Genomic DNA, 71,919 nt, shown 5'->3' with positions numbered 1-71,919 from the left:
AGCTCCCACAGCTCCCACATACTCCCCAGGGGCCCCGCACCCATCTTCTTTTACACTCAGACCCTCCCAGAGCCTCACAGTCACTCCCCGTTATCATCATTCAGCTCAAAGTCCTTGCCAGCCTCCTGGCCAATGTGATGCAGTTATCCGGTCATTACTCCACATTCCTGCTCAAGGCCCCACACCCAGCCGCAGAAGAGTCCCTCCCGCGTTCTGGCCTCACAGACCTCTCCTTCTACTTGCTACTCTCACACACTTGCTGGCAGGAGAGGCCCCTCTGATGGCTGACATCACTAGCCAAGTTATCTTACCCTTCAGCTGTGCAGCAGGACCCTCCTGCCTGCTGACATGGCTGCCAGCGCCCATGCCAGTGCGAACCCCCAGCCTGTCTGCAATTCTGCGGGAAACGCCACCAGCGACATCGCCAGCTTGACCTGTCTTCCTGGCAGTGACACTGTCGGTGTGAACCCCTGTTCTCACATCCCTGATGTATACATATGACCGTTTTCCCTGCGCTCGGTGTCTTCCATTCACAGGCCTTCTCATTGTCTCTCTTTTGGCCTCCATTTCAGACATTTACTCATCCTCTTTCCCTGTGTCTGCCCCTGTCTCCATGTGGATGCCATGGATAAGATTCACCCATTTAAGATGATGAATTGTATGGCCTTTAGTGTATTCATAATTGTGCACAGTCCATTTTAAATCACAAGATGATTTATGACATTTTCATCCACCCCCCTAAGAAAATCCCTGTAACATTAGTCATTCCTTATTCTGTCTCCGGGCCCCAACCCAAATTTCCAACCGCAACCACAGCCCTACGTCACAGCTCCATAGAGATCTCCACTCTATCTCCATAGATTTGCCCAGTCTGGATAGTTTTTATAAACAGAATAATAGAACATTCGAGCCTTGGCAAATTTAGTCTACGAAACAGAATACTGAAAGAACGTCAGCAGGTCTACATTGGATACGCTGAAATGGAAAGTGTTAAGCTCACTGGGGGACAAGGTGGTAAAGTCCCTAAAAACTGAAGAATCCCAGGCAGGCATTGCAAATGATTTGGTTATGTAATGATGTGGAGAACTATCCATTATATATGACCCGCAAGGAAAGAAACGGATACCAAATAGTATGCCATTTGGGGGGATGGGATTTTTAAGAATGGACATGCACTCACGTAGATCAGGGATCGAGTGTGATGAAGAACATCATTTGCATTACGAAAGTGACAGAGCCAGTGACATTAAATGAAAAGATAGAAAGGTTTTAAAATATAAAATGCTATAAATATACATATATACATATATACATAATTTTTATATCACAAAGACCAGAAAAAATGCATGGCTTTTGTTGTGGGTTGAATTGTGTGCCCCCATCCCAAAAATATGTTCAAGTCCTCACCCCCAGTATCTATGAACATGACTTTATTGACCAACAGGATCTTTGCAGATATAATCAAGTTAAGATGAGACCACACTAGATTAGGGTGGGCCTTAATGCAATGATTCATGTCCTAAAAAGGAGAAGAAAATTTGGGCACAGACACACCCAGAAAAAAGACTGCCATGTGAAGATGGAGATGAAAACGGGAGTGATACAAGCCAGGGAATGCCAGATTGCCGGAAACCGAGGCTAGGAAGAGGCAAGGAAGAATTCTTCTCTAGAGCTTTTGAAGAGAGCATGGACCTGCTGACAGCTTGATTTCAGATTTCTATTCTCCAGAACTGTGAGATAATTAATCTCAGTTATTTAAAGCCACTCAGTTTCTGGTACTTTGTTACAGCAGCCTGAGGAAACTAATACAGTTTTCAATCACACATTAAAAAGCACTGAGAAACCAAGATGAAGAAGAAAATATAGACCACATATGACAGCTCAAGAATTACTTTCTGTGGGAGATTGCAGAAGTGACCAAATCCATCACTCTTGACAATGTGATGTTGTAGCCCCTTATTTCAACAAAAGCTGAAGATGCCGGGCGCGGTGGCTCAAGCCTGTAATCCCAGCACTTTGGGAGGCCGAGACGGGCGGATCATGAGGTCAGGAGATCGAGACCATCCTGGCTAATACGGTGAAACCCCGTCTCTACTAAAAAATACAAAAAACTAGCCGGGCGATGAGGCGGGCGCCTGTAGTCCCAGCTACTCGGGAGGCTGAGACAGGAGAATGGCGTGAACCCGGGAGGCGGAGCTTGCAGTGAGCTGAGATCTGGCCACTGCACTCCAGCCTGGGTGGCAGAGCAAGACTCCGTCTCAAAAAACAAACAAACAAAAAAAAAAGCTGAAGACTATTTGCCCATTTTTTGAATCTGTGCTGGCATTGTGACTTGTTTTAGCTGACAGAATGCACACCTCTGTTCAGTTTCTTGGACCACTGTGACTGCTATGGCCTTGTGAGCCTCTGACCTGCTGGAGTATAAGAGCAAGTGGAGGCCGGGCATGGTGGCTCATGTCTATAATCCCAGCACTTTGGGAGGCCAAGGCAGGTGGATCACCTGATGTCAGGAGTTCAAGACCAGCCTGGCCAACATAGTGAAATCCTGTTTCTAATACAACAATTAGCTGGGCGTGCTGGCACATGCTTGTAATCCCAGCCACTCAGGAGGCTGAGACAGGAGAATCACTTGAACCTGTCCTGGGAGGTGGAGGTTGCAGTAAGCAGAGATAGTGCCACTGCACTCCAGCCTGACAGAGGAAGACTCTGTCTCAAAAAAACAAACAAACAAAAAAAACCCACAAAAGACCACGTGGAGCAGAGATCCCAGTTCAGGGCCCCACCCCACCCCAGGACCCAGCTGGTGCAGTTGACAAGGATGCATCAGATCCATTATATGCAGAGTCAACATAGAAGTTGACTCAGTGCATGCATGAGGACACTGAGGTACAGAGAAGCGCATGTCTAGTAAAAGGCAGACCAACTACTAAACAATCTAGTACAACAAACTGAGAACAAGTTTCCAGACCCCATGCTTTTTTTTTTTCTTGACAAAGTTTTGATCTTGTTGCCCAGGCTGGAGTGCAATGGCACTATCTCAGCTCACTGCTACCTCTGCCTCCTGGGTTCAAGTGATTCTCCTGCCTCAGCCTCCCAAGTAGCTGGGATTATAGGCATGAGCCACCATGCCCGGCTAATTTTTCCTGTTTAGTAGAGATGGGGTTTCACCAAGTTCGTCAGGCTGGTCTTGAACTCCTGACCTCAGGTGATCCACCCATCTCAGCCTCCCAAAGTGCTGGGATTAGAGGTGTGAGCCACCACCCCCAGCCCCATGCTCTTAATACTGAACTATCTATGTCTCAGATATACAGCAGCAAAACAAAACCAGAGAAAGTGGAAAGCAGATACTACAGAGAAAACAGAAGTAAATGAAATGAAGAACATAATTTTCAGGGAATATATAGAGAAAGCAAATATATTTAACAAGCAGTATAAATGCTAAATAAAACAATAACCTCAGAAGAAACCTAAGGTTAATCCCCAAATAGGAAATCTATTCTGAATGCTCTAAGAGAGAAATAAAACAAACCTTCAATGAGGTGATTATAATCAACTTTTCCAGAGAGCAGAATGTGTTAGGAGCTTCTTAACTTCTTACATTAGTAGCACAAATCCTAGTATAATCTTGATAACCAAATTATACCATAACAGAACAACAACAACAACAAAAGCCAGAAAACTAAAGGAAAACGTCTCAATGCACAGAACTGCAAAATTTTATGAAAAGCAGCAAACAAAATCCATCCATATATTAAAATTGTTACAGTACAACAGTAATGCATAGAAATTCATCATTACTACATTTAGCAATATAATTCATCTTATTAAGAAATATTACTTTCTAAAATGTATCACCATGAAAATAAATGTCAATCAACAGGTTGAAAGTAATTTTCTTGTTAATACATATAACAGAAAAAAGATCAAAACCTAGAAAAAATACACAAAAAGTTCATAAATAAGATGAATACCTAAACAGAAAGAAACAAGGAGTAAATAGCAAGGGAAATACAAAGAAATAAGCTTATAAGAGGATGAAGAGGCAGGGAGGGGTGGCTCACACCTGTAATCCCAGTACTTTGGAAGGCCAAGGCAGGAGGATTGCTTGAGACCAGGAGTTTGAGACAAGCCTGGGCAACATAGTGAGACCTCGACTGTACAAAAAACTTTAAAAGGAAATTAACCAGGTGCAGTGGTGCCCACCTGTAGTTCCAGCTACTCAGGAGGCTGAGGATCGCTTGAGGCTCTGATCCCACCATTGTATTAAAGCCTGGGCGACAGGGTGAGATCCTGTCTCAAAAAAAAAGGAGGATGACCAATATCTCCTACCTGGAAAAATTCTCAGTAATATAATGCCATAATTGTCTGCCTGATGGAACAAAATTAAAAATTAAAAGGATTAATAAGAGCCAGGATATTTTTTTCTTTTTTGAGATGAAGTCTTGCTCCGTCTTCAAGGCTGGAGTGCAGTGGCGTGTGATCTTGGCTCACTGCAACCTCCGCCTCCCAGGTTCAGGTGATTCTCCTGCCTCAGTCTCCCAAGTAGTTGGGATTACAGGCGATCACCACCTTGTTGTACTAATTTTTGTATTTCTAGTAGAGATGGGGTTTCACTATGGTGGCCAGGCTGGTCTTGAACTCCCGACCTCAAGTGATCCTCCTGCCTTGGCCTCCCAAAGTAACAGCCAGTTTTATTGTGTGCTTGAGGAGATATTTCATCTACTCTGGTTAGACTATAAATTGGTTCAGCCTTTTAAAAGAAAATTCCTAGGCCAGGCACAGTGGCCAGGCCTGTGATCCCAGCAGTTTGGGAGGCTAAGGCAGGCAGACCTCCTGAGGTCAGGAGTTTGAGACCAGCCTGACCAACACGGAGAAACTCCATCTTTAGTAAAAATACAAAATTAGCCAGGTGTGGTGGCACATGCCTGTAATCCCAGCTACTCGGGAGGCTGAGGCAGGAGAATCGCTTGAACCTGGGAGGTGGAGATTGCAGTCAGCTGAGATCATGCCATTGTAGGCCAGCCTGGGAAACAAGAGTGAAACTCTGTCTCAAATAATAATAATAATAATAAGTAAATAAATTTTTAAAATTAAAAATAAACAATAAAATAAAATTCCTTTTTAATTATTAAATTTACCATTTCTAGGGAATGATCCTACAGAAATACACATTTATAGGAATATGTATAAAAACAGTTCACTGCAGTTATTAAGATAAAAGAGTAGATGTTCACCAATAGCAGTTTATTAACCTAAGATACCCATTGTATGAAATGCTATGCACAGTGAGAAAGAATAAGGTAATTTATATGTATGAACATGGAACGATCTCCGAGGCAATGTAAAACACCAAACCAAAACAAGGTGCAGAATAGATAGTCAATATGGCAGCACTTAAGTAAAAACAAACACACAAACCCCAACTCTATTCCTAACTATATACAAATATGTGTGTTTGTATATAAACAAAATGTATAGAATCCGATCTGAAACAACGAAGGTGAAACTGTTAATAATGGTAATTTTGGGAGAGAAATGAAAGTAACAAGATGGCCGGGCGCGGTGGCTCAAGCCTGTAATCCCAGCACTTTGGGAGGCCGAGACGGGCGGATCACGAGGTCAGGAGATCGAGACCATCCTGGCTAACATGGTGAAACCCCGTCTCTACTAAAAATACAAAAAACTAGCCGGGCGACCTGGCGGGCGCCTGTAGTCCCAGCTACTCGGGAGGCTGAGGCATGAGAATGGCGTGAACCCGGGAGGCGGAGCTTGCAGTGAGCTGAGATCCGGCCACTGCGCTCCAGCCTGGGCGACAGAGCGAGACTCCGTCTCAAAAAAAAAAAAAAAAAAAAAAAAAAAAAGAAAGTAACAAGAGAGAGGAGGTTGATACAGCAATGGGGACTTTCATTTTAACTTAAAAAAATTAAAACATAAGCAAATATTATCTTTTTTTTTTTTTTTTTTTGGAGACGGAGTCTCGCTCTGTCGCCCGGGCTGGAGTGCAGTGGCGCGATCCCAGCTCACTGCAAGCTCCGCCTCTCGGGTTTACGCCATTCTCCTGCCTCAGCCTCCCGAGTAGCTGGGACTACAGGCGCCCGCCACCTCGCCTGGCTAGTTTTTTGTATTTTTTTGTAGAGACGGGGTTTCACCATGTTAGCCAGGATGGTCTTGATCTCCTGACCTCGTGATCCGCCCGTGTCGGCCTCCCAAAGTGCTGGGATTACAGGCTTGAGCCACCGCGCCTGGCCAGCAAATATTATCTTAAACATACATGTAATTTGCATTAGCAAATAGAGAAATAAAGTCCTAGAAATATGCAGACATTAAAATAAAAAAACACTAGTGATGTGAAGTCAATATCCTCAGCAAACTAATCCGGGAACAGAAAACCAAACACCACATGTTCTCACTTATAGTGGTAGCTGAAAAATGAGAACACATGGACACAGGAAGGGGAACAACACACAGGGGCCTGACATGGGGTGGGGTTGGGGGAGGGAGAGCATTAAGAAAAATAGCTAATGCATCCTGGGCTTAATACGTAGGTGATGGGTTGATAGGTGCAGAAAACTTCCATGGCACACGTTTACCTATGTAACAAATTTGTACATTCTGCACATATAACCCAGAACTTAAAAACAAAACAAACAAACAAAATAAAACAAAAACAAAACACTAGTGGCAAAATAAAGTCTCAAACTGAAAAAGAGACAGACCAATTTTTGGTTCAAATAATTGTTCTCAACCCTGGTGCCATAAAGTAAAGACAAAGAATTTGATTACATATTGCAATTAAAACATACAGCAAATGGCTAGAAAAATTATTCTTAACACATATGACGGTTAATAGCTAATTTCCTTAAGAGGGAATGGTCACAAAACAATGAAGGGGGGAAAATGAACACTTGAAAAATGGGTGAACAGGTAGTCCTGGTGGTGTGTGCCTGTGGCCCCAGCCACTCAAGAGGCTGATGCAGGGGAATTGTTTGAGCCCAGGGATTGGAGGCTGCAGTGAGCTATGATTGGGCCACTACAGTTCAGCCTGGGTAACACAGCAAGACCTTGTCTCACCGTTTTTTTTTTTGTTGTTTTTGTTTTTTGTTTTTGTTTTTTTTGAGACGGAATCTAGCTCTGTTGGCAGGCTGGAGTGCAGTGGCGCCATCTCGGCTTCCTCCAACCTGTGCCTCCGGGGAAGCGATTCTTCCGCCTCAGCCTCCTGAATAGCTGGGACTACAGGCGCCCGCCACCACGCGGTTAATTTTTGTGTTCTTAGTAGAGACGGGGTTTCACCATGTTGGCCAGGATGGTCTCCATCTCTAGACCTCGTGATACCCCCACCTCAGCCTCTCAGAGTGTTGGGATTACAGGCGTGAGCCACTGTGCCCGGCCTCAAAAATTTTTTTAATTAAAAATTAAATAATTAAAAAGTGGGTGAAAGACATGACAAGGCAGTGAAAAGAAAAATGGCAAAAAGACATCAACTACGACCACCTTGATTGTTAGCAATAAAATGAAAACCAACATCTTCTTTATATATCAAGTTGACAAAGATTCAACATGGTTATTATAAATCACACGATCCTCAATAGTGTGAGAAAATAGACCCGTTTACATTTTAGGCTGAGTGAAAAAAACAAGAACTGTTTTTCCTCCGCTCTCACATCACAACAATCAACACAGAAGATTTCTGTGACCACATGTCTGGGGATTTCTCCCGGTCAGTCATGCACAATCCGTTCTGCTGTGGACACCAGCTGGGTGTCTTCTAATTCAATTATGACACTATCTACCTGGACATAGCATTAGATTCCACAGGGCTCAGTTTCGCAAGACCGGCCTCCCACTCTCATAACAATGGCAAACCCTACGTTGTTTACCTGTGCTTCTGACCGACTGGCTACCAATCAGGTTGCCACCACTCCCTGTTTTAGTTGCATTAATTTGCTACAACAGCTCACAGCGCGCAGGGAAACACTTACATTTAACCATTTTATTACAGAGGATATTGCAAAAAATTCAGAAAAAAAGATTCTTGGGGTCTGGCATAGGGGGAGGGGCACCCTACTTTCCAGGAAGTTTTATCCAGAAGCCCTCCAAACCCAGTGCTTTTGGGTTTTTTGTTTTGTTTTGTTTTTGAGACGGAGTCTTGCTCTGCCGCCCAGGCTGGAGTGCAGTGGCCGGCTCTCAGTTCACTGCAAGCTCCGCCTCCCGGGTTGACGCCATTCTCCTGTCTCAGCCTCCCGAGTAGCTGGGACTACAGGCGCCCGCCTCGTCGCCCGGCTGGTTTTTTGTATTTTTTAGTAGAGACGGGGTTTCACCGTATTAGCCAGGATGGTCTCGATCTCCTGACCTCGTGATCCGCCCGTCTCGGCCTCCCAAAGTGCTGGGATTACAGGCTTGAGCCACCGCGCCCGGCCTGCTTTTGGGTTTTTATGGAGGCTTCATTACATAGGCATGATGGGTTAAACCATAGGCTATTGGTGACCAACTCAACCTCAGGCTCTCAACCCTCCCTGGAAATTGGGGATGGGGCATTGCCATTCTCAGTCTGAGTAATAGGATTTACACAAACGGAATTTTAAAACATATTAGCTTAACTGAAAACTTAATTAGATGATTGAATTATCTGGAACCACACCTTGTTATTCCTAACCCAATCACCTTCAGCCAATGAATGCATTTGATTTAACTACATTTAATTCCTACTATATTTGGTCAATAAAACGTGTAGGTCCTTAGATTGTCCCAAACGCGTGATATGACATCACAACAGGAGAGCAGTTTCCTACGAGGTGGAGCCTGGGAAAGTTGGGGGAGACTCATGGAAAGGAGGAGTGAAGCTCCGCCCTTTCCGCTGACAGGCTGCGCCCAGGGCTACTTAAACCCGCCCTGGCGGGCCTGTGCTCAGATCTTCGCAGAGGAGAGCAGCCATCGGAGCGTTTTGCTGTCTCTGCGTGGACTTGGAGCTTACAGCGTCTTGCGTCTTGGAAGCGGATTCAGACGACAGGACAGAACACTTGGGTAAGTGAATCTCTGTCTGTCTGTCTCATTGGTTTGTTTATTTCCATTTTCTTAAGGAGCACATACCTCACACCGCACACACACACACACACACACACACACACACACACACACACACACACTCCTTTATTCTAGGAGTCAGAAAATTGGTAGGGGGCCCTGGGAGCTGCAGGTTTCCTAATCATGTCTGCATCTAAGAATAGTGGCGTGTTTTCTGGCTCTTCCTATGAGCGGTCCCCCAGCCTGGACTCCCCAAGATCCATGCTAGCCTCACCCAGCTTGTCCCTCTCCCCTCGCAGAAACTCAGACTTGAGAGAAAGCTCCTCACCAGGGATCAGGCGCTACCATTCACCATCCTCTAGGGCTTCACCACACTCACCTCCGTCATCACCAGAAACCCACAAGCTCCCATTTCCCTTTCCTAACCGTGATGGGCAATCAGTGAAGCCACTGGGCTCTCCCGTGTCCTCCTCTGGGGATTCTTTAGCTTCACCACGTTCATCAATAATATACCACATGTTCTTACTGCCATCACCCAGCAGCTCATCCCCAGCTCTAGGGGGCTCTCCTGTGTCTCCCAGCTACTCTCCAGACAACCCCAGATTTCAGGTGGAGTCAGCCCCCCACACCCAGGAATCACATACAGACTCAGAAGCCTCACGGCACTCCTCCCCTATGTCTTTCATCTCTTCACCCCCAGCCCTCAGGGACTTTCCTGTGTCTCCCAGTTACTCTCCAACCATCCCCAGCTTTCTGCAGGAGTCAGCCCCATGCACTCAGGAGTCCCCCAGAAACTCACAGGTCTCAGGAGATTATGAGCGGTCCCCCAGCCCTGACTCCTCAAGATTCATGCCTGCCTCTCCCAGCTTCTCCCTCTCCCCTCCCAGAAACTCAGACCCAAGGGGCAGCTCCTCACCAGGGATGTGGAAGTACCCTTCATCATCCCTCAGGACTTCACCACGCTCACATCCATCATCAGCGGAATTTCACAACTTTACATTTCCCCTGGCTAACCAAGCAGGACAATCACTGATGTCATTGTGCTCTCCCGTGTCCTCCTCTGGAGATTCTTCACAGTCACCCCGTTCCTCAATAACATACCATATGTTCTTACTGCCATCATCCAGCAGCTCACCCCCAGCCATCAGTGACTCTCCTGTCTGTTCCAGCTCCTTTCCAACTACGCCCAGATTTCAGGGGGAGTCAGCCTCGCACACCCCAGAATCACCTACAAACTCACACAGCTCAGTGAGATCCTCCTCAGTTTCTCTCATGTCTTCACCCACAGCGCTCAGACACTCTTCTGTCTCTGTCAGTGACTCTCCAACCCTCTCTAGATTTCAGCTGGAGTCAGTTCCAGGCACCCAGGACTCACCACCGAAGTCACCAATTTCACTGAGTTACTCCCCAGTCTCTCTTACATCTTCACCCTCAGCCATCAGGGACTCTTCTGTCTCTCTCAGCTGCTCTCCAGCCACGCCCAGATTTCAGCTGGACTCAGTTCCAGACAGCCAGGAATCACCTACAAACTCACCAATTTCACTCAGTTACTCCACAATCTCTCTCACGTCTTTATCCCCAGGCCACAGGGATTCTTCTGTCTCTCTCAGCTACTCTCCAACCACGCCCAGATTTCAGCTGGAGTCAGTGCCAGACAGCCAGGGATCACCTACAAACTCACACACCTCACTGAGATATTCCCCGGTCTCGCTCATGTCTTCACCCCCAGCCCGTAGGGACTATCCTGTCTGTCCCAGCTACTCTCCAATTACACCCAGATTTCAGCTGGAGTCAGTTCCAGGCACCCAGGAATCACCACCAAACTCACCAATTTCACGGAGTTCCTCTCCAGTCTCTCTCATGTCTTCACCCCCAGCCCTCAGGGACTCTCCTGTCTGTCCCAGCTACTCTCCAACCATACCCAGATTTCAGCTGGAGTCAGTGCCAGGCACCCAGGAATCACCACCAAACTCACCAATTTCACGGAGTTCCTCCCCAGTCTCTCTCATGTCTTCACCCCCAGCCCTCAGGGACTCTCCTGTCTGTCCCAGCTACTCTCCAACCATACCCAGATTTCAGCTGGAGCCAGTGCCAGGCACCCAGGAATCACCACCAAACTCACCAATTTCACGGAGTTCCTCCCCAGTCTCTCTCATGTCTTCACCCCCAGCCCTCAGGGACTCTCCTGTCTGTCCCAGCTACTCTCCAACCATACCCAGATTTCAGCAGGAGTCAGTGCCAGGCACCCAGGAATCACCACCAAACTCACCCATTTCACGGAGTTCCTCCCCAGTCTCTCTCATGTCTTCACCCCCAGCCCTCAGGGACTCTCCTGTCTGTCCCAGCTACTCTCCAACCATACCCAGATTTCAGCAGGAGTCAGTGCCAGGCACCCAGGAATCACCACCAAACTCACCCATTTCACGGAGTTCCTCCCCAGTCTCTCTCATGTCTTCATCCCCAGCCCTCAGGGACTCTCCTGTCTGTCCCAGCTACTCTCCAACCGTACCCAGATTTCAGCTGGAGCCAGTGCCAGGCACCCAGGAATCACCACCAAACTCACCCATTTCACTGAGTTCCTCCCCAGTCTCTCTCATGTCTTCACCCCCAGCCCTCAGGGACTCTCCTGTCTGTCCCAGCTACTCTCCAACCGTACCCAGATTTCAACTGGAGTCAGTGCCAGGCACCCAGGAATCACCACCAAACTCACCCATTTCACTGAGTTCCTCCCCAGTCTCTCTCATGTCTTCACCCCCAGCCCTCAGGGACTCTCCTGTCTGTCCCAGCTACTCTCCAACCATACCCAGATTTCAGCAGGAGTCAGCCTCCTACCCCCAGGAATCACCTACAGACTCACAGACCTCACTGAGATCCTCCCTGGTCTCTCTCAGGTCCCACAGGGACTCTTCTATCAGTTTCAGCTACTCTCAAGCCATCTCTAGATTCCAGCTGGAGTCAGTTCCGGGCACCCAGGACACATCACCAAACTCACCCATTTCACTGAGTTCCTCCCCAGTCTCTCTCATGTCTTCACCCCCAGCCCTCAGGGACTCTCCTGTCTGTCCCAGCTACTCTCCAACCATACCCAGATTTCAGCTGGAGTCAGTGCCAGGCACCCAGGAATCACCACCAAACTCACCCATTTCACAGAGTTCCTCCCCAGTCTCTCTCATGTCTTCACCCCCAGCCCTCAGGGACTCTCCTGTCTGTCCCAGCTACTCTCCAACCATACCCAGATTTCAGCAGGAGTCAGTGCCAGGCACCCAGGAATCACCACCAAACTCACCCATTTCACGGAGTTCCTCCCCAGTCTCTCTCATGTCTTCACCCCCAGCCCTCAGGGACTCTCCTGTCTGTCCCAGCTACTCTCCAACCATACCCAGATTTCAGCAGGAGTCAGTGCCAGGCACCCAGGAATCACCACCAAACTCACCAATTTCACGGAGTTCCTCCCCAGTCTCTCTCATGTCTTCACCCCCAGCCCTCAGGGACTCTCCTGTCTGTCCCAGCTACTCTCCAACCATACCCAGATTTCAGCAGGAGTCAGTGCCAGGCACCCAGGAATCACCACCAAACTCACCAATTTCACGGAGTTCCTCCCCAGTCTCTCTCATGTCTTCACCCCCAGCCCTCAGGGACTCTCCTGTCTGTCCCAGCTACTCTCCAACCATACCCAGATTTCAGCAGGAGTCAGCCTCCTACCCCCAGGAATCACCTACAGACTCACAGACCTCACTGAGATCCTCCCTGGTCTCTCTCAGGTCCCACAGGGACTCTTCTATCAGTTTCAGCTACTCTCAAGCCATCTCTAGATTCCAGCTGGAGTCAGTGCCAGGCACCCAGGAATCACCACCAAACTCACCAATTTCACGGAGTTCCTCCCCAGTCTCTCTCATGTTTTCACCTCCAGCCCTCAGGGACTCTTTTGTCTCTCTCAACTACTCTCCAACCATCTCCAGATGTCAGCTGGGGTCAGCTTCCCACACCCAGGAATCACGTACAAACTCACAGTCCTTACTGCAACCCTCCCCCAATTCTTTCACCTCTTCACCCCCAGGCTTCAGGGACTCTCTGGTGTCTCCCAGCTTCTCTCCCGCCTTCCCCAGATTTCTGCAGCAGTCAGCCCCAGGCACCCAGGTGAACTTGAGAAACTCACAGGCCTCACGAGATTATTTCCCTATGACCTGTGTCTATACAGGGATGGCTCCCACGTATCCCTCAGTGACCCCGAACCCACCTCCATTTACACTCAGACACTCCCAGGGCCTGACAGCTACTCCCTGTTATTGTCCTTCAGTTCGAAGGCCTGGCCAATCTACTAGCCAACATGACGCAGTTACCTGGTCATGTCTCCACATTTCTGGTGAGGGCCCCACACCCAGCCACAGAAGAGCCCCTCCTGCATTCCATCCTCACACACAGGCCTGTCCATCTACTTGCTACTGTCACACTCTTGCCAGCAGAAGAGGCTCCTCTAACGGCCGTTATCACCACCCAGACTATCATCGCCCCACAGCTGTGCAGCGGGACCCTCCTGCTTGCCGACGTGGCTGCCAGCGTCCATACTGACACCAAACCTCCAGCATGTCAGCGTCCCTGTGGGTGACAATACTGCTGACATGGCTAGCATGACCCTCCTACCTGGCAGTGACACTGTTGATGTAAGCCTCCCACATAGCTGGGACCGCAGGTGCTTACCTCCACAATGGGCTATTTTTTTTAATTTTATTTTAGAGTTGGGATTTTACCATGTCACCCAGGCTGGTCTAAATCTGCTGGGTTCAAGTGATCTTCCTTCCTCAACCTCCCAGGGTGCTGAGATGACTGGCATAAGCCTCCATCTTCAGCCTATTATTCTTTTTGATGCTATTGTTAATAGAATTATTTGCTACATTTCATTTTCAAATTGTTCATTGCGATTGTATGGAAATTTAATGGATTTTTGAATATTAAGTTTGTATCCTGTAACCTTGCTGGACTCACGTATTAGTTCTAATAGATCATTTAATGCTTTCTCTAAGACTTTCTATATTCAGGATAATGTCTTTGAGAAGCAGAATCTTTTTTTTTTTACTTATTCCTTTGTTATCTGGATGCTTTTTATTGCCTAATTTTCCTGGTTAGAAATTCTGGTAAAATCTTGAATAAATATGGCAAGAGTAGACATCTTTGTCTTTTTTTCAAACTAATTGTTCATAATTGTCATTTATCATAGAGACTGGCCCTCATTTGTTGCCTCTGCTGGTCTCAACCTCCTCGGCTCACGCGATTCTCCCAAGTAGTGGGATTATAAGCATGAGCCGCTGCACCCGGCCCTTTGGCTTGTTTGTGATGTCAGGTGGAAAGCATTTAATAATTTGCCATTAAACATGATGTTTGCTGTGGGGTTCTGGTGGATGTTCTTTACCAGGTTAAAGACGTTTTCTTAGTTTCTAGAGTCTTTCTATCATGAATCATGTTGGATTTTGTCAAATGCTCTGTTGTGTCTATTGAAATCATCATGTGGTTTTGTATTTTAATAATCTGGTATATGTATTTTACATTGAGGTCTCCAAAAACTCTCTTTAAGGATTCATATTTTTAGTCATGATGGAAATATTTGTGTTTTTACTGTTTACAGATATTCTTTATATTTGACCTTGCAGTCCACACATATTTGAAACATGCAAACATTTAGTTTTCCTTCTATTTCAAATATTTCAATGTGAGAAACCATTTTTTTGTTTCAGTAACACCAGGAGTTTTCCCTTTCCCTCCCTCCCTCCTTCCCTTCCTTCTTTCCTTCCTTCCTTCCCTCTCTTGCTGCTTCTGCCCTCTCTCTGTTTGATATTCATTGTGTGCATCCTACTTCTTGTGTTTTGTTCGGAAATCCTCGACAGTTGCAGGAAAATTGTGTTATTGTTTTTATTTACTGGTATCTCTCTTTCATGGTTCTCCATCAATTGTAAACATCTGTTGGTTTCTCCCAAGTCAATAAGTATTTTTCCCTTCAGTACACCTGTTTTTCTTTATACAGCTATTTCTGGAGTATAGGGTTATATACTGATAAACCCAGTGCACTCAAAAATACATTTAATATCCCAATAAACCCATCATAAAGTTAAAACATCATAAACCAAACCATAAAGTTAAAATATCATAAACCAAACCATCATAAGTCACGGTTTGTCTGTGGATATGGGTTTCGTCAATTCCATTGTATTCAATAATGCTGTACACCTTTAACAATGGCAAACTGATAGGGAGTAGATATTTATAGCATTTTAAAAATCAGTTATTAGAGGGATCCCACATAATATTTTGTCTTTTTTTTTTTTTTTTTTTTTTTTTTTTTTGAGACGGAGTCTCGCTGTGTCGCCCAGGCTGGAGTGCAGTGGCGCGATCTCGGCTCACTGCAAGCTCCGCCTCCCGGGTTCCCGCCATTCTCCCGCCTCAGCCTCCGAGTAGCTGGGACTACAGGCGCCCGCCACTGCGCCCGGCTAGTTTTTTGTATTTTTAGTAGAGACGGGGTTTCACCGTGTTAGCCAGGATGGTCTCGATCCCCTGACCTCGTGATCCACCCGCCTCGGCCTCCCAAAGTGCTGGGATTACAGGCTTGAGCCACCGCGCCCGGCCTATTTTGTCATTTATATGAGAGAGGATGAGGGCTGAAAGTTCATCTTGCGTCTTGGAACAGATTCATGGGCCCACATTTTATAGGGACTGGTCCTCAGTTCTGCAGGTTAAGAAACTCCAGGCCGGGCGCGGTGGCTCAAGCCTGTAATCACAGCACTTTGGGAGGCCGAGACGGGCAGATCACGAGGTCAGGAGTTCGAGACCATCCTGGCTAACACGGTGAAACCCCGTCTCTACTAAAAAATACAAAAAAAAGCTAGCCGGGCGAGGTGGCTGGCGCCTGTAGTCCCAGCTACTCGGGAGGCTGAGGCAGGAGAATGGCGTAAACCCGGGAGGCGGAGCTTGCCGTGAGCTGAGATCTGGCCACTGCACTCCAGCCTGGGCGACAGAGCGAGACTCCGTCTCAAAAAAAAAAAAAAAAAAAAGAAACTCCAATGTATTGATTTCCCAGGGAAAATGAGAACATTCTCTGAGTGATATATAACATCTACCACACTCACAGCAAATGCTCTGTTGGATCAGAAACTGATCTGGTCATTGAATTATGATGGAGAACTCATAAAGATTCCATGGAAAAAGTGATATTCAAGTTGGGTCATGAAATCTGAGTAATAGTTCAAAAACAAAGGAGAGGATAGACAGAAGAACAATAACGGCAAAGTCAGCGACTTGTAAAAATGGAAGACGGCTGGAAACTAGGACAGTTCATATCCAAGCAAAAAGGGGTGGGTTTGTGACCAAATGCCTAGAAGCTTTGGATGCTGTGGAGCCCTGACAGCTTTTGAGAATGTATCAAAACAATTAAATAGTCTATTTGGAAGACAGAGTCCTGGCACTTCTAGGATGTAATTTTTGAACAATAATGAGAATGGAGAAATAAGGAAATGTGTTATCACTCGAATTGAAACCTCTTGTCATGGCACAGAAAAAGACATGTCTATCTTGGGAAGAGAAGTGTATCCCAGATAATATCTAATTATATGGAATAATGTAGTAAGTGATGAAAACAGTACTTCGGCCGGGCGCGGTGGCTCAAGCCTGTAATCCCAGCACTTTGGGAGGCCGAGACGGGCGGATCACAAGGTCAGGAGATCGAGACCATCCTGGCTAACACAGTGAAACCCCGTCTCTACTAAAAATACAAAAACTAGCCGGGCGAGGTGGCGGGCTCCTGTAGTCCCAGCTACTCGGGAGGCTGAGGCAGGAGAATGGCGTAAACCCGAGAGGCGGAGCTTGCAGTGAGCTGAGATCCGGCCACTGCACTCCAGTCCGGGTGACAGAGCGAGACCCCGCCTCAAAAAAAAAAAACAAAAAAAAAAAAAAAAAGAAAACAGTACTTCAATCTATAGGGAAAGAATAAATTTTTCAGGAAACAGTGTTGACAAAACTCGACAAACCTTTGGAGAATTAGAAAACATGATCTTCCTTTCATGTCACACACAGGGATTAAAAACAATAGGAGCATTAGATGTAATATGGACATGTGTTTATTGGGAGTCACGGTATGGAAAGTCTTTATGATCCTACAGGAAAATACAGAATCCAGAATTAAAAGACACATAAATTTGGACAAATCAAGGTGTTTTTAATTTAAACTTCTTTACCATATAATATTTCAAACTGGGAAATAATTAGTAATTTATGACAGAGTCAATACCATTAGTTTAGACAGAATTTAAAATAAATGAATGAAGAAAGTGGGCAAAGGATATAAACAGAAAATTCAGCATGATTGATATATCGACACCTGTTCAACATTTCCATGATCAAGGAAATGCAGTCAATAATAAGTCAGCATGTTTAGTCTATCAAGTAGTGATAAAATTAAGAAAATGATTATTTCTAGTTTAGCTACACTGAAATTGGAAGTATAAGCTTACTGGAGGACAAGATAGTATGGGATCTAAAAATTAAACTATCCTAGGCAACCATTACAAATGATTTCATTATGTAGTGAAAAACCATCTACAGTATATGATCTGTGATTGAAAAAAAAAAGTGGTTACAAGGTTTTATGGGCCATTTGGGAAAGGGGATTTAAGAAAAAATGTATGTAGACTCACAAACATCAGAAAATAAATAAGCCAACATATTAATAGTGTGTTCACGTGTGCTAGGATTACAGAAGACTTTAAATTTGTTAGAATATTTTTCCTTCTTTATATTGAATATGCACACCTTTTGAAATAAACCTTTAAACATAATTTACACCAAAACAACCAGTAATACTTCATATTCAATGGTGATAGATATGGACTTTTTTGAGAACATTGTAAGGTTTTCTTCACGAATATGTCAGGAATGAGTAAAGATGTTCTAAAAACACAAAAAATTAGCTGGGCTCGGTGGCGGGTGCCTGTAATCCCAGCTACTTGGGAGGCCAAGGCAGGAGAATCACTTGAACCCGGGAGGTGGAGGTTGCAGTGAGCTGAGATCAGGCCACTGCACTCTAGCCTGGGTGACAGAGCGAGACTGCATCGCGAAAAGAAAGAAAGAAAGGAAGGAAGGAAGCAAGCAGTGGTGGTGCTGAAATCTGACCATGGAACACCACGCAGGGCCACCTCTCCTTGCTGGGCAGTGGGCGGAACTCGAGGGGGTGCGCGTTTATGGCCCTATCTTGACCCTAATTCAGAACTCCCCGCCGGATGTTCTAGGAAATGTCCGACCGTCTGGAGTCACTCACTTCCGCTTCCGTCGGGCACCCCACTGAGCTCGTCTCAGACAACAGGGAAGTGTATGAGGAGGTGGGTCTCAGTGGGGGTCTTCTGTCCGTCCTCAGGAATTACAGTTGATTCTCTAGGACCTGCAGGAAGGGGTGGCCTGTGGTGCAGGATCAGAGCCAGGGAATTTCCGCCAGCTCGGCCTGGCCAAGAAGCGGCTTCAGGAGTCAGAGGCACTGAGCATCCTGGCTTGGGGCGTGGGGCGGGACCCGGGCTTGCAGCTGTGGCTTTGAGATGGCATCTCTCAGTGTGGGAGACTCCAGTCACGACAGTCTTGTGTATGGCTTTTAGTATATTCATAATTGTGCACAGTCCATTTTAAATTGCAATAACAATTTACGACATTTTCATCAAACCACCCCTAACAAAATCCCTGTAAACATTAGTCATTCCTCATTCCATCTCTGGGCCCCAACCCCAACCAGCAACCGCAGTCCTAGGTCACAGCTCCATAGAGAGCTCCACTTTATTGCCAAAGATTTGCCAGTCTGGATAGTTTTTATGAACAAAATAATACAACACGCGAACCTGGGCAAATTTAGTCTATCAAACTTAGAAAAATTAAAGAACCTGAGCAAGTCTACATTGGATATGCGGAAATGGAAAGTGTTAAGTTCACTGGGTGACAAGGCGGTAATTTCCCCCAAAACTGAAGGATCACAGGCAGGCACTGCAAATAATTTGGTTATGTAATGATGTGGTGAACTATACATAATATATGACCCGTGGGGAAAGAAACGGATACCAAATACTATGCCATTTGGGGGGATGGGATCTTTAAGATTGGGCACACACTCACATAAATCAGGGATCAAGTGTGAGTTTCACTTTTTCTGATGTGTCTTTTTATATATGGAATGTGCACCACTATTGAAATAAACATGTGAAGGCCATTTACAATGAAACACCAGTAATGCTCTATATCCCTGGTTGAGGTGATGATAGACTTGTTTATTTGAGAATATGGGCAGGTTACCTACAGTGCGAATATAAATGAAGTGCAGAAGAGACATTCGATGTGGTACCACTTGAGGGAAAACAAACACATAAACCCCCAAAGTCTATTTCTAACCATACACACATATGTCGACCTTCATCCTCTCTCCCATTCCCAGAAACTGGGTATGGGGCTGAAAATTCCACCCCTCAAGTGTTGGCTTGGTCTTTCCAGTGAGGACCACAGCCCTGTCCTGAAGCCACCAAGGAGCAGCCAGAGGAGGGGAGAAGCTCTGCCCTTTCCACTGTTGTCTCTCATCTGAGACAACAGAGGCGAAATTGTTAACCATGGTCATTCTGGGAGGGGAATGGAATTAACAAGGGAGAGGAGCTTGTGTAAGAATGGGGGCTCCCATTTTAACTACTTTGAGACAGAGTAGCAAATATGAACTTCAACATACATATACTTTCCATCAGGAAAAAGGAAGAAATAAAGTCCTAGCAATACACAGACATTATTAAGGAAACTAGCGGTGAAATCAACAAAGTCTCAAACTGAAAAAGGGAAAGATCAATTTTTGGTTGAAATAGTGCTTCTCAACCTAGGTGCCCTGAAGTCAAGTCTGTGGATTTGATCGCACATTAAAGGAAGAACAGATACCAAATTACTGGAGAAAACTATCCTGTACAAATATGACAGATAGTAGCTAATTGCCCTAAGAGGGTGTGACACACAAGGGAGTCGGGGTGGGGGTGGGGGTGGAGAGAAATGAATACTTGAAAAATGGGTGAAGAGCCAGGCCTGGTGGTGTGCACCTGTGGTCCCAGCAGCTGAGGGGCTTGATTCCGGAGGATTGCTTGAGCCCAGACATCGGAGGCCGCAGTGAGCTCTGACTGTGCCAGTACACTTTATCCCGGGTGACACAGGGATCCTGTTTCTAAAGCCACTTTTCGAAATGAAAACATTGAAAAATGAGCAAAATATTTCCAAAAGCTGTCAGCAGGAAAATGACAAAACGATATCATCTATGGCCACATTTATTGTTAGCAGTGAGAACAATTAATGCCAATATCCCTTTTTTATTTCAATCTGACCAAGACTAAACGTTTCTTACTGTCAATCCAGTGATCCTCAATAGTGTGAGAAGATTCACCCTTTTCCGTTCTAGGCTGAGTGGCAAAAATAAAACCAAAATGGTTTTTCCTTTGCTCTCACGCCACAGCAGTCGACACAGGAGACTCCTGTGACCAGGTGTATGGGGTTTTCTCTCTGTTGAGAAAGCACACAAGCAATTCTGCTGTGGACAGCAGCCGAGTGTTCATAAATTCAATGAGGAAACTATCTAGCTGGACATAGCATGAGATCCCACAGGTCCAGGGCTCAGTCCCACAAGACTGGCCTCCACTGGAACGGCAATGGCATGCCCTCAGTAGTTTGAAAACCTGTGCTTCTGACTGGCCGGCTAGAAATCAGAATTCCACCACCATTTCCTTTTTGAATTCCATTAATCTGCCTAGAGCAGCTGACGGGACTCAGGGAAACACTTATGTTTAGCAATTTATTCTGAAGGAAATTGCAGAATGTACAGGTAAAGAGATGCAGGGAACCACCAGGTTTTGGGGAAGGGGTGCACTCCCTTAACAAGTGTTCCATCTAGAAGGTCGGTCTATAAACCCAGTACCTTTGGGCTGGATGGAGGCTTCATTCAATAGGCCTAAGGATTAAACCATAGGCTATTGGTGATCAACTCAATCGTCATCCTCTCTCCTAACCCCGGAAACCGGGTATGGGCCTGAAAATTCCACCCCTCTAGTGTAGGTTTCGTCTTTCCGGTGAGGGGCCCCAGCCCAGTCATGAAGCCACCACGTGGCAGCCAGAGGACGCACGAAGCTCAGCCCTTTCTGCTGTCAGGCCCTGTCCGAGGCGACTTAAACCCGCCCTATCCGGCCTGTGCTCAGATCCTCACAGAGGACAGCAGCGGTATGAGGGTTTCGCAGGTTCTGCCAGCACCTGAAGCTTATAGCATCTTGCTATCTAGAAGCAGATTCAGAGGACGGAAGAACAGAACCCTTGGCTAAGTGAATCTGTGTCTGTCTGTCTGATTTGTGTGTTTATTCCCATCTTCTTAAGGTAGACACAAATCACATTATACCACACACACACGCACACACACAGTGCCCTTCATATACGGGGGGTCAGGAAAGGGGTAGGTGACACTGGGAACTGCGGGTTTTCTAATCATGTCTGCCTCTAATGGCTCCTCCTATGAGGGTTCTCCAAGCCCGGCCTCCTCAAGATCCATGCCATCCCCACCCAGCTTATCCCTCTCCCCTCTGAGAAATGTAGGCCCAAGAGCGGCCTCCTCACCAAAGACCCGGGGACACTTTTCATCATCCCGCAGGGCTTCACCAAGCTCACCTCTGTCATCACCAGAATGTCACACTTTCCCATTTCCCTTTCCTAACCCAGATGGACAGTCACTGAAGCCATTGTGCTCTCCCATGTCCTCCCCTGGGGATTCTTCAGGGTCGCCACGTTCATCAGTAATATACCACATGTTCTTACTGCCATCGCCCAGCAGCTCACCCCCAGTTCATGGGGAATCTCCTGTGCTTCCCAGGTACTCCCCAGACAACCCCAGATTTCTGACCCAGTCAGCCTGCCACACCCAGGAAGTACAGACACACTCACAGACCTCACTGGGATCCTGCCCTATGTCTCCCATCTCATCACCCCCAGCCCCCAGGGACTCTCTCATGTCTCCCAGTTACTCTCCAACCATCCCTAGATTCCACCCTGCCCCTTTGTCTTGTATCCAATAAATATCAGCGCAGCCTGGCATTCGGGGCCACTACTGGTCTCTGAGTCTTGGTGGTAGTGGTCCCCTGAGCCCAGATGTCTTTTCTTTCTTTCTTTTTTTTTTTTTTTTTTTTGAGATGGAGTCTCGCTCTGCCACCAAGGCTGGAGTGCAGTGGCCCACTGCAAGCTCCGCCTCCTGGGTTTACGCCATTCTCCTGCCTCAGCCTCCCGAGTAGCTGGGACTACAGGCACCCGCCACGTCGCCCGGCTAGTTTTTTGTATTTTTTAGTAGAGACGGGGTTTCACCGTGTTAGCCAGGATGGTCTCGATCTCCTGACCTCGTGATCCGCCCGTCTCAGCCTCCCAAAGTGCTGTGATTACAGGCTTGAGCCACCACGCCCGGCCAGCTGTCTTTTCTTTAATCTCTTTGTCTTGTGTCTTTATTTCTATACTCTCTCATCTCCGGATAGTTTTTATAAGCAGAATAATATAACAGGCGAGCCTGGGGAAATGTAGTCTATGAAACTTAGAAAAATGAAAGAACTTCAGCAGGTCTACATTGGATACGCTGAAATGGAAAGCGTTAAGTTCACTGGAGGACAAGGTTGTAACGTCCCTAAAAATGGAAGGATCCCAGGCAGGCATTGTAAAGAATTTGGTTATCTAATGATGTGGAGAACTATCCCTGCTATATGACCCGTGGGGAAAGAAACGGATACCAAATAGTATGGCATTTGGGGGGATGGGATTTTTAAGAATGGACATGCACTCACATAAATCGGAGATCAAGTGTGATGAAGAACATCATTTGCGTTCCAAAAGTGACAGAGTCGGTGACATTAAATGAAAAGATACAAAGGTCATGAAACATAAAATGCTATAAATGTACATATATACATAATTGTTATGTCACAAAGTCCAGAAAAAACACATGGCTTTTGTTTTGGGTTGAATTTGTGCCCCCATCCCAAAAATATGTTCAAGTCCTCACCCCCAGTATCTATGAACATGACTTTATTGACCAACAGGATCTTTGCAGATATAATCAAGTTAAGATGAGACCACACTAGATTAGGGTGGGCCTTAATGCAATGATTCATATCCTAAAAAGGAGGAGAAAATAGGACACAGACACACCCAGAAAAAAGACTGCCATGTGAAGATGGAGATGAAAACGGGAGTGATACAAGCCAGGGAATGCCAAAGATTGCTGGAAACCAAGGCTAGGAAGAGGAAAGGAAGAGTTCTCTAGAGCTTTTGAGAGCATGGCCCTGCTGACAGCTTGATTTCAGATTTCTGTTCTCCAGAACTGTGAGATAATTAATCTCTGTTGTTTGAGGCCACCCACTTTCTGGTACTTTGTTACAGCAGCCCGAGGAAACTAATACAGTTTTCAATCACACATTAAAAAGCATTGAGAAAGTAAAATGAAGGAAGTATAGACTACATATGACAGCTCAAGAATTATTTTCTGTGGGAGATTGCAGAAGTGACCAAATCCTTCACTCTTGACAATGTGATGTTGTAGCCCCTTATTTCTTCAAGAACTGAAGCCTTTTTCCCCATTCCTTGAATCTATGCTGGAATTGAGACTTGTTTTAGCTGACAGAATGCACACCTGTGTTCAGTTTCTCAGACCATTGTGACTGCTATGACCTTGTGAGCCTGTGACCTGCCGGGGTATAAAAGCAAGTGGAGGCCGGGCGTGGTGGCTCATGCCTATAATCCTAGCACTTTGGGAGGCCGAGGCAGGTGGATCACCTGATGTCAGGAGTTCGAGGCCAGCCGGGCCAACATAGAGGAACCCTGACTCTACTAAAAATAGAAAAAATAACTGGGGGTGCTGGCGCATGCCTGTAATCCCAACCACTCAGGAGGCTGAGACTGGAGAATCACTCGAACCCAGGAGGCAGAGGTTGCAGTGAGCCGAGATCGTGCGGCTGCATTCCAGCCTAACAGAGCATGACTCTGTCTCAAAAAAAAAAAAAAAAAAAAAAAAAAACAAGTGGAGCAGAGATCCCAGCAAACCACCATGGCACACGTTTACCTATGTAACAAATCTGCGCATCCTGCACATATACCCCAGAACTTAAAAATAAACGAAACAAAAAACAAAAACAAAACACTAGCGGCAAAATAAAGTCTCAAACTGAAAAAGGGACAGACCAATTTTTGGTTCAAATAATGGTTCTCAACCCAGGTGCCATAAGGGTAAAGACAACGAATTTGATTCCATATTGCAATTAAGACATACAGCAAATGACTAGAAAAATTATTCTCAACACGTGACGGTTAGTAGCCAATTTCCTTAAGAGGAAATGGTCACAAAACAATGAAGGGGGGAAAACGAACACTTGAAAGATGGATGAACAGCTAGGCCTGGTGGTGTGTGCCTGTGGCCCCAGCTACTCAAGAGGCTGATGCAGGGGAATTGTTTGAGCCCAGGGATTGGAGGCTGCAGTGAGCTATGATTGGACCACTACAGTTCAGCCTGGGTAACACAGCAAGACCTTGTCTCTACATTTTTTTCTTTTTTTTTGAGACGGAATCCACCTCTGTCTGCAGGCTGGAGTGCAATGGGGCCATCTCGGCTCCCTCCAACTGCTGCCTCCAGAGTTCAAGCGATTCTTCTGCCTCAGCCTCCTGAGTAGCTGGGACTACAGGTGCCCGTCACCATGCGGCTAATTTTTGTGTTTTTAGAAGAGACGGGGTTCCAAAACATCGGCCAGGATGGTCTCCATTTCTAGACATCGTGATACCCCCACCGCGGCCTCCCAAAGTGTTGGGATTACAGGCGTGAGCCACTGCGCCTGGCCTAAAATTTTTTTAAATTAAATATTAAATAATTAAAAAGTGGGTGAAAGGCTTGACAAGGCAGTGAAAAGAAAAATGGCAAAAAGACATCAACTACGACCACCTTGATTGTTAGCAATAAAATGAAAACCAACATTCTTTTTACATATCAAGTTGACAAAGATTAAACATGTTTATTGTAAATCACGTGATCCTCAATAGTGTGAGAAAATAGACCCTTTTACATTTTAGGTTGAGTGAAAAAAACAAGAACTGTCTCCTCCGCTCTCACATCACAACAATCAACACAGAAGATTTCTGTGACCACATGTCTGGGGATTTCTCTCGGTCAGTCAAGCACAATCCATTCTGCTGTGGACACCATCTGGGTGTCTTCTAAATCAGTATGACACTATCTACCTGGACATAGCATTAGATTCCACAGAGCTTCCACAGAGCTTCTGACCAACTGGCTACCAATCAGGTTTCCACCACTCCCTGTTTTAGTTGCATTAATTTGCTAGACCAGTTCATGGCATGCAGGGAAACACTTACATTTATCATTTTACTATACAGGATACTGCAAAAAAAATCAGAAAAACGATTCATGGGGCCCGGCATGGGGGGAGGTGCACCCTACTTACCAGGAAGTTTTATCCAGAAGGTCTCTAAACCCAGTGCTTTTGGGTTTTAATGGAGGCTTCATTACACAGGCATGATGGGTTAAACCATAGGCTATTGGTGATCAGCTCAACCTCAGGCTCTCAACCCTCCCTGGAAATTGGGATTGGGGCATTGCCATTCTCAGTCTGAGTAATAGGATTTACACAAACGGAATTTTAAAACAGATTAGCGTAACTGAAAACTTAATTAGATGATTGAATTATCTGGAGCCACACCTTGATATACCCAACCCAATCACCCTCATCCAATGAATGCTCCACCCAGCTGGCCCCAAAGTCTCTAGATGGTTCCAGAGCAGAAGAATGTTTATACAACGCATATCTCCACTTTTTCTTAAAAGTCTTTTCGCTTACACGGGTGCTTCTTAAATTGCCATGCATCATGGTCGGGGGGAGGGGTTGTTACAACACAGATCTGTGGATCTCTGGGGTTTGAGGGTTGCAAGGATGCTGCTGGTCTCAAAATCACAATGTGAGAACCACAGCACTAGATGGTTTTCAGTGTTTAAGTGCATTTAATTCATACTGTGTTTGGCCAATAAAACTTGTAAGTTCTTAGATTGCCCCAAATCCGTGATATGACATCAAAACAGGAGAGCAGTTTCCTACCAGGTGGAGCCTGGGAAAGTTGAGGGAGACTCATGGAAAGGGGGAGTGAAGCTCCGCCCTTTCCACTGACAGGCTGTGCTCAAGGCTACTTAAACCTGCCCTGGCGGGCCTATGCTCAAATCTTCACAGAGGAGAGCAGGGGCCAGAGCGTTTTGCTGTCTCTGCGTGGACTTGGAGCTTACAGCTTCTTGCGACTTGGAAGCGGATTCAGACGACAGGACAGAACACTTGGGTAAGTGAATCTCTGTCTGTCTGTCTCATTGGTTTGTTTATTTCCATTTTCTTAAGGAGCACATACCTCACACCACACACACACACACACACACACACACCCCTATATTCTAGGGGTCAGAAAATTGGTAGGGGGCCCTGGGAGCTGCAGGTTTCCTAATCATGTCTGCGTCTAAGAACAGTGGGGTCTTTTCTGGCTCTTCCTATGAGCGGTCCCCCAGCCCAAACTCCCCGAGAGTCACGCTAGCCTCACCTGGCTTGTCCCTCTCCCCTCCCAGAAACTCAGACCTAAGAGAAAGCTCCTCACCAGGTATCTGGAGCTACCATTCACCATCCTCTAGGGCTTCACCACACTCACCTCCGTCATCACCAGAAACCCACAAGCTCCCATTTCCCTTTCCTAACCGTGATGGGCAATCAGTGAAGCCACTGGGCTCTCCCGTGTCCTCCTCTGGGGATTCTTTAGCTTCACCACGTTCATCAATAATATACCACATGTTCTTACTGCCATCACCCAGCAGCTCATCCCCAGCTCTAGGGGGCTCTCCTGTGTCTCCCAGCTACTCTCCAAACAACCCCAGATTTCAGCTGGAGTCAGCCCCCCACACCCAGGAATCACATACAGACTCAGAAGCCTCACGGCGCTCCTCCCCTATGTCTTTCATCTCTTCACCCCCAGCCCTCAGGGACTCTCCTGTGTCTCCCAGTTACTCTCCAACCATCCCCAGCTTTCTGCGGGAGTCAGCCCCATGCACTCAGGAGTCTCCCAGAAACTCACAGGTCTCAGGAGATTATGAGCGGTCCCCCAGCCCTGACTCCTCAAGATTCATGCCTGCCTCTCCCAGCTTCTCCCTCTCCCCTCCCAGAAACTCAGACCCAAGGGGCAGCTCCTCACCAGGGATGTGGAAGTACCCTTCATCATCCCTCAGGACTTCACCACGCTCACATCCATCATCAGCGGAATTTCACAACTTTACATTTCCCCTGGCTAACCAAGCAGGACAATCACTGATGTCATTGTGCTCTCCCGTGTCCTCCTCTGGAGATTCTTCACAGTCACCCCGTTCCTCAATAATATACCGTATGTTCTTACTGCCATCATCCAGCAGCTCACCCCCAGCCATCAGTGACTCTCCTGTCTATTCCAGCTCCTCTCCAACTACGCCCAGATTTCAAGGGGAGTCAGCCTCGCACACCCCAGAATCACCTACAAACTCACCCAGCTCAGTGAGATCCTCCTCAGTCTCTCTCATGTCTTCACCCACAGCACTCAGGCACTCTTCTGACTGTGACAGTTACTCTCCAACCATGCCCAGATTTCAGGGGGAGTCAGCCTCCCACACCCCAGAATCACCTACAAACTCAAAGAGCTCAGTGAGATCCTCCCAAGTCTCCCTCATGTCTTCCTCCACAGCGCTTGAGCACTCTTCTGTCTCTGTCAGCTACTCTCCAACCCTCTCTAGATTTCAGTTGGAGTCAGTTCCAGGCACCCAGGGCTCACCACCAAATTCACCAGTTTCACTGAGTTACTCCCCAGACCACAGGGACTCTTCTGTCTCTCTCACCTGCCCTCCAACCACACCCAGGTTTCAGCTGGAGTCAGTTCCAGGCAGCCAGGGATCACCTACAAACTCACCAATTTCACTGAGTTACTCTACAATCTCTCTCACGTCTTCATCCCCAGGCCACAGGGACTCTTCTGTCTCTCTCAGCTGCTCTCCAACCATTTCTAAATTTCAGCTGCAGTCAGTTCCAGGCACCCAGGAATCACCACCAAACTCACCAATTTCACTGAGTTCCTCCCCAGTCTCTCTCATGTCTTCACCCCCAGCCCTTAGGGACTCTCCTGCCTCTCCCAGGTACTCTGCAACCACGCCCAGATTTCAGTGGGACTCAGTTCCAGGCACCCAGGAATCAAGTACAAACTCACCAATTTCACTGAGCTACTCCCCAGTCTCTCTCGTGTCTTCACACCCAGACCTCAGGCACTCTCCTGTCTGTTCCAGTTACTCTCCAACCACGCCCAGATTTCGGCAGGAGTCAGCCTTCTGCACCCAGGAATCACCTACAGACTCACAGACCTCAGTGACATCCTCCTCAGTCTCTCTGAGGTCTTTGCCCTCAGCCTACAGGGAATCTTCTGTCTCTTTCAGCTACTCTCAAACCATCCCTAGATTCCAGCTGGAGTCCGTTCCAGGCACCCGGGACATACCACCAAACTCACCAATTTCACTGAGTTCCTCCCCAGTCTCTCATGTTTTCACCCCCAGCCCTCAGCAACTCTTCTGCCTCTCTCAGCTACTCTCCAGCCATCTCCAGATTTCAGCTAGAGTCAGTTTCCCACACCCAAGAATCACTTACAAACTCACAGACCTTACTGCAACCCTCCCCCATTTCTTTCACCTCTTCAACTCCAGCGTTCAGGGACTCTTCTGTGTCTCCCAGCTTCTCTCCTGCCTTCCCCAGATTTCTGCAGCAGTCAGCCCCAGGCACCCAGGAGAGCCCTAGAAACTCGCAGGCCTCAGGAGATTATTTCCCTATGACCTGTGCCTATACAGGGATGGCTCCCACGTATCCCTCAGTGACCCCGAACCCACCTCCATTTACACTCAGACACTCCCAGGGCCTGACAGCTACTCCCTGTTATTGTCCTTCAGTTCGAAGGCCTGGCCAATCCATTAGCCAACATGACGCAGTTACCTGGCCATTTCTCCACATTTCTGGTGAGGGCCCCACACCCAGCCGCAGAAGAGCCCCTCCTGCATTCCTTCCTCACACACAGGCCTGTCCATCTACTTGCTACTGTCACACTCTTGCCAGCAGAAGAGGCTCCTCTAATGGCCGATATCACCACCCAGACTATCATCGCTCCACAGTTGTGCAGCGGGACCCTCCTGCTTGCCGACGTGGCTGCCAGTGTCCATATTGACACCAACCTCCAGCATGTCAGCGTCCCTTTGGGCGACAATACTGCTGACATGGCTAGCATGACCCTCCTACCTGGCGGTGACACTGTTGATGTAAGCCTCCCACATAGCTGGGACCACAGGTGCTTACCTCCACAACTGGATATTTTTTAATTTTTATTTTATTTTAGAGTTGGGGTTTCACCATGTCACCCAGGCTGGTCTAAATCTGCTGGATTCAAGTGATCTTCCTTCCTCAACATTCAGTTTGGACAAATGTTTCCTCTTGGTGCATACCTAGGTGTGGAATTTCTGGGTCATTTGGAAACTTCTATTACGTTTAACATGTTTAGGAACTTTCAGATTATTTTCCAGTATGGCTGTAGATTTTGAAATTCCTACCAGCAGTACAGGAATGTTACAGCTTCTTTACATAATCATCAGCATTTGTTATTGTCTGCTTTTTTGTTTTTGTTTTTTTGAGATAGAATTTCTCTCTTGTTGCCCAAGCTGGTGTGCAATGGTGTGATCGTGGCTCACTGCAACCTCCGCCTCCCAAATACCTGGGATTATGGCTGCATGCCACCACACCTGGCTAATTTTTTGTATTTTTAGGAGAAACGGGGCTTCACCATGTTAGCCACACTGGTCTCAAACTCCTGACCTCAAGTGATCCGACCACCTTGGTCTCCCAAAGTTCTGGGATACAGGCGTGAGCCACTGCACCCAGCCTATTTTCTGCTTTTCAATCCTTGCCATTCTAGTGAGTGTGAAGCGGCACCATTGTTTTGACTTCCATTTCTCTAATGACTGAGGATGTGGAGAGTCATTTCATGTGTCTCTTGCTTATTTATTTATTTTCATTTAAGATATGTCTACTGAAATCCCTTGCCTACTTAAAATTTGGTCATTTTTTCTCAACAATAACAAAACTGTTAGGGAGTGGGAAATTACAGCAGTTTCAAATTCAGTTGACACACGGTTTCTACAATCTTTTGCAGCTTGTATGAGGTAGGATGAGGGCTGAACTTTCATCTTGGGCCTTGGAATGGATTCATCTACCCATACCTTGTCCAGGTTGGCTCTCAGCTTCCAGGTCAGGACACGTTTTTAAAAAATTTATTTTTATTTTTATTTTATTATTATATTTTTGAGACGGAGTCTTGCTCTGTCACCCAGGCTGGAGTGCAGCAGTTTGATCTCGGCTCACTGCAAGCTCTGCCTCCCAGGTTCACGCCATTCTCCTGCCTCAGCCTCCCAACTAGCTGTGACTACAGCTGTGACTACAGGCACCTGCCACCACACCTGGCTATGTTTTTTTTTTTTTTTTTAAGTAGGGAAGGGGTTTCACCATGTTAGCCAGGATGGTCTCAATCTCCTGACCTCGTGATCTGCCCACCTCAGCTTCCCAAAGTGCTGGGATTACAGGTGTGAGCCACCATGCCTGGCCAAGACACTTGATAGAATTGCTTAAGTGTTTCCTATGTGCCAGAGCCATGAAAAGTAAATAAAGAAAAAGAAGACTCAATTATTTTGATGACTTAGAGATCTGACCATGGAGGATGTGTGAAACGTGGTAACCAGCGATTTAAACCATGTGTTACTGGATCCCAGAGTAATATAATTTATTGATTTCTCGGGGAAATGAGAAAGTTCCGAGAGTGACATTTAACATCCACCACATTCACATGAAATTCTCCCAATCACAGACTGATCTGCTCATTGAATTATAGATATAGAGTTCAAAAACAATAGAGGAAATGATATTCAAGTTGTGTCTTAAATATTGAGTAAGATTTCAATAGCACAGGAAAGGATGGACTTACAGAAGGAAGAACAATAGCAGCAAATTCAGACATTTGTAAAACTGGAGGACACAGGCTGAGAACAAGGACTGTGTCTACCCAAGCAAAGAGAGGTGGTTTGGAACCAAATGCCTGATGGGCTTGGATGCTTTGGAGTCATTGACAATTTTTTAGAATTTATCAAAACAATTCGATACTCTGTTTATAAGAGAGAGCTCTAGAACTTCCAGGATGAAATTTTTGAAACACAGCAAGGAGGGAGAGAGAAGGAAATGAGTTATCACTGTAACTGAAACCTTTCATCACGGCACAGAAAAAGACATCTCTATCTTGGAATACACTTCTATCCCAGAAAATATTTCATTATATATATAGCAATGTACGTGATTAGGATGCCATTTAAATCAGAAAGGAAATAATTACTTTTTATGTAAATTTTGTTAAGAAAAGTAGGCAATCCTTTGGTGAAACAGGAAACTCCATCTTCCTTTCATATCTTACACTTAAATGAATCACATGGTGATTCAAAGAACAATGAGAGCATCTGAAATGAATATAGACATGCACTTATTGGGAATCAGGCTAAGGAATGTCTTTTTGGTCATACTGGAGAAAAAAAAAGAAGCCACAAATGAAAAGACTGATATACCTTGTCAGATGAAGGTTTTTTTTTCTAAACTACTTTATAAATGTTGAAACTGGGGGAGCATTTCACTTATAACAGAAGCGATATCATTAATACACAGTACTTAAATAAAAGATGACAATGAAATGCAATAGGCAGTAAGACAGCATATTTAGTCTGTCAAATTGGGAAAATGAGACAGGATATTTAGTCCACCAAAATGGGAAAATATTAAAGAAAGTGATTGTGTCTAGTTTTGATATGCTAAAATTAGAAGCGTAAGTTCAATGGAGGACAAGGGGGTAATTTCCCTAAAAGCTAAAGAATCCTAGGCAAGCATTGCAAATTTTTTTTTATTATTATCTCTACGTATCTCTACGTCTGTAGTGACATAGAGAACTATCCATGATATATGACCTGTGGGCAAGAAATGATTACGAAATGATGCCATTTGGGAGAATGGGATTTTTAAGAATTCATATTTACTCACATAAACCAGGGATTAAGTAAGAATTTATTATTATTATTATTATCGTTATTATTTTACCATTCTTTACATGTAATGTGAACTACTTTTGAAATAAACATTTCAAAAGGCTCTGCGGCGCCCGAAACTTCAACTCAGGAACACCTTGCATGCCACCTCCTGCCGCCTCGCAGTGGGCGGGACTCGAGGTGGACGCGCATTTACGTCACCATCGCACCTAGGATCGGACAGCGCCGCGGAGGGTTCTGGGAAAGGTAGTCCCACACTTCGAGTCGACCACTTCCGCTTCCGTTGGGCGCGCCATCTTGGTTGCTTATTAGGCGGTGGTGAGGCGTGTTAGAGACATGCGTCTGCATGTGGGTGTACTGTCCGGCCACGGGATTTAGGATTAGCTCTATAGGACCAACGTGAAGGCACAACGTGCGGCGGAGAGTCGAAGCCCACGGATTTCCATGAGCTCGGCCTGGTGAGGCAGGGGTGTGAGGAGGCGCATGTGTCGAACTTTCTGAGCGCCTGTGCGGGGTTGGCCCGGGTCTGCAGCCCTTGCAGTCCGGGCTTGGAAAAGCAGTTTGAGGCCAGCCCTGGCTTTGAGATGAGATCTGCAGTGCGAGAGCGTCCACTGCGGGCAGTGGCGGATCGATGACATAAATTTTCTCAGGGTAGCCGCCCACCCACTTGTGGAGTAATTTCAGAGTTTTCTGCGAAGTGATTTCTGTAAACAGGAAGTTGATTCCCTGTGTTCTGGTTTTATCCTTTGAAATGTATTAAGCGCTGTGCAAGTCCTAAGAGTTGGTTTGCTGTATCGTTGCTGGCTCTGCTTTTCGTAGCCGCCTAAGCACGCACAGGCAGAATTTCACTATCAGTGTCAGACAGTCAGCTCTGAATTCAAATCTTGAGGTTTTGTCTTGATTCTCATTGTCTCCTGAAAGGGGCAGTGAGAGTAGGCTTGTAGACGGCTGCTTTGGGCATCAGGAATGGCGTGGACCTTTTACTCTGAGTCCTGTAGGAAAAGAGGTTCTATTCCTCGACTCCTCAAGCAAGTAGCGAGGTAGATTACAGAAACGGGTAGATTACATTCAGCTGGCACTGAGAGATTCCCCCTGTGGCATAGTGGGAGTTGGGATTAAATCATGTTAGCCCGCTGCTCATTTTTCTTTCACAGGCTTCCTTCTTGGGATTGTTCCTTTCTCGGAGAAAATTGTATAAAAGAGGGAGAAATAACCCCACATCTCTTGACACTAGAGCTCCAGGTGAGGGAACTTTGGTTTCTCTTTTGTGGCAATGCCCGGTCTCTTGGTGACCTCATTCTTCATCCCATTGATTTCACAAATGTTCATCCAGGCCCCTTAGCCGCAACTGCCTTCCCCTAGAAATGGGGAAGGGTGGAGGAATTTCCCAGTGTCTTTATTTAGTGTGTTATCTTGGCTCCTAGTAGTGGGCCGCTGAGTCAGTAAAGGCTTACGCCGTTTCAGCGCCGTGCTAGGGAAGAAAGCAGGGTAGAAATAATTGGAGTGACTGTGATGGTGTATATGAACTGAATGCTTACCGTATGCCAGGTATTAACGCTCTATCCATGGTGTCTAGGACAATGCCAGGCTTGATAGTAAATATTTGAATAAATGAATGTATTTCTATTGAATTTTCTGAGCAAGTTTGTATGTCAGCTATTATCCCAATGTCACAGATGAGTTGCTGAGGTTTAAAAAGTCTAAAAAACTTAAAAAGTAAGACCTGGCCAGGAGATCATCTAACCAGAAACAAGGTCTTTGCATTCATGCTTCCTTCTGGGCTTGTCTCATCCCAGCTTTTTTCACAGCTGATTTCTTTTTCAAGCAGCTCTTAGAGACTGTCCCTGATTAATGTTGTTCTTTCCACAGTTGCCACATATGTTTCACCTGATAGAACCTACATTTGTTGGAAAACAGGAATCTATCATGATTGCTTTACTTTCTTCATAGCCCTTTTTGCAATCAAAAGTCACCTAATTTGTAGAGAGATTAACCCACCCGAATGTAGGCACCATGGGAACAATTACTTTTTCCATCTTAATTTACTGCTGTATTGTCATGCGCGTCCTGTGAAGAGACCACCAAACAGGCTTTGTGTGAGTAACATGGCTGTTTATTTCGCCTGGGTGCAGGCGGGCTGAGTCTGAAAAGAGAGCGACGGGAGATAAGGGTGGGGGGTCGCGTTATAGGATTTGGGTAGGTAAAGGAAAATTACAGTCAAAGGGGGGTTGTTCTTTGGCGGGCAGGAGTGGGGGTCACAGGGTGCTCAGTGGGGGAGCTTTTTGAGCCAGGATGAGCCAGGAAAAGGAATTTCACAAGATAATGTCATCGCTTAAGGCAAGGACCGGCCATTTTCACTTCTTTTGTGTTGGAATGCCATCGCTTAAGGCGAAGCAGGGCATTTGCACTTCTTTTGTGATTCTTAGTTACTTCAGGCCATCTGGGTGTATACGTGCAAGTCACAGGGGATGCGATGGCTTGCCTTGGGCTCAGAGGCCTGACATGTATCTCTAGTGTTTATTCTTCTAAGATGTTGTTAGACTCTAAATGTACATTTACTAAATGCATGAGTTCCCATATTCCTAGGTTAATACTGGGTTGGGTCAATGGTAATAGTTTATTGATGATTTTCTGTGTACCAGGTACTGGGCTATGAAGTTTATTCACATAGGCATGTGTGTGTGAAAGAGAGAAAAAAGTCTTTTAGTTTTCCAAATAAGGATTATCTTTATTTGACAGAAGTACAGACTCATTCAAAAGGTTAAGTCATTCCTGTGGTGTTAATGTAACTACAAAGTGGCTGAACCAGAATTCGAACCTAAACCTTTTGACAACTCCAGTTTTGAGAAACTAGAACTGCAATTTTCAAAACCCGACTCTTCCTTTTGCTATCTTATCATAACTTCATAATTTACCTGTTTTTTCTTCAGACTTCAACCTCAGAATCATATTTATTTCTCCTCCTCTTCATCCCTACGTGGAATTATTCTTTTAGTTTTGTTATTTCTACCTCTGCAATATTTCTTATTCCCACTACGTCATTATCCCACTGCCTTTGTACGAACTCTTTCTGTCACCCTCCTCTTCTCCCAGTCTGAGCTCCATGCAGTCCAAAAATGTATCTTTTACTGTATCCTAAGCACCTGGAACACAGTAGAAGTTCATTATGGCTGCTGATTTCCACCTAGAATGTTAGCAGCTGCATGAGCACAGAGTCCTTGTCTTCGCTGTTCACTCTTGGATCCCAACACAGCCTGCATAGTCCTTAGCACCCAAATTACAGTCCATGAACTGGAGAACAAAATCACTTCTGCTCTGAAGATGACATCAAGAGGACCCAAGGATCCATATCAGCAAGCTGAGTTCAGATTACTTCCATTCTCCCATTTAAATATTTGTTGAGTACCTGCTGTGTGCCAGGTGCCAACTGAAATCCTAGCCCTCATAGAGTTCACATTCTTGTGGGTGGAGAAAGATGGTCAACAGGAAAAATAGACTGTAGGTAAGGTGTCAGTTTCATGGAGAAAAATGAAGCAGAGGAGGGTGTAGGAAGTGCTGGTTTGCCAATTTGAGAAGGATAATGAGGGATGTATTTCACTGAGAAAAGAAAATGGTGCTTGAATAGGGACCCAAAGCAGGTGAGGGGCCTGCAGGCATCTGAGGAAAAGCAGTTTTCTCATTCTGCTCAGCTGAGCAGAATGAGAAAGAGGGAGAGATAATTGAGAAACTGAATATTGGGAAGGAAGATAGTGTAAGGTCTTTGGGCCACTGAAAGGACCTTGGTGCAAGGTTTTGAGCAAAGTGATGGTTTTGGCCAGAGAAGAATATGAGTTTATATAAAAGATCACTCCAGCTGCCATGTAGGAAGTAGACTGAAGTGAACAGGAGTAGGAACACAGAGGTGATTTAGGGAGCTGTCACATTAATTCAGGTGAGACATGATGGTGGTGTGGATGGTGGCAGCAAGAATATTTGATCTGATTCTGGTTCTGATTTGTAGGTATTTGCTGATGGATTGGATGTAGAGTACAAGGAAGAAATCAAGAATGACTCTAGAATATTTCTTCTTCATTTCAGAGGAGAGAAGTACCTCTGGGGCAAATCTGGAGTTTGCTTTTGGACATGTTTTTTTTTTTTTTTTTTTTTGAGACGGAGTCTCGCTCTGTTGCCTGGGCTGGGGGCTGGAGTGCAGTGGCCGGATCTCAGCTCACTGCAAGCTCCGCCTCCCGGGTTTACGCCATTCTCCTGCCTCAGCCTCCCGAGTAGCTGGGACTACAGGCGCCCGCCACCTTGCCCGGCTAGTTTTTTGTATTTTTTAGTAGAGACGGGGTTTCACCGTGTTAGCCAGGATGGTCTCGACCTCCTGACCTCGTGATCCGCCCGTCTCGGCCTCCCAAAGTGCTGGGATTACAGGCTTGAGCCACCGCGCCCGGCCTTGGACATGTTTTTTAAGTTGCTTTTTAGACATAAGAGTGGAGTTGTCAGGTTGCCATGGAGTCATCAGTGTGTAGATTCTACTGAAGGCCTGAGGCTGGGTGTCTTCACCAAGGGAGTGAAGGAGAATAGAGAAGAACTTCATGTGCTGACTCTTGAGGCTTCCTGACCAGAAGAGTTCAGGGACAGGAGAAGGAAGCACAAGGAAAATTTGTACCCACTGGAAGTTTCTGGAAACCCTGAAAATCAGCCAGTCAGAGGAAGGGAGGGTGACTTAGCAAGTTTGCTTCAAATGTGGCCCCTGGACCCACTTTGTCAGCATCCCCTGGAAACTTGTTTAAAACACAGACTCCTGGGCTCTACTGCAGAGATACAGAATCAGAATCTTTGGAGTTGGAATCTAGCAGTCTGTTTTCATCATTGCTCCTGGTGATTTTTAAATATACTGAAGTCTGCAAAGCGCAGTCCTAGAGGATCCTGAAGTTTGGGTTTAAGTGACATTGGGGTGGAGGCCTAGTTTCAGATCTGGCCTCTACTCTTTCCCCTTTGTCCTTTGTGTAGGAGGGTAATGTGTTGCCTGGTTTTCCACACCTGGGTCAAAGGGCCATCCCAAGTTCAGGGCAGTGCATGAAGGGAGGGAGAGAGAAAGATGCTTGTCACTGTGGGCCATGCAGAGGGCTGGTACAGATGGTTAGAGGAAAGAAGGAGATTTGAGTTCCTGAAGCAGTAAAATTCAGTGAGTGTCCTAAGGTAGACAGCCCAAGTATGTGTATCTGTTTGTCTGAACTTGACCCCATTGAGACCTGAATTTCAAGAGGAAAGAGTTCAGGCAAGGTGGGGCTATTCTTTTTATTTGACCTTGCAGTCCACACATATTTGAAATATGCAAAAATTTAGTTTTCCCCTTCTATTTCAAATGTTTAAATGTGAGAAACCATTTTTTTTTTGTTTTAGTAACACCAGGAGTTTTCCCCTTCCTGTAGATGTCTATTAGGTCTGCTTGGTCCAGAGCTGAGTTCAAGTCCTGAATATCCTTGTTAATTTTCTGTCTCGTTGATTTAATATTGACACTGGCGTGTTAAAGTCTGCCACTATTATGGCGTTTGGTGTCTAAGTCTCTTTGTAGGTCTCTAAGAACTTGTTTTATGAATCTGGATGCTCCTCTACTGGGTGCATAAATATTTAGGGTAGTTAGATCTTGTTGCATTGATCCTGTTACCATTATGTAATGTCCTTCTTTGTCGTTTTTGGTCTTTGTTGATTTAAAGTCTGTTTTATCAGAGACTAGGATGGGTGGGAACTCATGCCTGCTGTCTTTGCACTACTTCCTGAGTGTCTCTGAGCAGATTGCAAGAGTTTTGTTCAATCTCTGTGCATTGCTTCCTGCTGATAGAATTGCTTAAGTGCTTCCTATGTGCCAGAGCCATGAAAGGTAAATAAAGAAAAAGAAGACTCAATTATTTTAATGACTTAGAGATCTGACCATGGAGGCAGTGTGAAAGGTGGTAACCAGCAATTTACACCATGTGTTGCTGGATCCCAGAGTAATTAATTCAGTCTGGGGGCAGCGGGGCAGAAGAGACTTCATTTCGAAAAGGAATTCTTGCCCTGGGTTCCGTGAGCATAACTCAGGAGTTATGAATTTGAGTGGGAAAAAATTTTATGCTAGTCTAAGTCACAAGTAGCGTTTCACTGTGAACATAGGTGCTAAGCCGCAATATTAGCAGTAGTTGTGACTTTGTCATCCATATACATCATAGATTTTTTATGTCATATTCTGGTTTGCACAGATATTTCAGAGTATTGTTTATGCTTATTAATCTTTTGAAATTGTAGTAAATTCGTTGTTTATATTGAATGTGTTAATAAAGTAACACTGTACTTGCACAGTGAGCCATGCAGAGTTTTAATAGTTTTGAAGTTTGTATTTCAGTATAATTCTTTGCATTTCTTTCTATGCATTTAAAACTTTATTCTGAGTAGAGGTCTTTAGATATCATCAGATTAGTGAAGGGGGGCCATGGCACAAAAAAAGTTAAAAATGCTGACTTAAAGATGGCTCTAATCTTTTTTTTCTTTTTTTTTTTTTGAGACGGAGTCTCGCTCTGTTGCCCAGTCTGGAGTGCAGTGGTGCAATCTCGACTCGCTGCAAGCTCTGCCTTCCGGGTTCACGCCATTCTGCCTCAGCCTCCCGAGTAGCTGGGACTACAGGTGCCCGCCACCACGCCCGGCTAATTTTTTGTATTTTCGGTAGAGATGGGGTTTCACCGTGTTAGCCAGGAGATGGCTCTAATCTTTATCCTGATTTCTATAATCCCTAAGTATGGGGATTTAGTTTATTTTATTTTTTGCAAGTCCAACATTATTGCATTAATAAAGCTTTTTCTCTCCAGGTGTTTCTTCACAGGGCACAGGTCCCATATGTTTGTGGAGTCTCCCTGCCCTTCTGAGGAGCCCTGTGCCTCACTGAGAATTTAGCTGCAGGGCCCTTCTCACAGACTCTTCTGTGACTGTCCTTACCCATCTGCAACATTCTTGGCTTTCTGGACTATGAGCCCCTTCAGTGTAGGGGACTAAACCTAACAAGTACTGAGTAGATGTCCGATAAACTACTGAATGAATAGTATCCAGAGGATACGAACCACAGCCTTGGGGCCCAGAAGAAAGGAGTAAGTAAAATTCCCTCCTGAACCTATAGGTCCCCTGACCATGGGAAGCAGTCACGCTCTGGACAGTAAAGGTGAAGACAGCAACTTGTCAGAGCTTGGAGAGTCTCTAGAATGAAGAAGGCCTGGATCTTCTGTGTCTGCAGCTTAAGAAGACCAGAGAATAAACACAATTGCTGCTGCTCTCAGAAAACCTAGCAGAAAAGACCATGGAGACTTTGACCTCAAGACGTGAGAAAAGAGGTGACAGTTAATAGAGGGGGTGGGCAGAGAGAGAATCCGAACTTAATGTGGAGGAGAAAAAGTTGAGTGTTGAGGAATTTCCTCAAGTGAGAAGAAACCAGTCTGTAAAGCTGGGCACTTTCCTACCAGATAGATGACCTAGAGCTCCGGGCAGCACCAACTCCTCCTCATGGCCTCTTTCTCCTCCTACAGCTCTTCATTCTCAAGCCTCAGCCCTTTCCCAAGATAGGGAGGACAAGACCATGTTTCAGGTGGGTTGTTTTCTTTTTCTCTCCCGAAATACCACCTTAGGCATCAGAGAGAAAACATACATCCCTTCTTGGTAAAAGGAAAAAGAGTGAAAAATGTATTGGGTGAATACATTATATTTCTCATTGCATTTATCCACAAAATAGTGATGTGAGACAGATAGTATGATTCTGTTTTAGAGATGAAGAAATGAATGGGGGATCCAGGATTTGAACTCAGGCCAATTGGATTCGATAATCTACCTTTCTGCTCTGCCTTTCTGCCACCACAATAGCTTCATGCAGCGGCCCAAGCCTGGATTAGCAGAGAGATGACTCTCCAAATACTGAATCATTTCTGCCTGGGTTGTTCTCTTCTGTGGAACATGTATTCATTTATAGATGTAATATTCTCCATGTAGTAGACCCTACCAAAAAGTGTACCATGCACAAAGTTTAAAAAAAAAAAACAACATATTAGGGGAGAAAAGTTTCATCTGTGACAGAATTTTAATATCCTTATTTTCAGAAGAGGGCTATGCATAAAGACCTGAGCATTCTTGTTCAGGAAGGGAGCAGAGAAAACCTAATGCCCACTAAGCATATGAAAAGATGATGAGCCTTTATTAACCAAAAGGATACACTTTGGGATAAGATTTATGATTCTTCCAGCAGACAGCCAAAGATTTGAAAGGTCAACATTCACTGTTAGCTGAGATATGGAAAAATGGGTACATCCACACAGCTGCAGGAGTATTTCAGCCTTTCTAGAAGTTCTCCTTATTCTAGTCCAGCATTTCCCACTCTAAGAATTTTTTCTAAATCAGAACAAGTGTGCAAAGAATGATAATTGCAGGCTCGTGCATAACAGCCAAATATATATACACACACATACATATACATGCATACATATATACACACATATATATACACATATACATACACATCTGTATATATACATACAAACACATAGAAGGATTCCATGTTTATCTATTAGTGAATTGTGGTTTCATTCATTCTTTTGTCTGGATTCTAAGCTGCTATCAAGTGAGATAAAGTAAATGAAAAAATAGGGATACGGAAATAGGCTATCCTTTAGTATATACATATTTCTTAATTTTCTTTTAAATTGAAAAAAATCATAGCCATTGCAGAATTTTAAGATTATGTTTTTTCAATACATGAAACATTATTTTCTAAACCTTTCTTTTATGAAAAGAGATTGTGAAATAATTTTGAAGATTTGATTGACTTATTTTACTGTGTACCTTAATTTTAAATATTATTAGTTACTTCCTGCTGTGAAAGTTGAAGCAATTAGCACGTTTTTACTTCCCACCATCTTCTGATTGTTATTATATTGTTACTGTCATTGTTACCTTCTGATTCATAACTGTCAGTTCCCCTAGTTGAGACTCACTTCTGTATATTTAAGTAATTGCTCACCACCTCTCCTTTTACCATGACTTTCTTACTTGAATTTATTTGTTGATTGCCTCAATTTCATCTACAAAGACTTTTGGATGCAGAACAAGACTTTGTTCCCCCATGCCAAAGACTTGCCTGCAGTATCCTCTGCATTTTTCCAATTTTAAGAATGTTGTGGGCCAGGTGAAGTGGCTCGTAAACTTAGCACTTTGGGAGGCTGAGGCATGCGGATCACTTGAGCTCTGGAATTGGAGACCAGCCTGGACAACATGGTGAAATCTCATCTCTACAAAAGTACTAAAAAATTAGCTCACTCATATTATTAAACCTCTGTAGCTCAGCCATGTTAATAATACTAGTTTATATATATTTCATTATAACTTTTAAAATAAAGATTTAGTAGAAGACAGACCATACCAGGGTCTATAATGAAATAAATTAGATTTCCCCTAATTGAAATTCTGGCCTCGCTAATGTGCCCAGCATTAACAAAGAGGTATCCATCCATCAATATCTTTGTCGTGTGAAAATATATGTTATCCTCTTTAAAAAGGAAATGGGGCCGGGCACGGTGGCTTACGCCTCTAATCCCAGCACTTTGGGAGGCCTAAACGGGCGGATCACCTGAGGCCAGAAGTTCAAGACCATCCTGGCCAACGTGCTGAAACCCCGTCTCTACCAAAAATAAAAAAATTAGCCGGGCATGGTGGTGCATGCCTGTAATCCCAGGTACTCGGGAGGCTAAGGCAGAAGAATCACTTGAACCTGGGAGGCGGAGGCTGCAGTGAGCTGAGATCATGCCAGGGCACTCGAGCCTGGGCAATAGAGTGAGACTCCATCTCACAAAAAAGGAAATGGAAACATGGATGCTTTCCATGTAGTACATATTTTACTACTATAAGATAATTCAGTTCTGATTACTACCAGTTTTAGCGCTACAGACAGTACAAACACATGTGATTTTCACATCCTGTGCTTTAATCTGTAAATTCTGTGATCTAGACATCTAAATATTGCTGGCCCAATGGGGTATACTTTGTGTGGGGAAAAAACCACTCAAACTCTAAGTGCTTTCTGTATTCTGACACTCAGCAACAATAATCACAGGCAGAAGACTTCTGTGGCCAAACATATGTGGGTTTCTCCTCAAACACTAAGTGAGCAATCAGTTTTGTGACAGTTTTGCTGGGTGCCCTTCAGTTCAGTTCTGACACTGTTTTCCTGGAGGTAGTGTCAGATCCCACAGGTTGAGGATTTGGTCCCACAAGAGCCTGCTCTTCCTTCCCACCAGTTGCAAGTTTAGGCTTCCAGAACTTGTGACCAACCAGCTGCAAGTTGGGGTTCCCACAACCCACTCTTTGGGTTTGATTAATTTGCTAGAGCAGCTCACAGAACTCAGGGAAACACTTACGTTTACTGGTTTATTATAAAGGATTTTACAAAAGGATACAGATGAAGAGATCCATGGGGCAAGGTACGGGGGAAGGGGCATGGAGGTTCCATGTCCTCTCTGGGCATGCCACCTTCCCAGAAGTTCTCTGAACCTGGTCCTCTTAGGTTTTTATGAAAGTTTCATTAGGTAGGCACCAGTGATTAAAACCTTTGGCCAGTGGTGATCAACTTCACCCTCAGCTCCTCTCCCCTCCCTGGAGGTTGGGGGAGGGGGAGGTACTATAAGTCTAATCCTCTAATCCTGCCTTGGTCTTTCTAGTAAACAGCCCCATCCAGAAGTTACCTACCAGCTGCCAGCTACCAGTCAACTCATTAGCATAGAAAAAGACATCACGGGTCTTTTTTTTTTTTTTTTTTTTAAGTTCTAGGGTACATGTGCACAATGTGCAGGTTTGTTTCATATGTATACATGTGCCATGTTGGGCAAGGATCTAGAACTAGAAATACCATTTGACCCAGCCATCCCATTACTGGGTATAAACGCAAAGGATTATAAATGATGCTGCTGTAAAGACACATGCACACGTATGTTTATTGCGGCACTATTCACAATAGCGAAGACTTGGAATCAACCCACATGTCCATCAGTGACAGACTGGATTAAGAAAATGTGTCACATATACACCATGGAATACTATGCAGCCATAAAAAAGGATGAGTTCGTGTCCTTTGTAGGGACATGGATGCAGCTGGAAACCATCATTCTCAGCAAACTGTCGTAAGAACAGAAAACCAAACACCGCATGTTCTCACTCATAGGTGGGAATTGAACAATAGAGATCACTGGGACACAGGAAGGGGAACATCACACACTGGGGCCTATTGTGGAGAGGGGGAAGGGGGGGAGGGATAACATTAGGAGATATACCTAATGTAAATGACGAGTTAATGGGTGCAGCACAGTGGAGTTTCTTTTTTTTTTTTTTTTTTTTTTTTTTTTGAGACGGAGTCTTGCTCTGCCGCCCAGGCTGGAGTGCAGTGGCCAGCTCTCAGCTCACTGCAAGCTCCGCCTCCCGGGTTCACGCCATTCTCCTGTCTCAGCCTCCCCAGTAGCTGGGACTACAGGCGCCCGCCTCGTCGCCCGGCTAGTTTTTTGTATTTTTTAGTAGAGATGGGGTTTCACCATATTAGCCAGGATGGTCTCGATCTCCTGACCTCGTGATCCGCCCGTCTCGGCCTCCCAAAGTGCTGGGATTACAGGCTTGAGCCACCGCGCCCGGCCACAGTGGAGTTTCTAAGGGCATTTGAAATTGTATGCCACAGAGACCAAATACCCATTTCACGGTGTCACACACTTCATTGTAAACTGTTAATATATTATTGCCACAGTATTTGAGAAGAAATCATAGCAATTTTTGCTGTTCTGCACACATGCAATTCCAAGAATGATTAGTACTAAATACTTTTGCTCATCTGATGGAGGATATGTGGCAAAGATGCCCCCAATTTGTTTTGCAGTTACCTGCATTGTAAACATGATAAGCACTTTTTCATATGTATATTGGCTATATTTGTATTTTCTTATCAGTAAATCGCTTAGAAAATACTTTTGCCTATTTTCTCATTAATTCATTTTTTTACCATGTTTTTAGAAGCCCTTCTGAACACTTATCAAAAGTGTAATAATTATTTTCTCTCAATCTTTTCTTTTTTAAAAATTTCAGGTTCAGGGTACATAGGCAGGTTTGTTATATAGGTGAATTGCATGTCATGAGGGTTTGTTGTACAGATTATTTTGTCACCCAGGTAATAAGCCTGATGTCCATTAGTTATTTTTCCTGATCTTTTACCTCCTCCCACTGTCCACTCTCAAGTAGGCCCCTGTATCTGTCGTTCCCTCTGTGTACAAGTGTTCTCATCATTTACCTCCCACTTAGAACATGCAGTATTTGATTTTCGGTTCCTGCATTACTTTGCTTAAGATAACGTCCTCCAGCTCCTTCCATGTTGCTGCAGAGGGTGTGATCTCTTTCTTTTTTATGGCTGTATAGTATTCCATGGTGTATATGTTCCACGTTTTGTTTATCTAGTCTATTGATGGGCATTTAGTTTGATTTCTGTCTTTTCTATTGTGAGTAGTGCTGCAGTGAACATGCGTGTGCATGTGTTTTTATGGTAGAATAATTTATGTTTCTTTGGGTATATACCCAATAATGGGATTGCTGGGTTGAATGGTAGTTCTGTTTTAAGTTCTTTTATGAATCACCACACTGCTTTGTATAGTGTCTGAACTAATTTATATTTCCACCAGCAGTGTATAAGTGTTCTTTTTTCTCCACAGCCTTGCCAGTGTTTGTTATTGACTTCTTAGTAATGGCCATTCTGACTGGGGTGAGGTGGTATCTCGTGGTTTTGATTTTCATTTCTGTAGTCATGTTGAACATTTTTAAATATGCTTGTTGGCCGCATGTATGTCTTCTTAAATTTTACTTTCTTAATGGTGACTGTAAAGAAGTTTCAGGTTCTTATATAGTTAAATGATTTATTAGTTCCTTTTTGAAAAATTGGTTTCATATAATTTCAAAAGACCTAATCCGTTCTCAGATAAGTCATCTAAATGGCTGTTTAACATTTATATTAAAAATGTTTTTCTCATCAGCAAGGTCTGAAAAAATGTTTTATCTCTAGTATAACTGTAATTTATTTTTGTAAATGACATAAGGTTGACATTTAAGTTCATTTCTTCAAGATGGATACCCAGTTATGAAAATGTTATTTTTACATCAGTCATTCTTTTTCAAGTCAACCAAAATACCACACTCATTTCTTGTGTGTAAATATATATATATATATGTTTGTACATATAAATATATACACACGTATGTATACATATCATATACAAAGACAGAAGGAAATACAGCAATTGATTGATATTTCACATGGACCTGACTGCTCTGCATTCTGTACTCTGGTTCACTGAGTTACTTGAACATCTATCTGCATTGAATACCAACTTCTTTTTTTTTTAAGACACAGTCTCGCTGTGTCACCCAGGCTGGAGTGCAGTGGTGCAGCCACAGCTCACTGCAGCCTTGACCTCCCAGGCTCAAGTGATACTTCCACCTTAGCCTCCCGCGTAGCTGGGACTAAGGTGTGCCATCACAATTAGCTTATTTTATTTTTTGTAGAGATGGAGGTCTCCCTGTGTTGCCGAGGCTGGTCTAAAACTCCTGGAATCAAGTGATCCTTCCACCTCGGCCTCACAGAGTGCTGGGATGACAGGCAGGAGCCACTGTGCCTGGCTTAAACACCTACTTTTGAAATTTAGAAATTTGAAAAAAGATGTTGGAATTAAAGTTTGGCTAGAACTTAGTAATGGTGCCCTTTGTTTTATGGTAGTTTTTGGGTTGGTGGTGTTGGTTTTTGTTGTTGTTGTTGTTGTTTGAGACAGGGTCTGTCTGTCACCCGGGCTGGAGTGCAGTGGTACGATCTCAGTTCAATGCAGCCTTGAACTCCCAGGCTTCCACCTCAGCCTCCCGAACAGCTGGGACTACAGGTGCGCACCATCACGTCCCCCTAATGTTTCTATTTTTTGTAAATATGGAGTCTTGCCATGTTGCCCAGGCTGGTCTAAAACTCCTGGGCTGAAGGAGTCCTCCCACCTTGGCCTCCCAGAGTGCTGGGACTATAACTTGGAGCCACCTCACCAAGCCCATGGTAGATCTCAAGCTACTTTTTTTCAGTTACTTTTGTGGCATTGGTCTGTTCACATTTTCTTTCACTTTTTCATTCAGCAAATATTTGTTGAATACCCAACTATGGGCCAAACATTAAGCACTGGTAATATATTAGAGGAGAAAATGGATAACATCCCCGCCTCATGGGGCTGACATTCCAGAAGGGCTCCCCCTGGAGATGGGTAGCAAATCAATTAAAAAGTAGACAAGTACCCTTGAGTGTTTTAAGGGACATAGCCAGGGTGAAAGGGTGGCTGCAAGGTTTTTGGCCTGAAAAACAGGGTTGGGAGCACCTCAGTTTATCCATGTAGGGGAGATTAGTAGACAATAACTTGAGAGTAACAGCTCCATTCTGATTGGGCTCTTTTAGGTTCAAGATTCCTTTAGATGCCCAAGTGATAGTTGGATATTCCAGGACTCAGTGGAGAAGGCAGGGCTGGATATTAAAAAATGAGACTTGGTGTCTAGTCAACAGCTGTTTAATTAATTGCCTAACTGACCTCTTCTGGCTTGAGCTTTCTCCCTTCCACAACACCTCTAGTCTTGGGATTGATGGTTTAGTTCAGGATTCTGCTGGGAAGAGGGCTCTGTTGGTGTTTCTGCCTTAGTCCACTCATCACTCAACATTTATTAGGTGTATACTTTTGGACAAATAATACTCAATTTTCTGAGACCCCATTTTTCTCATCTGTGAGATGAGGATAGCAATGGTAACTATCTTGCAAGTTCTGTGAGGATTAAATGAGATAGGTCCTATAAAAATTCTTAGCCTAGTACCTACCTTATAATAAGTTTGATATAAGTGTAAGGGATTGATATTATCTGCTTTATATCTTATTTTCTAGTCTCCTGCTAACACACATCTTGGCTTTTATAGGACAGTTGTTAAAGCAGAGCGGCTCTGGAACTAAGCTCTATGTGTTCAAGTTCTAGTTGTGTATCTTCCTAGCTCTGTGACTTTGGCCAAGTTACTTGACCTTCTGGTTCAGGGGTCCCCGGGGTCACCTTCATATTTGGTGCTTTGCCTGGACTCCTGGGCCTAGTAGGTAGTTTTTCTTATGGCTAAAATTTATTATAGTGGCACAGTAAGAGTACACATCTGGATCAGGAAGGGAGATAGACACAGGCGGAGACTGGTGGAATTCACGTGCAGGCTTCCTGTGCTCTCCCTCACATGAAAGGTCTGCCACAACACACCCCCCAGCGCAACATTGCAGCCACTTGTGTACAGTGTTTCTGCCCAGAGGAGCCCAATACAGGCTCAGCAACCAGATTTTTGTTGGGAACTGGACACCTTGGCACCCTCTACCTTCCACGTACCAAAATTCAGACTCCTGGAAGAAAAGTAGGCATTCATCATAAGTCACATTGTTCCATAAACCACAAACAGCTGCAAGCTGATATACCAGGGTTCCGTGCCCCAACCCTGTGTGTGAGGGGAACATTTTAAAAGCCGAGTTCTCAGACCCCAGCCAAGGGCCGTCCAAGCCTGGAAGCCTTTATGGAGATACCAGTCTTGGGCCTGCTAAGTTAACCCTTTTCTGCCCATCTCCCTGTGCCTCAGTTTCCTTTGTAAAGAAAGGATACAAGTATTATCCACCCCAAGGAACTTTTAAAATCAACTTTATTGAGAGAGAATTTACACACAATAAAATATACTTATTGAAAGTGTTCAGTAAATTTTAAGACATATATTCACCACAATATCCAAGATACAGAGCATTTGCAACACTTCAGAAAGTTCTCTTATGCCTCCATGCAGTCAGCCCCTCTTAATAATACTATCCGTCTGCTTCTTTACATTTCCCAAGCCATGTCCAAGTCCGGGCTAACATGTCTCCCTGTAACTATTGCAGTGGCCTCCTGCGTGGTCTCCTTGTGTCTATACTTGATCCATTCCTGTGTTTTTCCATGCTGTGTCGGGTTCATAATTTTAAGACAGCTCATCTAATTCTATCACTACCCACTGTAAACCACCCTTCAGTGTTTGTTTCCTGCTTTTGGGAAAGACTAAAATCATCAATGTAGCCTAAGAGGCCCGGAGTGATCTGGCCGCCGCCTACTTCACAGCGGCATTGCCTATTGCCTGAGGCTGAGATACGTGTGCCCCCTGCTTTTTACCACTTCCGGGTTTTCACCAACTGTTCCCACTGTCTGGAATTTTCTCTCCTCTGTTATCCCTCAGTTAATTTCTACTTGTGCTTCAGAATTGAGATCCAGTTTTACTTTCTCAAGCAAAGCGTTTGCCTCTGTAAACATCGCTTCTGATAAGAATGGCATACAGTACCTGGACTGTTTGTGCAAACAATATGGTTTCTACTGAAAACTTGCTTTTCTGGAAGTCTGAAACTTTGGTATGTGCTAGTCAGGAAGTCAGGAGGTACCTATGTGACCAACCCCCAGTGAAAATCCTGGGCACCAAGTCTCCACTGAGCTTCTCTGATAGACAGCACTTCACAGGCCTTGTTGCAATTGATTTTTGGAGGAATTAAGCATACCTGTGTGACTCCAGTAGGAAAGGACTCTTGGAAGCTTGCGCCTGGTTTCTTTCCAAGTTCACCCCATGTGTCTTTTCCCCTTGATAATTGTATTTTATTTTCTTTCACCATAGTAAGTCTTAGCCATGAGTGTCATTGTATATCAGGTCCTGTGAGTCCTCATGGCCCATCATACAACCTGGATCTGGTTTTAGGAACTGCCAATAGTAGCTCCATGAAGCTCTAGCTTTTTGGCTCATCTCTGTAATTCCTGGTGACTAACATTATTTTATAGGTACTGAATATTTCTTGAAAAAGTAATATGGCGTGCATTCTGTATTAGTCTGTTCTCATGCTACTAATAAAGACAAACTCGAGACTGAGTAATTTATAAAGGAAAGAGGCTTCAGTCACAGTTCCGCATGGCTGGGGAGGCCTCACACTCATGGTGGAACAGCAAAGGATGTCTTACATGGCGGCAGGCAAGAGAGGCTGTGGAGGGGAACTCCTATTTATAAAGCCGTCAGATCTCGTGAGACTTATTCACCATCATGAGAACAGCATGGGAAAGACCCACCCCCATGATTCAGTTATCTCCCATCAGGTCACTTTCATAACACATGGGAATTATGGGAGCTACAATTTAAGATGAGATTTGGTTGGGGACAGAGACAAACCATACAACATGCACTAAAACTTTCTATAGCTACCATGCCTTCGTATCAAAAATATATGCATGACTTAAACAACAAAGTCAAGTAAGAGTAGTCATCTCATTCTTGACTTGTAATACCTTGTTGCAGGTACTCCAGTGACATGCTGAAGGCAAAGTATAATTTTTTTTTTTTTTTTTCTGTTTTGAGACAGAGTCTTGCTCTGTCACCCAGGCTGGAGTGCAGTGGCGCGATTTCGGCTCACTGCAAGCTCCGCCTCCTGGGTTCATGCCATTCTCCTGCCTCGGCCTCCCGAGTCGCTGGGACTACAGGCACCTGCCACCACTCCCAGCTAATTTTTTTTTTTTTTTGTATTTTTAGTAGAGATGGGGTTTCACATGTTAGTCAGGATGCTCTTGATCTCCTGACCTTGTGATCCTCCCAAAAAGCTGGGATTACAGGCGTGAGCCACTATGCCCAGCCAAGGCAAAGTATAATTCTGAGAGCTCCCATATGCAGTTCTCAAGAAAGCTTGCCACTGTCCAAGTGAAAACAGCAATGATATTACAGTAATATTTTGATGATCACTGTATTGCAGAATACGCGACTGCCATTTATTCTCACTGGACTGGAACAATTAGCTTTAAAAACACAGGTCACTATTCATAGCTGAAGGGGACACAGCATAGTTTGAAATTCCTTGGTTCAAAATGCTACTTTTGAGGTCTCACCTGGTTGAGGAGATGGTTGCATGACATACATTAGCTGATTTCTGTCAGTGGTTGACATGGAAGTCCTTTAAAAAGGGTGTGGAATGGAAGAGGGGCTGTGGTCGCAAAGAGCAGGATTTGCCCACCTGGTGATGGAAGCATAGCGAATGACTGGGAAAGAACCATCATTCTGGCAGAGAAAATGATTTCGGGATACATGCAGGCATGGGCACAGTAAATTAGGCACTGTTGGAACTGTAAATTGTAACAACCTTCTTGGAGAAAAAATTGGCAATCTCCAAGTCACAGTTAGATAATAAAATGTGCAGACAGGTGATTCAGCTGATCTAGTTCAGAGAAATTTCCCAAAGAAGTGCTCAAAGTAGGCTGGGTGTGTTAGGCCATTCTGGTATTGCTACAAAGAAATACCCGGGTGGATCAGGAGGTCAGGAGATTGAGACCATCCTGGCTAACACAGTGAAACCCTGTCTCTATTAAAAACACAAAAAGATTAGCTGGGCATGGTGGGATGCACCTGTAGTCCCAGCTACTCAGGAGGCTGAGACAGGAGGAATCACTTGAACCTGGGAAGCAGAGGTTGCAGCACTCCAGCCTAGGTGACAGAGCAAGACTCTGTCTCAAAACAACAACAACAACAACAACAACAACAACAACAACAACAACAACAACCCAACCCAAGACTGGGTGATTTATAAAGAAAAGAGGTTTAATTGGCTCACAGTTCTGCAGGCTAAACAGGAAGCATGCTGCTGGCATTTGCTGGGCTTCTAGGGAAGCCTCAGAAAGCTTATAGTCATAGCAAAGTGAAGGGAGAGCAGGAACTTTACGTACTGAAAGCAAGAAGTGTGGTTGGGGGAGGGGAAGTGGAGGTGCCATACAATTTTAAATGACTAGATCTCACAAGAACTCACTATCATGAAGACAGCACCCAGTCATGAGGGATCTGCCCACATGATCCAAACACCTCCCACCCCCGCTTGCTAGTACTGGGGATTACAGTTCAACATGAGATTTGGTCAGGGACAAATATCCAAACTGTATCAGTGGACAAATATCCAAATAACAGTGGCTCACCCCTGTTAATCCTAACACTTTGGAGGCTAAGATGGTAGAATCACTAGAAACCATGAGTTCAAGACCAGCCAGAGCAACATAGCAAGGTCCCATCTCTACAAAAAAATAAAAATTAGCTGGATGTGGTGGTGCAAGCCTGTAGTCCTAGCTACTTGGGAGGCTGAGTGAGGCATGGGGATTGCTTGAACCCTGGAGATTGAGGCTGCAGTGAGCTATGATTGCACCAGTGCACGCCAGCCTGAGCCACAAAGTAAGAGACCCTGTGTCCAAAAAAAAAGTGCCCTAAGTGAGCACAGGATACGATGTGTTTCTTGCTTGACACTGCATGTCTGGGGTAGTTCAGTTGGGTAGAATTGAAATTATTGGCACTAAACAGTAATAAACTGGAGTTGACACACCCGGCTGAACAACTTCCTGCTGTCTTGTCTTCTTGTTTTAGAGATGTGCAGTTTATCTTTAGATTTTTAAATTTTTTTGTTTCTATAAACCTCCTCTGTGGACACCAATTTGTCTTCATTTAGTAGATGTTTGTGTTAATGGTTTTTCATTGTAGGAGCCATTAAGCTTCAAGGACGTGGCTGTGGTGTTCACTGAGGAGGAGCTGGGGCTGCTGGACTTTACCCAGAGACAGCTGTACCGAGATGTGATGCTGGAGAATTTCAGGAACCTGCTCTCAGTGAGTGAGAGGAATCCTCCGGGTAATTGGAACTGAACTTCTTGGAGTGTTCTTGTTCCTGGAGAGAAGATATTTTTGACTTCTTTACACAAGTTAAATCCTATTTTTATAGAACTCTTAGCTCCGGCTGCTATAAAAAATTGCCAGACAGGGTAGCATATAAACAACAGAAGTTTATTTCTCAGAGTCTGGAAGGCCCGGTCCGAGATCAGGGTGCCAGCATGGTTGGGTTCTGGTGCGAGCCCTCTGCCAGGGTGCAGATAGCTGACTTCCTTTTGTGTCCTCACATGGCAGAGAAGAGCTCTCTGGGGATCTCTTTTCTAAGGACACTAATTTCTGTTCTGGGGGCTCCACCTTCCTGACTTAATTACCTCCCAAAGACCCACCACCTCCTAATGGTATCACGTTGGGATTTAGGATTTCAACATAGGAATTTTTGAAGACTGGGGTAACAGATGGAGAAACTCCAAGAGATGTATCTCCAGGTGAGAACCATGGGGCCTAGAGGTCTTGGAAACAAGAGCCTGGCTGGGCAGTGAGGAGTGAGCTTGCCACACAAGAGATCCCATTCCTCACCCCTTGTCTTGCCTGTGGGTACCTGTTGGCAGCATCGTAGATGATTGTTCTGCCACTTCATTTCTTCCGTTCAGTTCCTACCTTTTCATGGTTTCTCTGTGTCTTTCACAGAATATCATACCCAGAATGAGTGAGGGACCTCTGGACTTCCGTCCCTCTAATAGAAACAGCCAGGCAGTAGAAGGCAAGCCAGTGGCAGAGAGACTGTCCCAGAATATTGAGACTCCTCAGATGAATTTCTCACTTTCTTCTAGTATTGTACTAGTCCCTGGTTATAAACAGATTCTTGTTACTTGAGCCCTAAAAGATAAAAATAGCCAATAAAGAATATCAGAAAACATGGACACAATTTTTAAATCATCCAGAACTATGGTCAATATGCCAGTTTGATCCTTTGCAGCTTGGGATCCAAAGGATCTCAAGGCATAAGTAATGATCGTAAGTCAAATATGTGTGTCTTCCTGCCTTAACAGTATTTTCTGGATTCCTATTGAATCTGCTCACACAGAATGACACAGGTGGTGCCCTGTGGAAAATTTGGCACCCTCCTGAAGTATGGCTTACACATACCCAGAGTACAGTCACTCTGAGACACAGAGTGTCTCAGAAGGCCGTGTGGGCTTCCTGCATTTAAATGCAGAAATAATATGGAATAATGTGCTAGGTTACCTACCCTCTCTCTGACTTGGTTTCATCATTAGAAAATGAAGATAATATAATGATTTCTACTTTGATATTGTTCTGAGGTTTAAGTCAGTTAATATGTGTACATCATTGGCAGATAGGAAGTGTTACAGTAGTGTCACATTATTACTAGCTATAGCAACATTATTAAGAAGTGAACTTTCTGTATAAAAATCTGTTCTGAAATTCTTTTTTTGCCTGGCAGTTCTATAATGAGACATAATTTGGTACTAATAGGATCATACTAGCATTTCGCTTCAAAACTTATTAATAGGAACCTCTTCCTGTCATAAACATAAGTGCTCTAATAGTTATGATACATAAAGCCTAATTTTTCTCTAGGCTATTATTAGTTCAAGTCTGAAAGTCTGATGTCCCTGAGCCAGTCTTTTACTAGTTCTCATCTCTGAATTGTCTTTAACCTCATAGGAGACGAGAATGGAAGGGATATGGAGTATATTCAAGATGAAGAATTAAGGTTATTTTCACACAAAGAGCTCTTCTGCAAAATCTGGGAAGAGGTGGTGGGTGAATTACCTGGGAGTCAAGACTGTAGAGTAAATCTGCAAGGAAAAGACTTCCAGTTCTCGGGAGATGCTGCTTCCCATCAAGCGTGGGAAGGAGCATCTACGCAGTTTTTTCCAATTGAGAATTTCCTAGACAGTCTACAAGGGTATGGGCTTACCAGTTTAGAAAATCAACAGTTTCCAGCCTGGAGAGCTATAAGGCTGATCCCCATTCAAGGATCTTGGGCAAAAGCATTTGTGAACCAGTCAGGGGATGTTCAAGAAAGATGTGAAAATCTCAACACAGAAGACACTGTATATAAATGTAATTGGGATGATTACAGCTTTTGCTGGATGTCTTGTCATGTTGATCACAGATTCCCTGAAATAGACAAGCGATGTGGTTGCAATAAATGTAGAAAAGACTGCATTAAAAACTCTGTACTTCATCACAATAACCCTGGAGAGAATGGCTTGAAAAGTAACGAATATGGAAATGGCTTCAGGGACAATTCAGACCTTCCCCCCCATCCAAGGGTACCTTTGAAAGAGAAAGGTAAGGGCTTGAGGCAGAGTGCCTATCTTAACAGACATCAAAGAATTCCCACAGGAGAGAAATCTGTTAAGAGTCTTGAGCGTGGTCGGGGTGTCAGACAGAACACACACATACACAACCACACCAGAGCCCCTGTGGGAGACATGCCCTATAGATGTGATGTCTGTGGAAAGGGGTTCAGGTATGAATCGGTTCTTCTTACTCATCAAGGAGTGCACACAGGAAGGAAACCTTATAAATGTGAGGAGTGTGGGAAGGCGTTTGGTCGAAGTTCAAACCTGCTTGTCCATCAGAGGGTCCACACTGGAGAGAAACCGTATAAATGCAGCGAGTGTGGGAAGGGCTTCAGTTACAGCTCAGTGCTTCAGGTCCATCAAAGGCTGCACACAGGGGTGAAGCCCTACATCTGCAGCGAGTGTGGCAAAGGCTTCTGCGTCAAGTCTGCACTGCACAAGCACCAGCACGTTCACTCTGGAGAAAAGCCCTACACCTGTGTCAAGTGTGGAAAGGGATTCAGCTACAGCTGCCACCTCAGCAGTCATCAGAAGACGCACACTGGTGAGCGGCCCTACCAGTGTGACAAGTGTGGCAAAAGTTTCAGTCACAACTCGTACCATCAAGCTCACCAGAGAGTTCACATGGGGCAGCATCTGTACGAATGCAATGTGTGTGGTAAGAGTTTCATTTACTACTCAGGGCTTCTCACGCATCAGAGACTGCACACGGGAGAGAAACCCTACAAATGCGAATGCGGGAAGGGCTTTAGCCAGAGCTCTGACCTCCACATGCATCAGAGGGTCCACACAGGAGAGAAACCCTATAAATGCGGTGAGTGTGGGAAGGGCTTCCGGCGGAATTCAGACCTTCACCACCACCAGCAGGTCCACACGGGAGAGAGGCCCTACATATGTGATGTATGTGGGAAGGGTTTCATCTACAGCTCCGACCTCCTTATCCATCAGAGGGTCCACACTGGAGAGAAGCCCTATAAATGTGCTGAGTGTGGCAAAGGCTTCATTTACAGCACAGGGCTTCTCCTTCACCAGAGAGTCCACACTGATGAGAAACCTTTCAGATGCCAAGAGTGTGGAAAGGGCTTTAGGTGCACGTCAAGCCTTCACAAACATCAGCGAGTCCATACGGGAGAAAAGCCCTATACGTGTGATCAATGTGGCAAAGGATTCAGTTATGGCTCTAGTCTTCGCACTCACCAGAGGTTGCACACAGGAGAGAAACCCTACACTTGTTATGAATGTGGGAAGGGTTTCAGATACGCCTCAGGTCTCCTTAGTCACAAGAGAGTTCACACTGGTGAGAAGCCGTACAGATGTCACGTGTGTGGGAAGGGCTATAGTCAGCGCTCACATCTTCAAGGTCATCAGAGGGTCCACACTGGTGAGAAACCCTATAAATGTGAGGAGTGTGGGAAGAGCTTTGGCCGCAGCTCCTGTCTTCATGTTCATCAGAGAGTCCACACTGGAGAGAAGCCCTATACATGTGGTGTGTGTGGGAAACGCTTCGGTTACACCTCAGGGCTGCGGAACCACCAGAGAGTACATTTAGGTGAGAACCCTTAGAAGTAGATGTACGTAGAGGATTCCGTCTGGGACCTGGGACCTTCTGTCCATCTGAGAGCCAACACAGGAGAAAAACCATAGGAAAGTGACATGTAGGAGGGCTGTAGGAGAAACCGATGATTTTACATTTATCTTGTAGTCTACATAGGAAGGGAAGACCTGGAAGTGTGATAAATAGGTAAGCACTTCAGTTACAAACTTCAGTCTTTTAAGAGTCTGTTGTGCAGCAGAGCAGGCTTTAAAGAAACAATGCAGCAGTGGTTTCAGTAAAAATCCTCACTTTCATCAGAATCTGCCTGGGAGGGAGCTTTTACAATGTACAAGTGGTGAGAATGTATCCAAGGTGTCAATTATGGACAGATTCTTTGTGTGGATTGTGTAGCTATCAATGGGACAGTGTAGGAACAAGTTTTCACCTTCCTAAAACCAGTATGGTACATACCTTATGAAGATCACTTTATAAAAACAAAAAGGTAACATGAACATTTATTGAAACAAGTCACTCTGAGAAGACCAGGAAAAGAGTCCTCTTAGTAGATCTGGGTGATGTGTGTGTCTCACATTTTTATTGTTTTTGTGACTGTATTTTATCTCGTAGGTAAGCTTTATAGCTCTCAGAGGAGTTGTAGTAAACTGTAGAAATAGTTTACTTTCCAGGTTTAAAAAACAAAATCTGATTGGCGTTGCATTGAGTTATTAATTACATTTATTTATTTATTGGCATTGCATTGAATTTATAGGTTAATTTTGAAAGAACTTGGCATCTTTGAAATGCTGATTTTTTTTTCACTTAAAAAAATGACTTTTTCCCACTGATAGTATTTTATATGGTCCCTTAGTAATATTTCTTAGAGATGGTTAAAAATAGGTTCTGAGTCATCTTAAGTATATTTCTAGGAATTTGTTTTATTGCTGTTATGAATATAATGGTTTTGCTCCAGTTCATTTCATAGTTTAATGTATTAGATATTAGCTATCTTAAAAATCACAAATGCCATTTCACCCTAAAGTAGTAAAATTAGCAGTAGTAAAATAGAGTCCTCAAATCCCCCATCAGTGGGGGGGGTTATAGAAACATGCAGTCTGATATGGTTTGGCTCTGTGGCCCACCCAAATCTCATCTCAAATTTTAATCCCCATGTGTCAGAGGAGGGCCTTGATCAGAGATGATTGGATCACGAGGGCAGATATCTCCCTTGCTGTTCTCATGATAGTGAGTTCTCATGAGACCGATGGCTTTAAGGTGGAGCCCTTCCTCCCTGTCTCCTTCCTGCCCCCCTTGTGAAGAAGGTCCTTATTTCTCCTTTGCGTTCAGCCATGACTGTAAGTTTTTGGAGGCCTTCCCAGCCATGTGGAACTGTGAGTCAATTGAACCTCTTTCTTTTATAAATTAACTAGTCTCAGGTAGTTCTTTATAGCAGTGCAAAAATGGACTTATTTTTGCAAAAATGGACATGGTAAGTCTTATGTACTTATTGGTAAGAGAAAATCGGTGCACTGTTTTGGAAAGAATTTGTTAACATATCAGTTCAATTTCTATAACCTTTGAAGTGGCAGTAAATATGTAGGTGGAGTTTTTTAAAGCGATTTTTTTAATAGCATATGTTAATATTCCCAGTTTCCATTGGTAGGAAATTTTTTAAAATAAGTTTAGGCATATGTATGCAACGGGAAGCCATTAGAAATCTCCAGGCACACAGATAATGACGATGAAGGTTGCTCGTGAACTGTTTAGTGAACCAGGAGAGTTTTAGAACAATTATAGCACGACCCCCCATTTTGTTAATATGTTTTTCTATTTGTATGTTTAGAGCAACAGAGAAAAAAATACTTATGAGAGGTCACTATCATAACTTACCTCTAGTGGTGGGATTCTGAATGTATAATACATACATTGTACTTTTATGTATTTTACTTTGTAACAAAGTATCTTTCAGTTTTATAATAACAGTAAAGCTATTTTTAAAAAATTATCCTGATGGAACAGTCTGTTATGATTAAAGATTCATGTTGTAACCTCTACAACTTTTTTGTCCTTTTCTCCTGTTCACCCAACTCCCTGTACCAAAGACAAGGCATACAAATGAGTGATGTGAATACTCTCAGAGGGTACATCATTTTTGCTGACTGGTAGGAGAGGAGGCCATCTAGATAATTAGGAGCCACGGTGTATCCATTTTGCAGTCCTGCCTTCTTGGACTAGTGAGCTCACGAGCCTGGTTTTGTAGAGGGCAGCACATCATCATGTGTTCCTCCAGGATAACCACTCTGTCTTAGTGACTCAGGAAACTGGGTCTGCTCTGGTCTGAGCCCTCTGCTGCCTGGAGCTGCCAAAGAGAGAAGATATGTCAGGAGGTGGGGAACAGGCACTTTATATCTAAATAAAGAACATAACCAAAGTATTTACCATGGGAAATAAGGTTTCAGAAGGGGGCAAGGGGCGGGGATAAAAAGTAATTTATGGAACTGCAGCAGGGTCACTTGGGATGTAGGATTTCATGGCCAATAGAACAAATGCAGACACCATCCCCATCCATCCTACCTCAAAGTTTGTGGCTGAAAAGTTTAACTCATTCTGTATTCCCAGAGGTTGTCAGCAGACTCCTCGAATTCTAGGCAGTATCTCCCCCAATGTTCTGGAGACAGCTGTCAAATGTTGGCAGGGGCTGCAGTCATCTGAATGCTGGACTGGGGCCTGCAAGTTATGCTCCCAAAATCACTTCAGGCAGGAGCCTCTCAGTTCCTTGCTGGCTGTTAACAGAAGTCTGTTTCTCACCTTGTGGGCCTCCCAGGGCTAAAGGCCTTCATCATGCAGCAAATGACATCCCCCAGAGAGGAGAGAACAAGCTGGAAGCCAGGGTGCCTTTTATGACCCAGTCTCTTAAGTCACCATCACTTCTGCTATATTCATGAGGAGTCACTAAGTCTAGGCTACACTTAAGGGGAGGGGTCACATCTTAAAACCGTAGCACCTGTGTAATCATGGGAGACTAATGTGGATGGAATGGTCATGCCAACAGTGGGTCTGCCTTGTGCACTTGTGATGTCTCTTTTGTACTTCGGGGTCTGCAGTCCTTGAGGTCTCATTGGGTTGCCTAAAGTTTACTCAGGTGCCAACCAGCTGCTAGGATTTCAGTGGCAGTAAGGTATACAGACAGTTAAGGAGAGAAAGCTGCAACTGTTGTGCAGTGGGTTGCTGTGGGGGTAGGAATTCAGTGCTTTCTATGAGATAAAATGAGGTTTTACTCTCTGGTGTCATTTTTTTAATGCTGTATGGTAGAAAGATTAATACAAGTTTAAGGGGATTTGCAGAGTTGTAAAAGCAGCCCGTCTGTGGGGATGACATCGGAAATAAAATCTGGTAGTACAGAGACAGATATTAAGCGAGTTGTCTCTAACTGGAGTGGGTTGGTAGGAGAGATGGGTCTGTTCGGAATCTAAGGTTCATGCTGATAGTAACATTGTATCCTGCCAACAAGTTGATGATGTGGCCGTTTGGTAAGGTGGGTTCAGATACAAAGGACACCAATATCCCAGAAGCATTTGTGGATCTAAACAAGTTGCAACTGTACTTCAGCCTGAATACACGTATCTCAAGTATAATAAGGGCATTGTGAAGTAACAGTATGCCTTCAAAATGAAGCATGCCAAGTTAGCGAGGCAATCTCCCAGCAACCATTAGGATGAGACAGTTTGACGGGAGGTCAGAACTTAAATTCAGCTTAGCTATACTTGAGCGATCTCTTGCATCCAGATGTGTTGCTAAGAATACTGAAAACACCTAAGCCTGTTGCACTGAACCCTAGAGTCACAGCATAACATGGGATTGTGCAATTCGGCCATCAGGAGTGACTGCATATCACATTCAGCCTCTGGAATTTTAACCACTAAGAGTTCAACAGTCATCCCTCTGCATAATCTGGGCATGGGGCCCTGCATGAAGCTATCCGAGGCAGGCAGCATGCGGAGCAGAAAGGCAGATCATGAAGTCGTACTGACCTGGGTTTCAGTCTGAGATCCGCCATTCCTTTCTTCATCTCTAAAACAGAAGCACACTGTCTGCTTCACATAGAAATATGATGTATTCACCCAATACATTTTTCACTCTTTCCTTTTACCAGCGGGGTAGGTATGTTTGCTTCCTTCAGGCCTGTTGAACGAAGCCTCCATCTAGTCCCAAAAAGACTGGGTTCCTTCTGGATGGAACACTTGGGAAGGCAGTGCACCCCTCCCCCAAAACTTGGTTCCCTGCATCTCTTTACCTGTACGTTCTGCAAGTTCCTTCAGAATCAACTGCTAAACATAAGTCTTTCCCTGAGTCTGTCAGCTGCTCTAAGCAGATTAATGGAATTCAAAAAGGAATTCAAAAATGGTGGTGGAATTCTGATTTCTAGCTGGCCTGTCAGAAGCACAGGTCAAATAACCAGGGGCATGTTTTCATTCTGAAAAGTGGTTTTAGACACAGGGTCTCTGTGTCACCTGGGCTGAAGTGTAGTTGCACAATCAGAGCTCACTGCAACCTCCAATTTCTGGGCTCCAGCAATTGTCCTGAATCGACCCCCTGAGTAGCCAAGGACCAAAGGGGCACACCACCGTGCCTGGCTGTTCACCCATTTTTCCATTATTCATTTTTCCCCCATTTTGTGTTGTGGCCACACCCTCCTAGCACAATTAACTACTGTCTGTCATAAGTGTTCAGGATAATTTTCTCCAGTAATTTGATATCCAGACTGGGCAAATCTATGGGGATAGAGTAGACCTCTCTATGGAGCTGTGACCTAGGGCTGCGGTTGTGGTTGGGAGTGGTTGGTTGGGAGTTGGGGTTGGGACCTGGAGATAGAATGAGGAATGACTGTTTACAGGGGTTTCATTGATGAAGATGTCGTAAATTGTTATTGTGATTTAAAATAGACTGTGCACAATTATGAATACACTAAAGGCCATACAATTCATCACCTTAAACGGGTGAATCTTATCCAGGGCATCCACGTGGAGACAGGGGCGGAGTCGGGCAGACACAGGGAAAGAGGATGAGTAAATGTCTGAAATGGAGGCCGAAAGAGAGACAATTAGAAGGCCTGTGAATGGAAGACACGGAGCACAGGGAAAACGGTCATATGTATACATCAGAGATCTGAGAACGGGTTCACACCGACCACAATGTCACTGCCAGAAAAGGGGGTCGAGCTAGCAATGTTGCCGGTGGGGTCACCCGCAGGAATGGAGACAGGCCGGGGGGTTGTCACTGGCACGGGCGCCGGCAGCCACGTGGCAGGCAGGAGGGTCCCGCTGCACAGCTGAGGGGTGAGGATAGCCTCTGATGTTGGCCATCAGAGGGGCCTCTCCTGCCAGCAAGTGTGTGACAGTAGCAAGTAGAAGGATAGGTCTGTGTGTGAGGCAGGAATGTGGGAGAGGCTCTTCTGCGGCTGCGTGTGGAGCCCTGAGTAGGAATGTGGAGCAATGGCCAGGGCCCCTCACCGGAAATACCAAGCCAACACTAGAGGGGTGGAGTTTTCAGCCTCATACCCAGTTTCCTGGGATGGGAGAGAGGATGAAGGTTGAGTTGATCACAAATAGCCTATGGTTTAATCCTTCAGGAATACTGAATGAAGCTTCCATTGAATTCCAAAAAGACTGGGTTTACAGACCAACCTTCTGGATAGAACGCTTATAAGACAGTCTCCATCGGAATCACATATAATTATTGGCTACCATGTTGAACATGAAACCCTAGGAGGTTAACCGTTATCATATAGGTTGTTGAAGTTGTCTTGTCCTTAATTCCTTCCACTTCAATGGTTTACCAACTGTGCCCTGTTTGCAATTTTGAAGCTTGTGTTGTATGTTAAGCTCCTGCTATGCAAGACAGAGCTTAAATACTTTAGTTTCCTGATAAGTAAACTTGTTTCTGCCTTGACCCTACATTTGTGGGTCACATGTAAAAAGGATCAAAGTAGATTGAAATTGACAGTCCATCTGAACTACTAAATTCTGAAGTATTTCTAGAAATGGAGGAGATGAGTAAAAGGCAATACTGGATATTACTCAACAAGCACCTTGTTAGGGCTGACGTATAATATTTCACATACTACTTTCACTGTTCTAAGAACTTCAAACATAGTAATTCACTTAGTCCAAAGGACAGTATAAAATAGGGAATATAATTATCCACATCTGAAACATGAGGAAAACAAGTGACAAAGAATTTAAACATTTAGGAAGTGGTGGAGCTGAAATTTAAAAGGGGGCGTCCTGGCTCCAGTGTGTGTTCTGGTCAGTGCCGTGTCTCCGAGTCTTCCAAGTAACTGTCACTCTCAATGTTCCTTGATAGGCCTCCTTTCCCCATTGATGTTAAGTCTTTATGAGGTTATTAGTATTAATTGTAAATAACATAAGAATGTGATGTAAAATATTAGACATTACTAAAAAATTCTAGTGAAATCAGTTCCCCAACATCCATCCTTTGGACCCCTCTTCTGTGGCAACTGCAGTTACCAGTTTCTCAATATGTTCTTTGAGGGATTTTGTATATACATATACACATGTGTATATATGCGTGTATACATGTGTGCATACATGTATATACATGTATGTATATGCATATATGAATGTGCATACATACATATGTGTGTGTATGCATATATGTGTATATGTATGCATATAGATGTATATGTATGCATGTATACATATATGCACATGTGTATAGGTATAGGTACACACTTGTATACATGTTTATGTATATCCATGTATACATGTATATATACATGTATTTGTGTATATATGTGTATATGCATATATGTATACGTGTATACATGTATATGTCACCATATATGTGTAGGCATAGATACGTGTATGTATATACATGTATACATATGTACGTATATGTATGCATGTATGCACATATATGTATATACATATGTGTATATATAGAGAGATTATCATTTTATATGAAAATGACATCAATTTGCCAAAATTTTACACCTTTTATTCAAAATTTAGTTTGGGAATTTCGTCACACCAGCGCATACACATCTATCTCATTCCTTAAGAGGTTGCAGAGTATGCTATGATGTGGCTTTGCCAATTTTATTTTTTTTCATGTAACCAGTCTTCTTTTGATGGCATTCTAGTTCTTGTGGAGGTTACTCTGAAGAATAGTGCTTCATTGATGGTCTTGTACTATTTTTTTTTTTTTTTTTTTTTGATGGACTCTAGCTCTGTCAGCAGGCTGGAGTGCAGTTGTGCAATCCTGGCTCACTGCAACCTCCGCCTGCCTGGTTCAAGCAATTCTCCTGCCTGAGTCTCCTAAGTAGCTGGGATTACAGGCAGGCACCACTGTGCCCAACCACTTTTTTGTATTTTTAGTAGAGATGGGGTTTCACCATGTTGGCCCAGATGGTCTCGATCTCTTGGCCTTGTGATCCACCTGCCTTGGCCTCCCAAAGTGCTGGGATTACAGGTGTGAGCCATCGCATCTGGCCCTTATATGCATTTTATAAGCTTATTTGGAAGACTCTTTGTATCAATTCCTAGATATGCAATCATTTCAAGGTTAGGCACATTTTTAAATGTAGCCGGTATTGCCGACTTTTCTGAAAATATTTTATACCAATGTAATGTATGTATATGTAACATGTATATTTGGTCTTCATCCTTGTTTCCTGGCATACAACTCCTAACATTTTAAGAATGTTCAAAGTGGCCGGGCGCGGTGGCTCAAGCTTGTAATCCCAGCACTTTGGGAGGCCGAGACGGGCGGATCACGAGGTCAGGAGATCGAGAAGAATGATCGAGAAGAATGTTCAAAGTGATAAGTGTTTTTCCTTTGCATATGTGCTAATGAGTTTGCTGAAGCTAGGTAGCTTCAGGATAGGGCTGTTCACCGGAAAGGCCAAGGCAGGATTAGAGGGATGTGATTTTCAGCCTCAACCCCAATTTCCAGGAAGGGGAGAGAGGCTGACTGCAGGTCAGTTTCGTCACCAGTAGCCTATGGTTTAACCGATCATGCCTATGTAATGAAGCCTATGTCATACCTATGTAATGAAGTTGATGTCTTTCTCCCTTTTCTGTTCACTGCCTTTTCAAACTTTTCACCCATTTATAAATTTTTAATTAAAAAAATTAATTACTGTGTCACCCAGGCTGAAGTGTAGTGCCATAATCAAAGCTCACTGCAGTCTCCAACTCCTGGGCTCCCATTTCAGCCTCCCAAGTAGATGGGACCACAGGCCCACACCACCAGGCCTAGCTGTTCACCCATTTTTCAATTGTTCATTTTCCTCCCTCCTCCTCCTTTTGTGACCATTTCCTCTTTCATAGATTAGCTACTATATCTCATATGTGTTGAGAATAATTTCCCCCAGTCATTTGCTATATGTTTTCATTTTAATATGTGATGAAATTCATAGTCTCTCCTTTATGGCACCTGGGTTGAGAGAACCATTATTGGAACGAAAACTTGGTCTGTCACTTCTTTGGTTTGAGACTTTATTTCACTCCTAGTGTCTTGTAAATGTATGCATATTTCTAGGACTTAATTTCTCGTTTCCCTAATGCAAATTACACATATGTTTAAGATAATTGCTTATGTTAAAATGCAAGCCCCCTTCCTACACCAACCACCTCTCCCTTAATTTCATTTCTCTCCCAAAATAACTATCAATTTCACCTCTGTTGTTTCAGATCAGCTTCTATATAGTCACATGCATATTTGTATACAGTTAGAGTTCAGATAGAGCACAGATAGAGTTTGACAGTTTTTGTTTGCTTTCACTTAGATGGTGCCATATTGACTAGATATTCTGCACCTTATTTAGTTTTGTTTTGTTTACATTGTCTCAGAGTTATTTCCATGTTCATATATACATGTATATACATACATATATGTACATACATGTGGGTACATGCATGTACATATATGCATATACATATGTATATGTATATATGGATGTGTATACATGCATGTATATATGTACTTATATACATATGTGTGTATCCGTGTGCATGTATGCATGTGCATATATGTGTATGCATGTATACACACATATGTACATGTGTATAGGTGTATGTGCATATATACATGTATATACATGTTTATGTATATACATGTATACCTATGTGTACGTATATACATGCATGCATGTATGCATGTATATATGTCACCATATATGTGTATACGTAGGTACGTATGCGCACATATATGTATGTGTATGCACATATACGTATATATGTATGTACATATATGTGTATATAAAGAGAGAGTATTTTATATAAAAATGAGATCAATTTGCCAAAATTTTACACCTTTTATTTAAAATTTAATTTGGAAATTTTTTCACACCAACTATCTGTTGACCCAGATAGTCTTCATCTCTTGGCCTTGTGATCCACCCACCCGGCCTCCCAAAGTGCCGGGATTACAGGTGTGAGCCATTGCGTCTGGCCCTTATATACATTTTTATAAGCTTATTTGGAAGAGTCTTTGTATCAATTCCTAGATATGCAATCATTTCAAGGTTAGGCACATTTTTAAATGTAGCCGGTATTGCCGACTTTTCTGAAAAGATTTTATACCAATGTTAAGCATGTTACATATATATTTGGTCTTCAGCCTTGTTTCCTGGCATATAACTCAAATTTTAAGAATGTTCAAAGTGATAAGTGATTTTCCTTTGGACATATGCTAATGAGTTTGCTGATGTCTGGTCACCCATAGGTAGCTTCAGGATAGGGATGTTCACCAGACAGGCCAAGGCAGGATTAGAGGGGTGTGATTTTCAGCCTCATCCCCAATTTCCAGAAAGGGGAGAGAGGCTGCAGGTGGATTTGATCACCCATAGCCTATGGTTTAACCCATCATGCCTATGTAATGAAGCCTCCATAAATCTTCAAAAGGACTGGGTTTAGAGAGCTTCTGGATAAAACTTCCTGGAAGGTAGTGCACCTCTTCCCCATGAATCTTTTTTTCATGCCTTGCCCCATGAATCTTTTTTTCTGAATTTTTTGCAATATCCTTTATCATAAACTCGTAAATGTTTCCCTGAGCACTGCAAGCTGCTTTAGCAAATTAATGAAACTCAAAGAGGGGGTGTCAGAAACCTGATTTATAGCCAGTCGGTCAGAAGCACACATAAAACAACCTGGGACTGGCCGCTGTCATTCCAGTGGAGGCCAGTCTTGTGGGACCAAGTGGCCTGTGGTATCTGATGCTGTGTTTAAGTTGATAGTGTCATCATTGAATTGGAGGACCCCCAGCTGGTGTCCACAGCAGAAGTGACAGTGTGCTTGATTGATGGAAAGAAATCACACATGTGGTCACAGAAATCTTCTGTGTTTACTGCTGTGGTGTGAGAGCAGAGGAAAAACAGTTTTTTGTTTTTTGCACTCAGCCTATAATGTAAGTCTATTTTCTCACACCACAAAGGATCACATGACTTATAATAAAAATGTTTAATCTTCATCAACTTGAGATAAAAAAAAGGATGTTGGGCCGGGCGCGGTGGCTCAAGCCTGTAATCCCAGCACTTTGGGAGGCCGAGATCACGAGGTCAGGAGATCGAGTCCATCCTGGCTAACATGGTGAAACCCCATTTCTACTAAAAATACAAAAAACTAGCCAGGCGAGGTGGCGGGCGTCTGTAGTTCCAGCTACTCGGAAGGCTGAGGCAGGAGAATGGCGTAAACCCGGGATGCGGAGCTTGCAGTGAGCTGAGATCTGGCCACTGCACTCCAGCCTGGGCGACAGAGCGAGACTCCGTCTCAAAAAAAAAAAAAAAAAAAGGGATGTTGGTTTTCATTTCATTGCTAACAATCAGCGTGGTCATAGTTGATGTCTTTTTCTCCCTTTTCTGTTCACTGCCTTTTCAAACCTTTCACCCATTTTAAAATTTTTAATTAAAACAACTTAGATGCAAGGTCTTGCTGTGTCACCCAGGCTGAAGTGTAGTGCCATAGTCAAAGCTCACTGCAGCCTCCAACTCCTGGGCTCAAACAATTCTCCCACATCAGCCTCCCAAATAGCTGGGAGCACAGGCGCACACCAACACACCTTCCCATTCATCCATTTTCCAGTTGTTCATTTTCCCCCCTTCTCATTGTTTTGTGACCATTTCCTCTTTTATAGATTAGCTACTATCTGTCATATGTGTTAAGAATCATTTCCCCCAGTCATTTGCCATATGTTTTGATTTTAATATGTGATGAAATTCATAGTCTCTCCTTTATGGCACCTGGGTTGAGAGAACCATTACTGGAATCAAAAATTGGTCTGTCACTTCTTTGGTTTGAGACTTTATTTCACTCCGAGTGTCTTTTAAATGTCTCCATATTTCTTGGACTAAAGGGGTGGCCTGCCCCTCCACACCTGTGGGCGTTTCTCGTTTGAGAAAAGAAATGAGACACAGAGACAAAGTATAGAGAAAGAAAAAGTGGGCCCAGGGGACCGGTGCTCAGCATACAGAGGACGCACGCTGGCACCGGTCTCTGAGTACCCTCAGTATTTATTGATCATTATCTTGACCATCTTGGAAAAGGGGAAGTAGCAGGATAATTGGATCATCGTAGGGAGAAGGTCAGCAGTAAGACATATGAATAAAGATATGTGACATGAATAAGTTTAAGGAAAAGTGCTGTGCCTTGATATGCATATGCAAACATCTCCATAAACCTTTTTAGTGCATAAAGAGCAGCATTGCTGCTAGCAAGTCCCACCTTCAGCCCTAAAGTGGTTTTCTGCCATCTCAGTAAATAGAACATACAATTGGGTTTTACACCCAGACGTTCCATTGCCCAGGGACAGGCGGGAAACAGATGCTTTTCTCTATCTCAACTGCCAAGAGGCTTTCTTTCCTCTTTTACTAATCATCCTCAGCACAGACCCTTCATGGGTGTCAGGCTGGGTGACGATCAGGTCATTCCCTTCCCGTGAGGCCATATTTCAGACTATCACATGGGGAGAAACCTTGGACAATACCTAGCTTTCCTAGGCAGCGGTCCCTGCGACCTTCCTTCCGCAGTGTATGTGTCCCTGGGTACTTGAGATTAAGAGAATGGTGATGACTTTTCACAAGCAAACTGCCTTCAGGCACTTGTTTAACAAAGCACACCCTGCACAGCCCAAAATCCTTTAAACCTTGAGTCACCACAGTACATGTCTCTTGCAAGGACAGGGTTGGGGGTAGGTCACAGATTAACAGCATCTCAAATACAGAACAAAATGGAGTCTCTTATGTCTACTTCTTTCTATATAGACACAGTAACAGTCTGATCTCTCTTTCTTTTCCCCACATAGGACTTCATTTCTCTTTTTCCTAATGCAAATTACATGTAAGTTTCAGATAATACTGGCTTATGTTTCAACAAAATAGTTAAAATGCAAGCCCCCTTCCTACATCAATGATTTGTTTTTCTAAGACCACCAGAGCGGGCACAAAAGAACCAGCGAGTAGGCAAGTGTAGGAGCAAAACTGCAAGTTTATTTTGGACACCTAAGGTGTGGGGAAAAGGTCTGTCCGCCTCTGGCAAAGAAGGCCACAGAGTCCCCTGGTGGGGCTCTCCGACGGAGTTCCTGCAGTCCCCACATCCCGAAGGAGTGGAGGACTGAGGAAGGCCGCACGTGGCGACCCTCCGGAGCAGCTTTTCTAGGAGTGGGAGGGCAATAGGCGGGGCACGGGCGTGTCGGGGGGCGTTCCGCAGGTGCGACCAGGTAAATCTTGGTCTCTTCGGATTGATGTCACCTGGTGCATGCCCGGTTGGTCTGCACCTTCGCGGGCACTGGCTGCATTATCGCGCACGCAGGAAAAGTTGGTGAAGAAGAACCCGGAAGTGCGCCATCTTGCCTCCGTTCGTCCAATCAACAGCCTCTCCCTTAATTCTGTTTCTCTCCCAAAATAACCATCATTAGCAATTTCACCTTTGTTGTTTCAGAACAGTTTCTATATATTCACATGCATATTTGTGTACCGTTAGAAATAGTTTGACAGTTAGTGTTTGTTTTCACTTAGGTGGTGCCATATTGACTAGATATTCTGCACCTTGTTTAGTTTTGTTTTGTTTACATTGTCTCAGAGCTCTTTCCATGTTCCTATATATGAATGACCTTATTATTTTTCATGGGGTATAGCATTCCGTACTATGGGTCTATCAGGTTGATACACTGCTATTGGTGAACATCTACATTTTCCTCTTAATAATTCTGCAGTGAACAATTATTGGACGTATTCTTATAAATGTGTGTTTCTGTAGGATCATTCTTTAGAAATAGTAAATTTAAAAATGTAAAAGAAAGCTTCCATTTCTTTTAAAAGTCTGAGCCAATTTATATTCTAACCAAGAGTAGAGGAGATATCAATTTCCTCAAGCGTACAACAAAACCTATTGTTGATCCTTTTAATTTCAATGCCATGAACAATCACTGCATTATATTCCTGTGAATTTTTCTAGGTAGGGGATATTAGCCATCCTTTTAATTTTTGACAAGGGACTCACTCTGTAACTCAAGGTGTAGTCAATCAAAAGCTCACTGCAGCCTGGAACTCCTGGCCTCAGGCCACTCTCTCACCTCGGCCTCCTGAGTAGCTAGGACTACAGGCGTGTGCCATAGGACCTGACTCATTATTTTATTTTATTATTTTGTATACATGGGGTCTTGTTACGTTGCCCAGGCTGGTCTGCAACTCCTGGGCTCAAGTGATTTTCCTGCCATGGTCTCCAAAAGTATTGGGACTACAGGTGTGAGCCACCTTACCCAGCCTGTCCATCCTCTCATATGCTTATTCCTTTGTATTTCCCTTGCTATTTACACTTTTTTTTTTTTTTTTCTGTTTATGCATTCATCTTATTTATGAACTCTTTTTGTGTATTTTTCCAGGTTTCAATTTTTTTTTTTGAGACGGAGTCTCACACTTTTGCCCAGACTGGAGTGCAGTGGCATGATCTTGGCTCACTGCAACCTCCCCACACCTCCCTCCCCCAACCTGGGTTCAGGCGAATTCCAGTTAATGTTTGTGTTTTTAGGAGAGAAACGTTTCATCATGTTGGCCAAGTTGATCTCAAATCCTGACCTCCAGTGATCTTCTCACCTCAGCCTCACAAAGTGCTAGGATGACAGGCACCAGCTACCACAGCCGGCCTATTATATATTCTTAACAACAAAGTTACTCCCAATCTGTTGGTTGACTTTTAATTTTCATGGTCTTTTGTTTTAGAAAGTATTATTTCTAAATAAGGTGAGTTACATTGCTAATTGTAGTAGTGATGAATTTTCCATGCATTACTGTTTACCGTAATAAATTTAATGTGCTGATGGACTTTGTATGCTACTTTTTGTAAGTATTTGCAGTTTGATTTATAAGGATATTTGCCTATTGATTTTCTGGCATTTTTGAAGTTTTTGGTTGCTCTATTATAATGTGATTATCAGGGCTATACTAGGATTTGTGGTAGTAACATAATGAATCCAGAAGCTTCCCAAAACTTTCTGGTCTCTCGAATAGTTAATAATCAACTCATTAAAGGTTTGGCATAATTCTCCCTTAGAACATTCAGAATATCAAAAAGTGGGCAAAGGATATGAACAGACATTTCTCAAAAGAAGACATTCATACAGCCAACAGACACATGAAAAAATGCTCATCATCACTCACCATCAGAGAAATGCAAATCAAAACCACAATGAGATACCATCTCACACCAGTTAGAATGGCAATCATTAAGAAGTCAGGAAACGGCCGGGCACGGTGGCTCAAGCCTGTAATCCCAGCACTTTGGGAGGCCGAGGCGGGCGGATCACGAGGTCAGGAGATGGAGACCATCCTGGCTAACACGGTGAAACCCCGTCTCTACTAAAAAAATACAAAAAACTAGCCGGGCGAGGTGGCGGGCGCCTGTAGTCCCAGCTACTCGGGAGGCTGAGGCAGGAGAATGGTGTAAACCCGGGAGGCGGAGTTTGCAATGAGCTGAGATCTGGCCACTGCACTCCAGCCTGGGTGACAGAGTGAGACTCCTTCTCAAAAAAAAAAAAAAAAAAAAAAAAAAAAAAAAAAAAAAAAAAAGAAGTCAGGAAACAACAGGTGTTGGAGAGGATGTGGAGAAATAGGAACACTTTTACACTGTTGGTGGGATTGTAAACTAGTTCAACCATTATGGAAAACAGTATGGCAATTCCTCAAGGATCTAGAACTAGATGTACCATATGACCCAGCCATCCCACTACTGGGTATATACCCAAAGGATTATGAATTATTCTACTACAAAGACACATGCACACGTATGTTTATTGCGGCACTATTCACAATAGCAAAGACTTGGAATCAACCCAAATGTCCATCTGTGACAGACTGGATTAAGAAAATGTGGCACATATACACCATGGAATACTATGCAGCCATAAAAAAGGATGAGTTTGCGTCCTTTGTAGGGACATGGATGCAGCTGGAAACCATCATTCTTAGCAAACTATCACAAGAAGAGAAAACCAAACACCGCATGTTCTCACTCATAGGTGGGAACTGAACAATGAGATCACTTGGACTCGGGAAGGGGAACATCACACACTGGGGCCTATCATGGGGAGGGGGGAGGGATTGCATTGGGGAGTTATACATGATATAAATGATGAATTGATGGGTGCTGACGAGTTGATGGGTGCAGCACACCAACATGGCATAAGTATACATATGTAACAAACCTGCACGTTATGCACATGTACCCTAGAACTTAAAGTATAAAAAAAAAAAAAAAAAAAAAAGAACATTCAGAATATATTGCCTATTTGGGCACTAACCTTAGACTTCTGAGGTTTTTGTTTTATTTAGCATTTATTTAGCAATTATGTTTTATTTAGCTTGTCAAACATGTTTTGGTGCTTTATACATTTCTTGAAAATTATATTCTCCATTTCATTCACTTCTGTTATTTTATTATTATTATCTGCTTTCTGCTTGCTCTGGCTTGGCTTTGCTGTTCTTTATCTGAGACATAGTTCAGTGTTAAGAGCATGAGCTCTGGAAGCTTCCTCGCAGTTTATTGTACTAGATTGTTTAGTA

The 71,919-nt window shown here is 44.1% G+C and overlaps 1 protein-coding gene across 2 annotated transcripts; it reads left to right on the top strand.

Annotated features, from left to right (window-relative positions):
* Positions 1–32,559: 32,559 nt before the first annotated feature.
* ZNF229 (zinc finger protein 229) lies at positions 32,560–57,898 on the top strand. Of its 2 annotated transcripts, none has more exons than XM_010377541.2 (5): positions 32,560–32,697; positions 39,372–39,582; positions 39,775–39,833; positions 51,855–51,999; positions 53,667–57,898. In XM_010377541.2, exons 2-5 carry the CDS (start codon positions 39,549–39,551, stop codon positions 55,874–55,876), a joined length of 2,448 nt encoding a protein of 815 aa, XP_010375843.2. In that variant the 5' UTR covers positions 32,560–32,697; positions 39,372–39,548; the 3' UTR covers positions 55,877–57,898. The 2 variants fall into 2 exon arrangements, with proteins under 2 accessions (XP_010375843.2, XP_030769129.1); XM_030913269.1 differs by having other exon boundaries at positions 39,067–39,582.
* The last annotated feature ends 14,021 nt before the right edge of the window (positions 57,899–71,919 follow it).

The sequence above is a fragment of the Rhinopithecus roxellana genome, chromosome 12 (assembly GCF_007565055.1).
Source record: "Rhinopithecus roxellana isolate Shanxi Qingling chromosome 12, ASM756505v1, whole genome shotgun sequence".
In the NCBI taxonomy this organism is placed as follows: domain Eukaryota; kingdom Metazoa; phylum Chordata; class Mammalia; order Primates; family Cercopithecidae; genus Rhinopithecus; species Rhinopithecus roxellana.
Note: the sequence above shows the minus strand (reverse complement) of the source record. Positions and strands in the feature narration are given on the sequence as shown.

Excerpts from the sequence above, each read along its gene's own strand:
- ZNF229 (XM_010377541.2), top strand. The coding sequence starts at position 39,549 with ATGGAGACTTTGACCTCAAGACGTGAGAAAAGAG. Across the intron at positions 39,583-39,774 it reads CTCAAGACGTGAGAAAAGAG|CTCTTCATTCTCAAGCCTCA; the intron begins GTGACAGTTAAT and ends CTCCTCCTACAG. Across the intron at positions 39,834-51,854 it reads AGGACAAGACCATGTTTCAG|GAGCCATTAAGCTTCAAGGA; the intron begins GTGGGTTGTTTT and ends TTTTCATTGTAG.